Source organism: Gopherus flavomarginatus, chromosome 9 (assembly GCF_025201925.1).
Source record: "Gopherus flavomarginatus isolate rGopFla2 chromosome 9, rGopFla2.mat.asm, whole genome shotgun sequence".
Classification (NCBI taxonomy): domain Eukaryota; kingdom Metazoa; phylum Chordata; order Testudines; family Testudinidae; genus Gopherus; species Gopherus flavomarginatus.
In genome coordinates this window covers 52,446,719-52,518,807 of record NC_066625.1, presented here as the reverse complement: position 1 = coordinate 52,518,807, position 72,089 = coordinate 52,446,719, and the positions used below count along the sequence as shown (strand labels likewise).

General features: G+C 46.0%; 1 protein-coding gene across 2 annotated transcripts; it reads right to left on the bottom strand.

Moving 5' to 3' along the window:
- Positions 1 to 23,516: 23,516 nt before the first annotated feature.
- On the bottom strand, positions 23,517 to 58,213 carry SORD (sorbitol dehydrogenase). Of its 2 annotated transcripts, none has more exons than XM_050966834.1 (9): positions 58,066 to 58,213; positions 49,297 to 49,330; positions 47,734 to 47,898; positions 44,821 to 44,980; positions 40,721 to 40,839; positions 40,153 to 40,218; positions 36,120 to 36,353; positions 28,379 to 28,500; positions 23,517 to 23,834 (listed from the first exon to the last, which is right to left on the bottom strand). In XM_050966834.1, the coding sequence occupies exons 1-9, from the start codon at positions 58,126 to 58,128 to the stop codon at positions 23,736 to 23,738; spliced, it is 1,062 nt and encodes a 353-aa protein (XP_050822791.1). In that variant the 5' UTR covers positions 58,129 to 58,213; the 3' UTR covers positions 23,517 to 23,735. The 2 variants fall into 2 exon arrangements, with proteins under 2 accessions (XP_050822791.1, XP_050822790.1); XM_050966833.1 differs by having other exon boundaries at positions 36,178 to 36,353; positions 58,066 to 58,211.
- Positions 58,214 to 72,089: the final 13,876 nt, after the last annotated feature.

Below are 72,089 nucleotides of genomic sequence, written 5' to 3'. Positions count from 1 at the left end.
TCAGGACAAAATGCAGAGATAAAATTTCTCGATACTTTAAATGACTGCTTTATGGAGCAGCTGGTACGGGAACCCACAAGGGGAGAGGCAACTCTAGATTTAATCCTGAATGGAGTGCAGGAGCTGGTCCAAGAGGTAACTATAGCAGAACCACTTGGAAATAGTAACCATAATACAAAAACATTCAACATCCCTGTGGGGGGAAGAACACCTCAACAGCCCAACACTGTGGCATTTAATTTCAAAAGAGGGAACTATACAAAAATGAAGGGGTTAGTTAAACAAAAGTTAAAAGTACAGTAACTAAAGTGAAATCCCTGCAAGTTGCATGGGCCCTTTTTAAAGACACCATAATAGAGGCCCAACTTCAATGTATACCCCAAATTAAGAAACACAGTAAAAGGACTAAAAAAGAGCTCTTACGTAAAAGGCTCTTATGTAAATTAAGCTGTCATGGGATAAAAGGGAAAGTCCTTTCATGGACTGAGAACTGGTTAAAAGACAGGGAACAAAGGGTAGGAATTAATGGTAAATTCTCAGAATGGAGAGGAGTAACTAGTGGTGTTCTCCAGGGGTCAGTCCTAGGACCAATCCTATTCAATTTATTCATAAATGATCTGGAGAAAGGGGTAAATAGTGAGGTGGCAAAGTTTGCAGATGATACTAAACTACTCAAGATAGTTAAGACCAAAGCAGATTTTGAAGAACTTCAAAAAGATCTCACAAAACTAAGTGACTGGGCAACAAAATGGCAAATGAAATTTAATGTGGATAAATGTAAAGTAATGCACATTAGAAAAAATAACCCCAACTATACATACAATATGATGGGGGCTAATTTAGCTACAACGAGTCAGGAAAGATGAAAGATGAAAGATCTTGGCGTCATCGTTGATAGTTGTCTGAAGATGTCCACGCAGTGCGCAAAGGCGGTCAAAAAAGTGAACAGGATGTTAGGAATCATTAAAAAGATGATAGAGAAGAAGACAGAGAATATCTTAGTGCCCTTATATAAATCCGTGGTACGCCCACATCTTGAATACTGTGTACAGATGTGGTCTCCTCACCTCAAAAAAGATATTCTAGCACTAGAAAAGGTTCAGAAAAGGGCAACTAAAATGATTAGGGATTTGGAGAGGGTTCCATACGAGGAAAGATTAAAGAGGCTAGGCCTCTTCAGCTTGGAAAAGAGGAGACTAAGAGGGGATATGATAGAGGTATATAAAATCAAGAGTGATGTAGAGAAAGTGGATAAGGAAAAGTTATTTACTTATTCCCATAATACAAGAACTAGGGGTCACCAAATGAAATTAATAGATAACAGGTTTAAAACAAATAAAAGGAAGTTCTTCTTCACACAGCGCACAGTCAACTTGTGGAACTTCTTACCTGAGGAGGTTGTGAAGGCTGGGACTATAACAATATTTAAAAGGGAACCGGATAAATTCATGGTGGCTAAGTCCATAAACGGCTATTAGCCAGCAAGGGTAAAGAATGGTGTCCCTAGCCTCTGTTGATCAGAGAATGGAGATGGATGGCAGGAGAGAGATCACTTGATCATTGCCTGTTAGCTTCACTCCCTCTGGGGCACCTGGCATTGGACACTGTTGGTAGACAGATACTGGGCTAGATGGACCTTTGGTCTGACCTGGTACGGCCGTTCTTATGTTCTTATGTTGGGAATGGTCTAGATAATAGTTAGTCCTGCCATGAGTGCAGGGGACAGTACTAGATTATCTCTGAAGGTCTTTTCCAGTCCTATGAGAGTCTATGTCCAGTTTTTTTTAACTTTTCCACACAGGCCAGGTTTTCTAAACCTTTGCCTTTTTCGCTGCTCTCTTCTGGACTTTCTCCAGTTTGTCCACATCTTTTGCCAGAACTGGACACAGGACTTCAGCTGATGCCTCACCAGTGCTGAGTAGAGCAAGACAAATCCCTCCCTTGTCTTACATACAACACTCCACCCCAGAATGACATTAGCCTTTTTCACAGCTGCATCTCATTATTGACTCATATTCAGTTTGTGATCCACTATAATCCCCAGTTCCTTTTCAGTAGTACTACCACCTAGCCAGTTATTCCCAATTTTGTAATTGTGCGTTTGAGTTTTCCTTCCTAAGTGAAGTATTCTGCACTTGCCTTTATTGAATTTCATCTTGTTGATTTCAGACTAATTCTCCAATATATCAAGGCTGGTTCGAATTCTGATCCTGTCTTCCAAAGTATTTGCAACCGCTCCCAAGTTGGTGTCATCTGCAAATTTTATAAGCATGCTCTCTACTCCATTACCCGAGTCATTAATGAAAATATTGACTAGTATCAGACCGAAGACTGATCCACAAAGCACCTCACTAGCTCCAGCTCCACACACTGTGTTTGACAGTGAACCATTGAATACTAGTCTTTGAATATGATCCTTCAACCAGTTGTCCACCCATCTTGTAGTACTTTATCTACACTACATTTCCCTAGTTTTCTTATGAGAATGTTATATGGGACTACGTCAAAAGCCTTACTAAAAATCAAGATATCGCAGGTCTACTGCTTACCCATAGCCACTAAGTCAGTAACCCTGTCAAAGAAGTAAATTGGGTTGGCTTGGCATGATTTGTTCTTGAAATCCATGCTGGCAGTTCCTTATAGTCCCATTATCTTCTAGGTTCTTACAAACTGATTATGTATCCCTGCTCTATGCAATGATTCCGAGTACTAAGCTATATTTGTGGTTCTAAATGCTTGCACTCAGAGGAGAACCACTGGCCAACCTCAGCTTCTCAATTGCAGTGATTTTGGAATAGATTGTCATGAGGATGTTTGCATCTTTTGCAAAGGCTGATTAATCAATGCATTTAGTGTAGAAGTTGCGGCTGAATGAGGCAACTTCTTAGTTTCCCGCAGAAAAAAATTACAAAAGAAATCATAAGATTAGTGTATCGATAATCAGGACACATAATGCTCCAAGTGAGATCAGAATTAGCTGGATATCTGAGTAAAGGCCAGAGTGTAAACAGAGCAGTAGGGAGTTGTACATTTTCTTATGGAATGAAAGTGATGTCGCCAACTCATACTCTAATCTGTTTGTGTTGAGTGTGGACTTAAAAGGATAAGTCTAATAATTTTCTTTCATCTTGGCTTATGTTCTCTAACTGCAGAATGGTAGGTTTAGAATAGTTTAAGTACCCTTGTGGGTTGGAGATGCCCATGTGAAACAGATGCTCAAGAACAGTTGCATGTAAATATGCAAGTAACCATTTTGAGAGACAGTTTTATACTGCTGCTCATTACCATGGTATCAGAGCCTTCCAAGCAAAATCGAAAGCACAGTTCTTCCTGGACTTCATGGAGTCCCTGGTTCCTCTCTCTTTTCAGAGTAAAATCTCGGCTTCAGGAATGAGGTTTTGCTTTGCTTGTTGTTTGATTTGTTCATGTTGTGTGGTGGGTGTTTGGGCAGGTGGGGCCATCAGCATTGTAGTGGTCCTGATTCAAACGGACAAGGCTGCATAAATCAGCAAGGAAGCCCTGCTGGTGCAGGTCTGTTCCGCAATATTCTTAACTGTACATAGCTGGCAGGAGGACAACTCTGCTGCAGACACCAAAGTCAATTAACAATGGATCCTGATGAGCAGTTTCTGGACCAGGTTTCCTCCACTGGGGGACACTAGAAGCTGATCTCCTCTTGATCATCTGGACAAGAAGTTTATCATTCTTCGGCACATGGCAACGAGAAATGTTTGCATTGCTAAGGGACTCCTATATTGCCTTTCCATCAGCCAGGACCTGACAAGCTCTGGGGAGACTGTTTTAATGCTCAACATCGCCCCTGCTGGCCCAGGCAGGTATAGTTCTCAACTCTATTGTAGACATCCAGTCCCATTAAGCTCAGTCTGGTCTCTGTTAATCACTCAAACCAGGGTACTTACTTCCATTCCAATTTTGCAGGCCTCTTGTTGACAGCATTTCAGGTTGAGTACCTTAAAAACCACTTCTAACCTTAGCATCCCTGCCAATCTCTGCTCTATCTTTCTAAGAGGACACTTATTAGTGGCCTCGAGTATCTCTTAATCACTTTTTAACCTTTGGCAGGTCTTTAGTTCTCACCAAAAATAGACTAGTTTGGCTTTTTTGTCATTAACATGATTTTATTTAGAATTCTGAGTTTTTCCACACATTAAATCAGAGGTGAATTAGTGTCTATTTTACCCCCAAAATCTCAACTACCTTTTTGGATTATGCTGATTTCTGTTCCAGAAAAAATCATGCTATTGTCCAGATCTTAATCCCCGGAGGCTGGAGTGTATTAAAGAAGTGGAAATTCTGACAGTTTGCACACATGCTTGTTTATACAAAGAGTTGAGTCATGGCCAAACATTCATGCATTAAAGTAATGACTTTAACCGAAAAAACAATCTGTACCTTTTTCTAAAAGGTGTAGCAGGAAAGCTCTCTGCTGTCTGAATTTACAACATTGATAATTGGTTCCTTCTGATTACTTTTTGAAGGACTAGAACTCATTTTGTAACGTATGCGAGCTGGTCATTGGTATGCAGTACACCTTAGATAAATAGTTACAGAAACACTGACCAGTTCTTACTATGTTTGAAGATTTAGAATTTAGGATATCTGCTTTTTGCAGAACCTTTTAAAAATATAGAAGCAGAAAGTTACCTGTTCTCAGTATTATGTTACTGTCCAGGACAGCTTCAGAGAGGAGCGTGGGCCCCACCTGCTGGTGCCATGGTAACCCCTAACTAAGGTGCCCCGCTTTTGGAAAATGTGCTGTGGGGAAGCGGCTGCTTCCCCTGCACCCCACTAGCTACACTACTGACTGTCCTAGAGGCTTTCATTCCAGTCACTTCAGGTTTTCATCATATTGTGTTCTAGGGATCCATGATTTGTGCTTTTCCAACATCTGTCTTCTGCATAACAAAGTGGAATGGGAACCTGCAAGCTATACTTCATGTCAACTCACTAACAAAGACAAACCCTTTGGTTATTTAGATTGTATTTCTGGCTCTGTCAGTGACTTGTTTTGTAACAAACAGAAAATCACTGCACCTCCTGGCCTCAGTTTCCCAAATTCAGAAATGAATTGGCATCCCTGTGAGATAAGTATTGCATAATGAATGCTGGCTGAGTGCTTTGAGAAGTGGGGTAGAATTGTTAAATATTGTTGTGATTTATAAAACTAAGTAACTTAGGACTCTTCCGTCGCTTTGAGAAGTCATAGCACAAGAAACTTACCAGGTAGATAACATACAGCGTAAACATAGTCTTTCACAAGAATAACTAAAACTTTTTTCTTATGTCAGTTTCTTTTTCCCCCTTTGCAGTCCTCAAAGCAATTTATTTTTTTTAAAATCTGAAAGATCAGCTATTCAAATGTACTCAGCATCTAGCAGCTCTGATTAACAATTGGACTTTTACTGGCTGACTGGGCACTCCCAAGGTTGCAGATGTAGTTGAGATATATTACATTTGTCCTTGCAGTGCAAAAGCATATTAATATTTATCCACCAGGATACTGAATCTAAAGCTTGCCTTATATTTGGTCAACATAAATGGCTCTTTTGGTAGGGGGTGACAGTATCCAGACGCTCCCCAGCCTCTGGACAGTAATCAGAATTGGAATCTGTAACTAAAACAATGAGCACAAAACGCCTTCTGTTCCATCTGGGTTGTGTGAACCTGTTTCAGGTTCTTGACTTGGACTCTAGAAAAAGCCACTTTTCTGGTGCTGTATATACTTATTCATTTCCAAGTTCAATTGAACTTTTTGTTTATTATATTACTGAAGATCGCCCCATCCAGGGGGCAGAAAAGAACTGCCCTGGTTTTGGTCACACACACACCCCAACAACCGAGGGCGAAATTAACAAGGATGGCAGAAATGGCCCTGAATCCAGCAGATCAGACTGTGGAGTGAACAGCTACTTTTAAACTGTTCTTATGCAGGCAGCAGGCTACCCGGGGAGACTTGTCCCTCAGCCAGTCCCCCTGCTTCCAGCTACAAGCTAGAGGGAAGCCCTTTCAGCCACTGCTGAGTATGGGGGTTGGGGGAACGCGGAGCCTAGCCGTGTTGGGCAGCCTTGCTGGAGGAGGAGGATAAGGAGAAAAATGTGACAGTGAGTTTTCAGATTTTCAGGCTTATTCCAATAGTGAAGTTTTATTACAGACAGTACTGGTAGTAGTAATAGTAGCTTTATTTTCTATATCTAAGTCATGCAATTGGAGGGATCAATGAAGTATGTAGGAGAGGTGAGTTGCTTGTGTTTGGACTGTACGGGTAAGAAATGTAACTTACTTCCACCCCGGCTCCGCCCCTTCTGTTGAGGCCCCACGCCTTCCAGGGAGTGAGGGCAGAGTGGGACCCGTACCAGTAAGAGTTGTCTTTTACTTTCACCCCTATCTAGACCATCCCTGACAGGTGTTCATGACTGGAGATTTTAAGAATAGATTAGATAGACTCTACAACCTCCCTAGGTAATTTGTTCCAGTGCTTAATTACCCTTATGGTTCATAAGTTTTTCCTCATGTTTAACCTAAATCTCCCTTGCTGCAATTTAAGCCCATTATTTCTTGTCCTGTCCTCAGTGGTTAGGGAGAACAATTTATCACCCTCCTCTTTATAACAACCTTTTACATACTTGAAGACTGGTATCATGTCCCTTCTCAGTCTTCTGTTCTCCAGACTAAACAAACCCAATTTTTTCAATCTTTCCTGAAAGACCATATTTTCTAGACTTTTAATCATTTTTGTTGCTATCCTCTGGAGTTTCTCCAGTTTGTCCACCTCTTTCCCAGAACTGGACACAATACTCCAGGCTAAGGCTTTATCCGTGCAGAGTAGAGTGGAAGAATTACTTCTTGTGTCTTGCTTACAATACTCCTGCTAATACAACCCAGAATGATATTCACTTTTTTTGTGGTGATATTACATTATTTGACTCATTTAGTTTGTGATTCACTATAACCCCCAGATCCTTTTCTGCAATACTCCCTCCTAGACAGCCATTTTCCATTTTGTATTTGTGCAACTGATTATTCGTTCTTAAGCACAGTACTTTGCATTTGCCCTTATTGAATTTCATCCTATTTATTTCAGACCATTTCTCCAGTTGTTCAAGATCATTTTGAATTCTAACTCTGACCTCAGAAGCACTTGCAATCCCTCCAACTTGGTATTGTCTGCAAACTTTGTAAGTGCACTCTCTATGCCACTATCCAAATCATTGATGAAGATATTGAATAGAACCGGACCCAGGACAGATCCCTGTGGGGCCCCACTGAATATGGCCTTCCATCTTGATGGCGAACCATTGATAGTTACTCTCTGAGTACACTTTTTCAACTAGTTGTGCAGCCACCTTCTAGTAGGTTTGTCTCTATATTTCTAGTAGGTTTGTCTCTATATTTCTCTAATTTGTTTATAAGAGCTTCATGTGAAACTATATCAAAAGCCTTACTAAAGTCGAGATATATCACATCCACTGCTTTCCCCCATCCACAAGGCTTGTTAGCCTGTGAAAGACAGATGTTAGGTTGGGCTGACATGATTTCTGCTTGACAAATCTATGTTGACTGCTACTTATCACCTCAGTCTGTAAGCACCGAGAAGGAAATGATCGTTTCATTATTTGCTCTCTTATTTGTCTGAGTACCAAAGTTAAGCTGACTGGTCTATAATTCTCTGGGTCTTCCTTACCTCCCTTCTTATAGCTGGGCAAATATAGCACCTTTTTCCAGTCCTCTGGGATCTCTCCCATGCTCCACGAGTTCTCAAAGAGAGTCACTAATGACTCAGAGATCTCTTTGGCCAGTTCTTTAAGTATTCCAGGATGAATTTCATCAGGTCCTGCCTGATAGGGGTTGTTATGAAATTGGATGGGTGGGGTTCTGTGGCCTGCCTTGTGCAGGAGGTCGGACTGGATGATCAGATTGGTCCCTTCTGACCTATGAGTCTATGAGTCTATGAGTCTACTTGAAGACATCTAGCTTGTCTACGTAGTTCTTAACTTGTTTATTTTCTGTTTGAGCCTTAGATCCTACCCCACTTACACTGATGTTCATATGGTAGATGTCTGGCTATCACCTTAACTTTTTTGGTGAAGACTGAAACAAAAAAGGCATTTAATAAAGGCTAAGATTTTGTCACGGTTATTTTCAATAAAAGTCATGGACAGGTCATGGGTAAGGCTGTGAGTCTGTCATGGAGGACACAGATTCCATGACTTTCTGGGACCACTGTGACTTCTGCAGCTGGGAGGTGCGATTGATCCCAGGGCTGCCTGAGCTGTTCGGGCGGCCCTGAGGCCAGTTGTACTGCCTACTTCCCAACAGTGGCAGTCCCGAGCTTCCCCCCCGCCAGCAGCAGTGCAGCGGTCCTGGGCCGGTGGGGCCACTCCCCGCCAGCAGCAGCAGCAACAGTCCCACGCCACCCCCTGCAAGCAGCAGCAGCAGCGACAGCCCCATGCTGCCCCCCTGCCAGCAGCAACAGAGACGGTCCCAAGCCGCATCCCCGCCAGCAGCAGGAACAGCGACTGTCCCATGCCGCCCCACTGCAAGCAGCAGCAGCGATGGTCTCATGCCCCCCTCCACCAGCAGCAGCAGTGACCGACCCATGCCGCCCCCCTGCCAGCAGCAGCAGCAGCGACAGTCCCATACTGTCCCCCTGCCAGCAGCAGCAGCGACAGTCCCATACTGTCCCCCTGCCAGCAGCAGCAACGACAGTCCCATGCTGCCCCCCGCCCCAGCAGCAGCAACAGTCCCATGCCCCCACCCCAGCAGCAGCAGCGACAGTCCCATGCCGCCCTCCCTGCCAGCAGCAGCAGCGACAGTCCCATGCCGCCCCCCGCCCTCAGCAGCAGCAGCAGCAGCAGCGGTCCCATGCAGCCCCCTTCCTCAAGTACCAGCAGGGACCCCCAGAACACTAAAGATTTAGTCAGGGGTATGTAGTACAAGTCGTGGAGAGGTCACAGGGCTGTATAGTTTGTTTATTGCTAGTGATCTGTCTATGACTTTTACTAAACATGCCCACGATTAAATCTGAGGCTTAGTCATGGCCAATGAACAAAAATTCACAGAAGCCCGTCTGTGACCTGTCAGTGACTTTTACTAAAAATAACTATGACAAAATGGGGTTGAGCCTGAGTTCAAGCCTGGCTGCAGGAGAGGAGAGAGGGATGTCCAGCACCTGCTTCTATTATGGCTGACAGCTCCAGGGCCCTCCCTGTGCCCATGGTGGCTGGGAGCTGTGGGGTACCCCAGCTACTCACAGCAGCTCGGAGCTGTGGAGGCCTCTGCCCTCCGTGGCAGCTGGGAACTCAGGGACCAGTGGCTGGGAGCTCTGGGGTCCCCCTGCTGCCTGCAGTGGCTAGGAGCTGTGGTGAGCCCCCCAGGAGGTGAGGGGCCTGCCCGGGAGCTTGATCCCCGCTGTCCTGGGGCTGAAATGGAAAATGTCACAGAGGTCACGGAAATCACAGGTTCCATGACAATCTTACGCTTACATTTAATACTTTGGCCTTGCTGTGTTTTCTGTTATTGTCTTTCCCCGCCTCATTGAGCAATGGCCCTCTCCTGTCCTTGGTCTTCCTCTTGCTTCTCATGTATTTGTAAAATGTTTTCTTGTTACCCTCTATGGCCCTAGCTAGTTTAATCACAGGTTTTGCCCTGGCCTTTCTAATTCTCCCTATATGCTTGTGCTGTTTTTTCATATGTTCATCTTTTGTAATTTAACCTAGCTTCCACTTTTTGTACGACTCTTCTCTGAGTTTCAGGTTGCTGAAGATCTCCTGGTTAAGCCAGGGTGATCTCTTACTATACTGTCTACCTTTCCTATGCATTGGGTTAGTTTGCTCTTGTGCCCTTATAATGCCTCTTTAAAAAACTGCCAACTCTCCTGACATTTTTTCCCCCTAGATTTGCTTCCCCCAGGAGCTTACCTCCCAATTCTCTGAGTTTGCTAAAGTCTGCCTTCTTGAAGACCATTGTCTTTATTCTGCTGTTTTCTCCCCTGCCATTCTATAGAATCATGAAATCTATCACCTCAGGATCACTTTCACCCAAGCTGCCTTCACCTTCAAGTTCTCAATCAGTTTCTCACCGTTTGTCAGAATCAAATCTTGATCAGCCTCTCTCCTAGTTGCTTTCTTCACCCGTAATAAAAAGTTGACTGCAATGTTCAAATTAAAACTAAATCGAGTGAAATAAGCTGTGCCAGTAGTTCTCAAACTTATTTCATTGCCAAAATCCTTCTTTATGTCTGTAGTCACTTATTCCCCCACCTCCCCACCCCCACAAGTACATATACCACCACCTAACTGTGAAGGCAGAGTGGAGAGCAGCAGCTACTGGCCAAGCACCCAGCTCTGAAAGCAGCCCCACACCAGCAACAGCACAGACGTAAGGGTGGCAAAGTGATATTGTAAATATAACTGTTCACAGCAGACTTAGCGCCCTATTGCCACCCTGGAAAAACAAGGCCAACAGAGAGATGATCTCTTAGCAAACAGTCTTCCAATTTACTCTTCAAATTTATCTAAAGTTTCACGTGTCATATTTCAAAAAGTATTATGTAAAAGATCAAGCATGTTAACATTGTCTTTCATGGGCAACTCTGATTTCTCTTTTCAGGGAAGTGCAATGGTCTGTGTCATACAGGAGGGTTGAGGCTCAGCAATTACACCAAGGAAAAATGCAAATCGTATTTACTTATGCTTATCTATCATCAAATTCTTTAGTACCCAACGCATTTATCACACTTACAGTGTTTCTCCAAGGAGTCAGAATGCACTTGTTTTTAAGGTACGTTCAAGAGTTTAGTCCCAACTCCCTGCTATTTGAGTGGATTGATCCAAAAGAGACAAGTTTAGAATATCAAAAGCAGGTGCTTAAAGTGATGGGTCAAACCTCTTAGGTTACATGTGCCCTGGGATCTGGGGCAGTCATTCCCAGCTCACGTAGACATACTTGCGCTAGTTCACATTAAGCAAGCATGCAAAAACTGGTTGTGTAGCTCACCTGCTCCACCCTGAGACCCCACCCTCACTCTGCCCCTTCCCCTAAAGCCCCGCCTTCAGTCCACTGCTTCGTGCCCCACCCCATCCCTAGGCCCCACCTTCATTCCATCCCCTCCCCATAGGCTCTGCTCTTGACCCGCCTCTTCCTGCCCCCATTCCGCCCCAATCAGTTGATCGTCTGAGCTGCCCCCAATCCTCTGTATCTGCTGGGGCTGAGCACTCATTTTTTTTCCCCATGGGTGCTCCAGCCCCGGAGCACTCACGGAGTTGGCACCTATTGTATAGCTGCTGCAGCACAGGAAGTGGTGAGCCAACAGCATGGGCCTAGCTGCCCTGAAGCTATGTCTACACTACCACTTATGTCGGTATCACTTCTGTAGCTCAGGGATGTAAATAAATTACACCAAGCTAAGTGCCAGTATTAGGGTGACCAGATGTCCCGATTTTATAGGGACAGTCCCGATTTTGGGGGCTTTTTCTTATATTGGTACCTATTATCCCCCACCCCCATCCCAATTTTTCACACTTGCCCTCTGGTCATCCTAGCCAGTGTGGACAGCACTATGTCAGCGGGAGAGCTTCTTCTGCCAACATAGCTACTGCTGCTCTTTGGGGGTGGATTAATCACATTGATGGGAGAGCAGCTGCACTGTTGTAAGCTCTCTAGCGTAGCCATAACCTTAGTACACACCTGCCTGGACCCCCTGGGGAAGCACTCAGGGTGACCACCTTGTGTGGCTGCTCACCGCAGGTCCACTAGTATTGCTAGCACGCTTGCTCAATGAGAGCTAGCGCAAGAATGCAAGAATGCCTGCTCAAGCTGGAATTCACACATCTAGCTCCTAGCGTAGACATGGGCCAAGGCCAATTTGCTTGGCTTATAAAGGAGAGCACACATATAGTGTTAGTTAAAACTTAAAATATGGTGACTTGATGGCTCACCAGAAAGTGTAGACACAGGAAGATAACCATCACTTACTGTGTTGAAGAACACAAGGGGAAATACAAGCTTTGAAATGGAATCTCACCACTTCTTATCCTGTTAGGGGTGCAATGGGGGAAGAGTCCTTTCCATACGGCTGGTCAGGGCAGCCGTCACGCTGGGGCTTCTGCACCTTCTTCTTGGGTTTAGTCAACTCTTGGCCTTGTGACGCTGGATGAGGTGAAAGTCTTTCCCATGCAGGGATTCAGTAGGATCTGAGATCCCCATGGTGACCCCAGTTTTATATTCCCTGATTTCAGATCTTGGGGGTGGGGGAAGAGAGGAAGAGACATGGTCTGATTTCTATTGGCTACTTGCCAGCCAAGCACTCAGATTTCAGCTCTGTTTCTCTGCTGCTTCTGTCACTTTCCAGGAGATGATGTTGGTGTAGAACAAATTTCTTCACTCATTTTGGTATTGGAGGATTTTTGTGTTTGGTTCATTTCAAGGCCTGTATTTCACCATTAGCTCACATTAGTAATTGGAATTTCCCCCTTTTAAAGCAATTTCTTTTAATAATGCATCATTATGCCCTTGGTTATATTTTGCAACATTCCTTCTTCCTTATGCCAGACAATTCCTATTACTTCTAAAGTGCAGCAAGTATTCACAGTGAAGACCAACAAATCCCTTATAATCTTCTAAATCTAATGGCCATGCTTCATTCATTCCTTGATTGTACATAAGCATTTCACATTATTTAGGCCTTGCAAAAGAACAAGAGACACTCTCCATATATACAGAGATGTAGATCAGACCTCACAAGGCAAACAAATGTATAGTTTTGTATAGGTCTGGATTTCTTGGGATAACAGGCAGTTTACCTCATTTGACCTTCAATCTCACAAGCTGTATCTTGTTGACTTGACTCACAGCTTCCCTGCCCATCACTTGGTCCACTCACAGTGTGTAATGCGCCACTTTGCATAGAAAAACAGGGCATAACCTGGCTTGGTAACTTTTTAGACTGCCTGTTGACTAGATTGGGAAGGAGAAAGAGATTTTATCCATATGCAAATTATGAGATTCTTGCTTAGATGATTAACAATACTCACATTTAGTCATTTTCGTTTCTATTCTTGGGGGTGGAATTCTTGACTGTAGTGGATCTGTGGGTCCTTAGACAAAATGTCTCAAATGATATGAAACATTTCCTACTTGTCTTTACTTTCTGGTGGAGCCTATTTTGTAATCAACAGAGGCATCAGCTTTTCTGATTTTTGAGTGCCAGGAGGAGTGAATAGTTATTAATCATTCAAAGCGTATCGCTTCCCCATACCTCTCCCAGATGGTAAACAGGTCTGCCAACCCCTGAGGTGAAGTCTTGGAGCTGAACAAGTCCGAACAGTATTAACCATGTACTCACAGTGCGCCCTTCTGATCACAAACCTTAAATATTTCCTCTAGCCTGGAGGTTCAGCTGTGTGAAAATAAGCATTCTACAAATCAAGGGCAGAACACCTGTCTCCAAGTTCCAGGAAAGAGAAAACTGAAGAAAGGGAACAATCCTGAATTTCAGTTTCTTGAGGAACTTGTTCAAGTTCCTCAAGTCCAGAACCCACCTCTTTCTAGAGAATCAGGAACTAACAAAAATGCAATCATTTCCCTCTGTGTTAAGAACTTCTTCTATAGCTCCCAAGTCTGGAAGAGACAGCACCTCCTGAAGTAAAGCAGCCTTGTGAGTTAGGTGCTTGAATAGGGACAGCAAAGGTGGTGGGAGTAAGAAAGGGAATTGAACTGGATGATATATCCACCTTTCATAGTGCTGAGAACCCATTTATCTGATGTTATATTGGCCCAAGCACTGCGAAAAAGGGACAGACAGTTCCCAAAAGGGGGTATTGTGTCTTTAAGAATTGTCATGGCTGGTACACTGTCCTCGATAAAAACCTCAGCATGACTGCTTTATTGATGTAGATGTCTGGTGAGAGGATTCCACAGCCAATGAAGTTGAAGACCAGTGTCTCAGGGGTTTACACCTATGCTTACAAGAGTCTTGGAGTATAGGCTGATAGTATGAAGATCTGAATTGTGACTAAGGTTTGAACTGCTTTCTCTTTGGTGTGGGAGTATAAACCCCCCAGGAGTCTTTCGATGTGTGCATAGCATTGTGGGTCTTTTCAGATGGCAATTTTAAACCTTCAGAAGACAAGTTCTCCATCATGCTTTGCACCTCTTTTGGGATCCCCAAGGCTTGATGCCATGAGGAGGAACTCATAGATATTGCTGTGGCTGATTAACATGAAGCAGTGTCTGAGAAGTCAATGGCTGCTTGAAGAGTTGTTCTTCCATAAAGATGTCCCTCAGCCACTACAGCCATACATTGATATTTGTACTCCTCTGACAGCTTATCTGCCAACAGAAATGCATGTCCCATTAATAAATATATCAATATTGATAATCTGTGACCCTCATTTGTAGGGTCCCAATAGTGTAAGCCTTCCTGCCTATAGGTCAAGTCTCTTATGGGCCTTGTCTTTTGGGGTAGACTTGGGCTGAGATTGTTTTGACTGCCTTTTAGCTGCTGTGACTTTCTGAAGCAGGATGAGTAAAACAAAAACAAAACCCCGCATTCCTGCTGAAGCACTTGATAGCACCTCTCAGCATGCTTAGCTATAGGAGGTATGGATGCTGGGGTCTACCAGAGTGTTCAAGAAGAGGTCAAGAAAGGGTTCATTAACTGGAAGAGTGACTTTTCCTGGAGATGGAGCCTGTGAAATGTTCAAACATTTATGCAGATGTGTGGAATGACTTCTACCTTGATACTTAAAGATACAGCCACTCTCTGCACCAAATCTTGGAAAACCTTCAAATTCTCAGCTAGGTGAAGTGAGGAGGACTCAGGGTAATAGCTTCATCTGGGGAAGATATGGCTATACAAGAAGGTTGCTCCATGACATCCTTCCTTCTATCGTCATTCAGTGACCTCTACAAGTGGCAACGGATATTGAGGCAGATGGAGTGGCTCTTTCCTGATGAAGCAGTGATAGGTAATGGAGATCTGTTCCTTGAGTGAGAGGCTGAAGGAGATCTAGTGCTTCTAGAACCAGCCCAGAGGGCCCAATATGGCCAAGATGAGCAGTCAGATCTCTGCACTGTCCCTGGTGGTAGACACCAAAATGGAATGTCCTTAGGCAATATTCCTGCCTAGCACCAAGGGTCCTTGCAGCATGTCATGTCTTCATTGAATAACAAAATGAACAAAATGATCTGCTGGTGAAGATGGTCTGCCATCCCCCAAGTTCAAAGAAATGTAACTTTCCTCAGGGCAGGGTGGAGCAGTTCAGGGCCACTTGCGTGGCACAAGAGGTAATTTGCTCAAGCCCCCTCATTTGAGAGGAACCCCAAATGGAGTGGCTTTGCAATCTGGCAGTTGGGGTTGCAGCAGCACTCAGGTATGGCCTGGCTGCCCCTCCATCTATGGAGGGATGGACAGGCCAAACCGGAGTGACACTTGCATCCCGCTTTAGCCCCTTGTAATGTCATGGCTATCTGCAAGGGAACCCATCAGCCTTGCAAGGCCTGTGAGTTCAGCCAGGCTTTTCACTGGTGTCTGTCTCTGGTATGGGATAGGTTGAGTGGAAGTTTGTCTCCTCTTTTCCAAGATGAAGAGTCCTAGCCTCTTTAATCTCTCCTCATATGGGACCTGTTCCAAACCCCTAATCATTTTAGTTGCCCTTTTCTGAACCTTTTCTAGTGCCAGTATATCTATTTTGAGATGAGACCAGTCATGAATTAAATCAAATTCTAGCAGGAAATTTAGAATTAAAATTCCACCAGCCTCTTAATTCTGTCTCTTCTGCCTGCCTGTTGGCCACTTCTAGGCCAGCAACACGTTACTCAGATTCAACCTTCATGGGTTACAGAGTCCACTGTCCCCTCTTCAATCCACATGCTAATCCCACTCCTCAGCCACAAAACCAGTTGTATCAATATCTCATGACTTGCACTCCACATAGCAGCTGGAATCCTGACTCCTCCCCACAGCCCATGCTGCTCTGGCCTAGAGATCACAACATTTCACATTATGCCCTCCACATAGGCTCACAGTTCCCTCCTTGCCATACCAGAGGTAACTGCACTTTAGCTGTGAGTGACAAGCTTTGAGCTGCACTTTGCGCTCTTCCGGACAATGGAGCTAAAGAGATATGAGCTGATTATTTAACTAATATGATTTCTTGGACGCAGGCCTGTGGGGCTTGAGCCAGAGCTACAGTTGTTGACTGAGTTTCTGCCTGCATTCTAAGGAACTGAGGCTGGCTGATAGAGGGAATCGACCAGACATGGTGAAGATAACACCTGCCTTCTCCAGTCAGGGGTTTTGCCCACCTTCACTGAAGAAAGTTCATAGCTTCGAGCTCTTATGAGACCTTTGCCTACTCCTGGACGTCCAAGTCACTTGCAGCAGCAGCTGTTCAACAGCTAGGAAGCCTGCTCCTCTCTGATATGGGGAGCTCACCAATAATCCAGGTCTTTTTCTCTTCCAGATTAAATCCAGGCAACATGATCTCTCTAGGGCTACACTTGAAGACCACCCTGAGCTTTCAGCTGACACAGGTAGGGCCCTACCAAATTCATGGACATGAAAAATGTATTACAGACCATGAAATCTGATATTCACCATGGAATCTGGCTAGTGTAGGGGAGGGGCAGGGATGGGGGCTCTGTGTGCCAGGCTCCAGATACTAGTCCCGGATAGGCTGGGAAGGGATGTCCTGGACAGGCTGCAGGAAACTCTGCAGCTGCTGGCTGGAAACCAGCTCTGAAGGCAGCTCTGCTGCCAGCAGCAGCAGAGAAGTGAGGGTGGTAATACCTTGACCCCCCTACAATAGCCTTGCTACCCTCCTATGGCCCCCTTTTGGGTTGGGATCCCCACACTTACAACACTGTGAAGTTTCAGATTTAAATATCTGAAATAATGAAATTTACGATTTTTAAGATCCTACGACCATGAAATTGACCAACGTGGATCCTGAATTTGGTAGGACCCTACACTTAGGATGTGGTTGCCTGCTCCTGCTAATCTGTAGCAGCCATTTCAATGGCTTCTCTCACATGCTGGGCCTTCTACTGCTGGTACTATGTGGTATCTCACTGATGAGCAGCGTTATCCCTCAGTAAAACTTATTAGGAATGGAAACTTTGTCCAGAAATATGGTAACAGAACTCCCTGCTACTCTCTGGCTGCAGCCTGTGCCTGTCTTATGTTGGGCTCCTTTGTTTCTGCTCCTCAGCTGGCAGCAGGTCCCAGGAACCAAAGTCTGCCTGCAGTGTGAGCAGAAGGTGTGGTATCTCTAATGCATCCCTCCACCACAATTGAGTTCCTGGAGACAGTCATCCTCCCTCTAGTCTGTCCAGCACAAGGATAAAGGCAAAGCAGCTCTGATCTCCTCTATGCTGGAGCTGGTGGGGGCCCTTGGAGCCTGCTACAGCAGCTTTGAGGAGTGCAGTGTCTTGTGCCCCTGTTGTGATGGACCATAGCAACAGCACAGAATCCTGAGGCGTAAGAATACCCTGGCAAATCCTGTGCCCATCCCGAAACATCTAATGGGGTTGGCTGCAAGGAAGAGAGTGTGGGGCAGAGCAGGCAGAGCTGAGCCTGTGGCTCCCATAGAGGGTCTCTTGTACCAAGAGAATTCCCAGATAGGGCCTTCCGGCCCTTTTGTACTGGTAGCATGGGGTGAATTTCTGGGGAACTTCAGGGAAGAAATCAGCAGGCAGCCCTGCTCTGTGGCTGGTGCTTCTCTCAGCCCTGCCCATTCTCCAGCTGAAAGACCCTACAATAAACATGGAGCAGAAACACTTCCATTAAACCTTGCCAAAAAATGTTTTTCAAGCATCCCAGGCTAGGTCTTCCCAATCCCTGGAGCAGAGATGGGAAGTGTTTGCTGCTGCTGCATTCCTGCCCAAACTTTCCCCTGAGACCATCTCTTTGATGGCATTCTCGTTACTATTTTATGACACTACCTTAATTATTACACATATTTTGGTAACTGATTTATTAGCATTAGAGGGGTTAATTATTACTTATTGTATTTGTTTTGACAATCATTGGTTAAAATTCTTAGCTATTTATGACTATTTTCCCCATGTTTTTATTATTCATTCCAAGAGCAGCAATTGACAGAGACTGACCCAAGTTAGCCAGCAGGGTTAAGGCACTCACGTGGCACAAGGAGTGTCTTGCACTCATGTTTTGAGCAGAAATTGCATGCTGGACTGTGGTAGTTTTGTCAGAACAGATATAGACCTAGGAATGGGTTCGCTTTTGACAAATTTGCATTTTCAGCTAAACAAGTTTTTTTCTGGAAAATTCCTGACTAGAGTTAGTAAGCCGGACCCAGCAAACACTACGAGTTTCAAAATGGCCAGACGTAAACGTGTACATCATGCAACAAGGATTGTAGGCCTTGCTTACAGAATGAGTGGAGAGTCTCTACTCAGCAAATCTGGAAAGGACTGGAGGGTGCTACAGATCCAGTCATTGCAAAGGGCACCTCCTCTTGGCCACTCTGGGATTAGCTCCTTCCAGGTGCTGCACCCTCCTTTGGCAGTCTTTCCACCAGTCATCCTCGCTCTCACCCTGCAGCCACTCTCACTCCAAGAGCTGCAGCTTCCTCTTCATGGCTCGGCACTCCAGCTAGCTTACTATGGTCCTCCTTTTCCCAGCTATCAAAGTCTTTCAGGGCAAACTGTCCCAGGCTCTCCTATGCCTGGTCTCTGCCACTTCTCCCCGGTTGGTAGGGGAGCCCAGGCCTGTCCTCTGCTCTGGGGTCCAGCTCAGGGACTGTCTGATCAGCAGCCACTATCCTATGCCTTACTGCTTTTCCCCAAGCCTGTCATGCTACCCCCCGGCTTTACCAGCCCAGACTCACCTGTCCCAGCGAATAACTGTCCACTACCCTCCATAGTCCCAGCACACCTCCCTTCACCCAGGAGTGACAGCCAGCTACTTCCCTGCAGCCCCTGGCTGCTCTCACTCCTGGGCTATGTACAGGTCCCTCTTGGTCCCATCCAGTTGAGCCTTCATCTCTAATTAGCCCTTGCTCCCTGGCTTCTCCTCCAGGTGCAGCCTAGATGCTTAATTAGTCCACCTGGCAACCTTAACCCTTCAGGCCTTGTGTGGAGGGACACCCATCACGGAGAACCTGGGGGTGATCAGCTGAACATGAGCTCCCAGTGTGACGCTGAGTTAGAAAGACCTGAAGGGTGATTGGGGCCACTCCCTTTTTCAGACCCTTGGGACTCTGCAGAACCTGATGGGGCTGAGAGTGGCTCTGGTGCATGCTGCTCTCCAGAAGCTCAGGGTGGGGGAGGGGAGAATGGCTCCACTGGACCCTGCCCTGTGGAGGCTTTCAGAAGCTCGTGAGGGTGGCCTCAGGGGGTGCAGCAGTGGTAAGTATGTCTGAGGGGTAACAGGAGCAGCAGGTCAGAATAGTTGCTGCAGCAGATGAGTGTCAGCTTCCTGCAGGTCAGGACCACTGCAGAGTCCTCCTGAGCAAGGGAGGAGCAGCAGCTGAGGAAGGGAGAGTCCCCTCCAGGCTGGCCATTGAGGGATCCGAGAGCTCAGCACAGTTTCAGTCCAATGCTTGTGTTCTGTCTGGGTGTTAGGCTGTGCCCCTTCCAGGGGTATTGGGGCACAAAGGTGTCATGTGTGCATGCAATTTCCATTGTGGGTGGAGCTTGTATTGCAGGTGGAGCCTGGGAGAACCTCACCACCTTTTTTTTTTTGTAATTAGATCCTTGCTCCCAGCCCTCTGCTCAGTTCATTAGTCCTATGCCCCTCCCCGAAGCACAGCAGGGGCAGGAGCTCTGGGGAACTCACATGACCCTGCAGTGGGCTGCTTAAGGCCCATAAAATCCAGATCAGATTCCAGGACTGTACGGAATCTGCACTATGATCCAGACGCATCAGCGGCTTTTAATAATTACATGATCTGTCCATCCCCCCCATCCCCCGCCCCTACACATACATTCACAAACTAGCAATCCTGGCTGAGGCCAACAGAACAAAACATAAATGAGGAGGTTCCATTTCAAGCCATTTTGGAGCAATGATGAGCCAAAGCACAGACAGAAAACTTCAAAACATGAACATTTTGTGAATCCTAAATTCCATCTGGGACTTTGTCCAATTGGCCTTAAACTTTCCAACAAAATTCTACCCTAGCATTAGCTCCTGCGTGTGAACCACTCAATAGCCAGATTAGTTCTGATGAAGTTAGAGTGGTGGCTGTCCAAACAGGGTTCATAATAGCAAGCAACTTACCTCTTCAGCTACGGGGAGATTAGCATTCCTCCAGAGTAAAGTTTGGAAAGCACTAGCTCTGCCAGATGTGCTGGGGCCTGCCAAATCTAGCTGATGTCCAGTTGAAACGTGAACGTGATGGTACCTCATCAAGGCTCTTCCCAAAACAGCTCTTCCTCTCAGGAGTATCCCCTTTTCCTTGCATTGTTTTGGAGGTGACTCCATTCTGCTAAACATATGCACAGCGTGTATCGTGACCAGGATTCATCACCAATTTGGTCCGCTGGCTGGATCATTAGCTTCCCCAGCCCAGGCCAGGTACGAACACTGATCCATACCCCCTGGTGACCTCATTGAATGGACAGATCCAGCCCTTTTGCTCCTGCCATGTGCTTGCCTCAGATACCCAGCATTAGAGATAGTATTAACAAAGCAGTGCTAAAAAATAAATGAGTTAAATCGCCATACAGCCAATGCCTGCAGGGAAGGACGTCGTGAAGCTCTGAAGGTTACCGGCTCCTGAGTGTCCAGAGTGAGTGAGGAGGTGGCAGTTTGGGTGGTCAGGGTCAGTGGCATGTGTGCTGCTCAGTGAGCAGACTAAGAACAGTGACCTAAGTGCTTAGCTCACCTGAGTTACCTCTCTGTGTGCCTGGCTGCTGCTCTGGATCCTTAAACCCCTCAGAATGGTGCCGAGCCTTTCTAACAGCACAATATAATCTCCTATAGAAAGAATTCCTAACTCTTCAATCCCAGCTCCCTTTGTGTGGCAGCCCCCAGCTAGAAGGATGAGAGTTACAGTATGTGGAGATGAGGGTCTTAGGTTGGCCCACAATCGGAAGAGGTCTGGAGGTGCCACTTGCACAGATCTCCCCTACCCTATGTGGAGCTGGTGAATGGAGTTGGCCACCTCCATAGCAGCTCTCTCTTATAAGTGTGATGTTCTCATTATAATCGTGCATAAGGCCATAACTGACCTGCTGGCCATAGAGTAGGGGCAGCTGTGAACTCTGCACTCTTCTCCACTGGCCTCAGTCATCATTTGCTGGATCACTATGTTTAAGGATAAGAAGACAACAAAGGCTCACCCTAGGAAAAGTGCTGAGACTCTCAGCTATCCAACACTGACAACTGGGCAGCTGGGCTTGTGATATGGACTAAAATCTGCGACCCCCTTTTAGCTCCTTTGGGTACACCCAGCGGAGGCACTCCCTAGGCCAGTGGGGCATGCCAAGCTACTGAGATGGGGAATGGGTGGGGAATGGGATTGCGCAGGGATACAGCTGGCTCAAACCTTCTTTAGGAAGGAGCGCGGGAAGGGACGAGAACATGGTCCCCAAGATGAAGAGCCACAAATCCCATCAGGAACCACCACCAGATGCTTTGAGAAACATACAGCAGGCAGTGAGACAGGACCATTTCCATCATTTATTGTGAAAGCTCAGTACTGGTCCAAGAAACAGACCTCGGGGCCATTAGGCAGATTTCTCGCTAACAGAATAAAATCAACTGGAAACATAAAGTAGGAGATGGAAATAGCAGGCCGTTTTGTTATTTGCGACGCAGTGAGCTTGTACCCCACAGCACAAATCATTGCCCCATGCTTGTGATATGGATTAAAATCTGTAACCCCCTTTTAGCTCCTTTGGGCACACCCAACGGAGGCACTCCCTAGGCAAATGAGGCATGCCCAGCTCTGACAGAAGCAATTGCAGTGGCACAGATCCAAGCTGCTGAACATCCAATCACAAACTGAGCTCCTACCATTCAACATATCCCATCTTTTCCTGTGTTACTCACAATTTAAGAACAAAACATTTTTCATGAATTATTATTTCATCAAAGTGGCTAAATCCCTCTAGTGACTGGCCTCTGCCTCTCCCCCGGGCAGATCATCCCAGCCCCTAGCTTAAAGCCTTCCATTCTCATTGTGCAGGGACAGTGTGCACAGGGCTGGTGCAGTGGATGGATAAGCATTGCAGACTTCACCTCTTCAGTACAACCTCCTGTGCTAAAAAACCCCCAATAAACCCATGGAAACTCTTGTGAGGCCACCTTTCCTTCCCCAATGCTCACTTTTCACTGGGAGAAAAAGGGGCTGCCCAACCCATCTTTGTATCCTGTGTTGCAAAATCTGGATTTGTAATTCTCCACTGGTGCAGATCCACTAGTGCTAGCAGCAGCAGAAGCTGTAAATGTAGCCTTTTTGCACTACCATGGAACCTAATCCTGCTGGTTGTAAGAATGTCTAAGAGTGTCTGCTCTGCAGCCTCCACACTCCTCCCACAGGTGGAGATGTCTAGGTGGGGAAAGATGGAGTAGCCATGGCCTCGGTGATGGAGTAGCCATGGCTGGTTTCTCTTGCAAGTGCGTTGTGACTGCTGGAGCCTGAACGGCACGTGTCTTGTTAAATGCTCAAACCACTGAGCTATCCTTCCACCCTCCCCCCAAAAAGAAAATCAGAATATCAGGCTTGGAAGGGACCTCAGGAGATTATCTAGTCCAACACGCTGCTTAAAGGAGAACCAATCCCCAGGCAGATTTTTTTTGCCATAGATTGCCAAATGACCCCCTCAAGGATTGAACTCACAACCCTGGGTTTAGTAAGCCAATGCTCAAACCACTCAGCTGTCCCTCCCCCCATTTACAACATGAATGCCAAAGAACATCCCACAGAGCTGAAATGCCCAGACTTCATTCCATGTTTGTAGAGTCCTGACAGACAGAGTATTCAAGTATTAGTATTCCATAACTCTGCTTTGCTGGGGACTGTACACAGGTCTGACCGCACCGAACAGGCCCAACACCAGTTTAGAACAAATCTTGACCCAGGATACTATTGTCCCAGCCTTGAATAGAGGCCCAGACAAACTATTCTGCACAACTTTCATTGCCATTAACAGGAGTCAAGTGTGTGAAACTCTTATTCAGTGCTTCAGCATGTACAAATCCCAGATGTGACATAGGTGGTTCTTCAGTGCAAGTGGGCAGGGTGAAGCCCTTTGTCTGATACACAACTAGAGAGATCTCTGGTTTTCAGAATGTCTAGTCTGTTAGAGAAGAGGTGAATACCAACAGGTCCTCTCCAGGAGAAAAGTTCTCCTCTCAGGATCCTCAGTGAGCTGCATTTACAGGGGAAGAAGACTGAGCCAAGATCTCCTGTACGGATCTGAGAGGAGGATTCTGGTCTAAATTTGGTTTCCAAATAGTGGTTCCCCGTTTAAGCAGCTAGAAGGCTGTAAATATCCTTAACCAATAATCCCTTTTCCTTCAATGCACTGTCTGCACAACAGGTGACCAAAACTTTATTCCTCGAACACTATATACTACGTATAAACTTATCATTACAGTTCCCATCTCTCTAGAGAGCTCATTCTTCATCTTTAAGCCAGGCAGTATAATAGGGGAGGAGTGCAGTGCCATGCTTCAGGGATTCTGGTCACTGGGGTCACATTTCAGGATAACTTTCACCCCCAAGCCCTTCTTGGTTGTCTCAAAGGCCTCCAGCGCTTTTTCCAAAGGGAAGCGGTGTGTAACCAAAGGCTTGACGTCCACTCTCTTGGATGCAAGCATAGCAATCGCCATGGGCCACCTGGAAGAGAACACAAACAGCGAAAGATAAGGGTAGCCCTCTAGATCTAGGGAATTTGTATATTGACCAGCAGATCTGCATAATTGCATAAGAACCATCCAGACATGAGGCAGCATTCTTACAACGCTCAGAAACAGGACATGACAGGTCTGCAGGGGCCTTCCTCAGTTATTGCTAAACAGGCGAGAAGCGATTTCTTTAGAGCCCAGTTCCATATGTCACTCCCATAAAATCATGCAAAAGGCTTCAGGACTGAGCTCTCAAGCAGAGTGCAAAGCCTGCTCCTGATTAGCAGGGGCTGTATGGGCCAGGCCAGGTCCATGGCTCTGCCCTGTCCCCACCTTCCACACTGGCAAGCAGAGCAGGCCAGGCTCAGAAGGTAGCACACACACTGCACCCGTTCAGGGATGGAGCAGGGAGAACTCCAGGAGCTCCATGAAGCACAGTGCCTCTCGGAGCTCCTGCTGGAGCAAAGGACCTCGACTGAGCCCTCTGCTTGCAGCTCTTTTACATCCTATGATTCTCTGCCTGCTATAAACCACCACCATAGTCTTTCTGTTTGGAAGCACTGAGCTAGCATTGGCCAAGGGTTTATGAGGTTTTGTGCATAAGATAATGACTCCAAAGTAAGTACAGTAATACTGAGCCAACGGTTATGCACACTGTTCACATGGGACAGCTAGCTGTGGTCTGCTCCAGCAGAATAAGTGACAAGCATTGTGAGTTACTGTGTATTCAAATCACAGCAAAATGAAGTTTGAAAAAAAATATCAGTGCTGCATGCTGCTCCTTTATCGCTCTGCCTCCTTGGTTACACATGTTGGTTACTAGGTAAAATCGTGGGGGAGCCGTGTTAGTCTGGATCTGTAAAAGCAGCAAAGAATCCTGTGGAACCTTACGGACTAACAGACGTTTTGGAGCATGAGCTTTCGTGGATGAGTACCCACTTCCTCAGTACATGCATCTGAGGAAGTGGGTACTCACACACGAAAGCTCATGCTCCAGAACGTCTGTTAGTCTACAAGGTGCCACAGGATTCTTTACTGCTTTTAGGTAAAATCGAGACCTCTGGCATCTCTACTGTGTTTTTAGCTCAAATGGTTCACTTAGAGTTCAATGCATTTAAGGAGCCAGTGGTGTGTATCCACAGATAACTGCTTGGGTGCGTGCCAATACTGCCCCCTTTGGGGGTAAGAGGAGCACAGAAATTCACAGAGTAGCTTCCATGGGTTGTATTGCACTTGTATTGGCTTACAGCTCAATCTCCGCCTGGGAAAAAGCTAGAATTCGACAGAGAGATGATGGGAGCTAACAAAACCAACACAGAAACAAACCTTCCAATTAAACAGCTCCTCAGGGAAGCCTGGCTGTAGCTAAGAATAAAGAATAGGAAAATCTCTGGAGATCAGTCCCTACTAAAGAAAAGGAAGGACTTGAAGAGACAAATTGCTACACAAAACTAAACCCAGCTCTGCCACACCAGTGAGACCAAAGTTACAGCCTGCTTCAGAGACAGGGTAAAGCACATCTCAGTCCCATCTATGCTGTGAGACTGACCTACAGCCATCAACATGGCTGTTTCTACAGCATAGACCAGGGGTGGGGAAACTTTTTGGCTTGAGGGCCACATTGGGTTTGTGCAACTGCATGGAGGGCTGGGTAGGGAAGGCTGTACCTCCCCAAACGCCCTTGCCCCCTCCCACTTCCTGCCCCCTGACTGCCTTCCTCAGAACCCCCAACCCATCCAACCCCTGCTGCTCCTTGTCCCCTGACCCTCCCCTCCTAGGACTCCCGCCCTCATCCAACCTCCCTGCTCCCTGTCTCCTGACTGCCCCGACCCTTATCCACAACCCTGCCCCCTGGCAGCCCCCCCAGGACTCCCACCCCCTATCTAACCGCCCTCTGCTCCTCATCACCTGACCACCACCTCCCGGGACTGCCCGCCCCTAACTGCCCGACCCTAACTGCCCCCTGGGATCCCATGCCCTTATCCAACCCCCCCTGCTCCCTGTCCCCTGACTGCCCTCCCAACCCCTATCCACATCCCTGACCCCTGACAGGCCCCTTGGGACTCCCACTCCCAGCCCTCCCTGTTCCCCATCCCCTGACAACCACCCCCCGCAGAACCTCCGCTCCATCCAGCTGCCCCCTCCTCCCTGACTGCCTCTCAGGATCCCCTGCTCCCTTAGCCAATCCACCCACTCCCCGCTCCCTGCCCCTTTACCAGCAGCAGGAGCTTGCAGCTGTGACACCCAGCCAGAGCCAGCTGCACTCCCCATGTTGCCCAGCAGGAGCGGCGGGCCAGAGCACAGCCCACATGGTGGCATGGCTGCAGACAAGGGGGAACAGCGGGGGAGGGGCTGGGGACTAGATTCCCCGGAAAGGAGCTCAGGGGCCAGGCAGGACGGATCCTGCAGACCGGATGTGGCCCACGGGCCATAGTTTGCCCACGTCTGGCATAGACAGAATGTAAAACTGCATAGATGAGGTCTAAATCTGTGTCTTCTTTATTCAGCCATTCTTTCAGAATTAAATTGCCATAAATCACATGACAATTCCATGAAAAACCCCCTGGAGATCAGAGCTGGGAAACTACAGCCTAGACTAAGTGCAAAATCACCAAACTAGCAAGACTGGATCAAGCTTGTCATAGGTAAGGGCCTACCAAATTCACTGCCATGAAAAATGCATCATGGACCATGAAATCTGATCGCCCTGGTGAAATCTGGCTATTGTAGGGGAGATCAGATTTCACACAGCTGGGCGGCCAGGGAGCAGTAGCTGCTGACAGGGAGCTGAGCTCTGAAGGCAGTGTCGCTCCCAGCAGCAGTGCAGAAATGAGTGTGTGTGTGTGTGTGTCAGGACTGGCCTTACACATGGACGAGTGGGCAACTACCCAAGGCCTTGTGATCTGGGGAGTGCCATGGTCACCCCCTCCCACACACACGGAGTCAGTCCAAGGCCCCTTTAACTCCCAAGCACTGGGTGTGGAGCCAGGAAGGGACAAGGCTGAGGGCATCCCAGCTGGGGGCTCTTACTGTCTGCTGGGCTCCAGCTGCTAGTCCCAGACAGGCTGGGGATGAATAGGACTTCCTTTTCCTCTGAACAGGCCGCTTCTGAGGCCATGTCAGACCCATCTCTGGGAACGTCCCCTGGCTGCAGGAAGCTCCACATCTGCTGTCTGGTAGTCCAGCTCTGAAGGCAGGGTGACATGTATGGTATTGCCACCCTCACTTCTGCACTGCTGCGGGCGGTGGTGCTGCTTTCAGAGCTGGGCACCTGGCCAGCAGCTGCCCTCCAGCTGCCCAGCTCTGAAGGAAGTAGCACAGAAGTAAGGGTGGCAACATCATGATCTCCCAGCAATAGCCTTGCAATCCCCCTCCCCACCACCTCTTTTTGGGTTAGGACCCCCAGGGTTACAATACCATGAAATTTCTGATTTAAATATCTGAAACCATGAAATTTTTTATTTTTTAAATCCTATGACTGTGAAATTGACCAAAATGGACCATGAATTTGGTAAGGCCCTAGTTATAGGACACAAACAAGTAGGATCTTATTTTTACCTCTAGATCTGCAGGATTGGTTGTTAAATCCAGGTTCGTATCTCACTGCCACAAGAGGCCAAAACACACGTATGACAGGATTTTCAGAGGGTTTGATAATTTTGCAGCCAATAATGAGATTTGTGTCTATCTGCGTGAAAGCAAAGCTCTCAAACTTCTTCCCAGCACAGACCATATCTCATTACAGAGATTGCCTCATGGACACCTCTCACCCATCCTCCATTGCCCACCCCCTATTTCCTCACCACCACCCAATCTCCCCACCTATTCACCCAACTTCTGGCCCTCATCTACCCACCCCCATATGTTCACTCATCCCCTATCTCCCAGTGCTCATCTCCCCACCCATCCCCTATCCATCCTGCACTGCCCACCTCCCCACGGATCCCTTGGCCACCACCTCCTCACTGATTCTCTATCGCCCAGCTCCTACTCCTCATGCACTGCCCACTTCCCCATCCATCTCCCAGCCCCAACCTCACCACACAACCCTCTCCTCATCGATTCCTTATCGTCCAGCTCCCACCTCATCCCCCATCCGCTGGCCCCCACCTATCCTCCAGTCCCACCTCCAACTCCTTACCCATCTCCTGGTCTCCATCTTTCCACTCAACCCCCATTGTCTATTCCCCCACCTCACCCATTGCCTGGCTCCCACTGCTTCACCTATCCCCACCATTCCTGTGTTGAAATGGGAGCAGGTCTGCAGTGCACACATTTGCCAGTTTCCCTAAAATGTTGCAGTGTCACTTGGAAAGCCAGCCAGTCTCCAGGACGTGTGATGCAGGAGGAGTGGGGCTGATGGTCTGACAAGGACCCCGCTTTGCAACAGGGACATTTACATTGTCGTGAGAAAGAGTGATTAGAAGGGGAATATTACAGGGTCTTCCATTTCCTCCTTCCTTGTGGAGGAATTAATTCCTTCATGGACAATGGAGTAGTCTGTTGGCATGCCAGTGCACCCTGACCAATACTCACGTATTGCAATAGCGAAATATCCCCTTGATATCCACCTCCCGCACAGCAGCATTCACGATGGGGATATGGACCATCTCCGGTCCCAGCCCCACCAGAACCAGGGTCCCGCCCGAGCGAGTGGCCTGAGAAGGAATAACAGAAACAAAATAAATGCAAATGCTGCCTGCCCATGGAAGGTGAGAAGCTCCTGCGTATGTAGCGAAAATGGACATTGCTGCCAGGCTTCTGAGCAGGCTATAAAAAGAGTTGATACCCTAAAGCAGTGATTCTCAAACTTCTTTGATTGTGTCCCCACTTCTGTGTGTCTGGAGTCATTTACACCCTCGTACCCCGCCACCCCGTTTCCCCCCAGCGCATATACCCAGGCAGAGTGGCGAACAGTGGTTGCTTGCTGGGTGCCCAGCTCTGAAGGCACAGCCCTGCCAGCAGCAGCACAGAAGTAAGGGTGATAATGTGAAAAGTGGTATTTGTCAATATCACTTTTCACAGCAGACTTAGTGTCCCATTGCCATCCTTAGTTCTGTGTTGCTGCTGCCACCCCAGAGCTGACAACCAGAACCCCGCTGCCTCCAAGTAAAGGATTGGGGAAGTGAGTGGAAGGAGAGACCTGAGCCTAGGCTGCCTCCCGGTGAAAGTTGGGCCGAGGGAGAAGAGCCTGAACCTAAGTGGTGCGTCTCTGGCTGTCCCCTTACTCCCCACTTCCTGGGTGTGTACAGCCTTTCTTTATGAGCCCACTCACCAGGGGCTGACAGCCACAGCTCTTGAAAAAAAAGCACAGAGTTCACACCTCCCCTGACACATTCCCGCGCCTCCGTTGGAAGGCCTACCCCACAGCTTGAGAACCACTGCCCTAAAGCATGTACAGGCTTGTACTTGGTGCAGCTGGCCCATCCTGCAGTCCACACAGCCACAGCTACAGTCTCTCTTTAGCACACTAGCTTGATGACAGCTTGCACAAGTATGCCTCCTGCAGATGTGAAGCACACTCCCAGCTCCAAGTGTAGACATACTCATAGGTGCTTTTGACGTTTCAGACAGTTTCCAATAAAACCACCCAGATCCTCTTCCCCATCATCCTGTGCACAGAGCTGTCCCATTCTCCTACCCTTCTAAGTCCCAAGGTGACACTCCGTAGCTTTTTGTCAACACACAAGGAGGGGACAGAAAGTGGCCAGGATAGGCAGAGCAGTGAGCAGGCTGTGGAGAAGCACATTGCTCCCCCTCAAGCCCTGCAGAGCTTACCAGGAAAAGACAATACATGTGTGGAGCTGAATTGTTTTTCCTACTGAGCTCTATGTATGGGTCCTAAGGACCTCTGGCAAGGGAGTCCCTGCTAGTTCAGGGAGAAAGGCACTGGGGAAGAGCCTAAGGATAAGGTGAACAGGTGCAACCTGCACAGCACTGAAATAATTACCTCTACACTGGGGCCTTCTACTGGGCTGCTCCACAAGTGGCTGAAACACCCGTGCAGACAAGGCCTAAGAAACAAACTGCCTCAATTACTCTTATTAATTACTTGTGTAACAGTACTATCCAGAGGCCCCAAGCAAGAGCGGGGCTCCGGCCCCAGAAATTAGAATCTAAACAGACAAGCTGGACAGAAAGGGGAACAGGCAGGGTTCAAGGCCACAAAGCACTGCAGTGTCCGGAGTGAGATTAGAGCTCAGCCCTTTTGAGCCACAGTTCACTGCCCTGCCACAACACTATGCTGTCAAAATATTAAAGTTGATAATAAAATAATTTCCCACAGGAGTGCTCAGAATGTCTAATAATAACCTGCACATCTATTGATGTATTTATTATGCCAGAAACTGTGCTGCATACCACGGCATTAGTTTGGATCTCTAAATAACACTCTCAGTTGCTCCATAGCACATACAACTTACTGATGTTCTCAATGGGCCTTCAATAACCCACCTGGGCTATATTCCTGGCTCTTGGCACCTGACCCAAGAAGGATCCATTTTCTTTCAAGCCTGGGATTAAGAAGTTTTCTGAAGAAAACACTGCTTAGCCACAAGTGCTGTTATGTGCACAGGCATACATGACTGCTGACAGGTTCCAAAGTGCTCTAGACCCCAGCAGAAAAGTGACACTGTTCCCCTTCTCCCAGCAGAGGTTCCCAGGAAAAGATGCTGCTGCCAAACCAGAATGTGAATCAGTGTTCAATCTCAGATATGAGACTAGGTCACACTCCCCCACACACTTTGCACACAAAGTGCAAGAGATGCCAAAATCCCACTGTTACTGTTGTTACTAGGCTGCAGAGTTGGAGATACTGGGGCTCTGCCAAATGACCCCTGTGATCTGCTATTCTCACAAGGCCAGTGCACAGTGAGGGAGATGGGTCAAGGAACGTGCTCCCCCTTTACAGCCCATACAAACACCAGACCGCTGCAGTGCCTGACACTACAAGACTCCAGGGCAGGACTGGCACAGCAGCAGGTGTAGCAGCAGCTGCAGCAGGGGAATTCTGGCTCCCTGAGCTGTGGCTGGGGCACAACTGCTCTGTAGTGCCCCTAACACTGAGCTGTGCTACATGACACAGTTGAGTCCTGAGGTTGTTAATGAAGCTGCATAGGACAGGCCTCAATATCTTCCTCAATGTGAAATTCCCCACAAGGCCACTGTGTGTCTGTTGTTTCCTGGGGGCTGGTGTTTCAGTCATGCCAGCAGAGGTTTGGCTGGGTTCTCCTGCAGCGCTCCAGATACAGAAGCTAGCTGTACTGCAGCTTGTTTCAGAATCCCAGTGCTTCTGGGCACTACTTCCTCTAGGCTTCACTTATCTTGGTTAGTCACAGAAAACTTATGCAAATACGTCTTTATTTAACTTAGCAATTGCCAAGACTCTGATTGCAAAATCAGTAGGGTCAGTGCAGGGCCGGTGCAACCATTTAGGCAAACTAGGTGGCCGCCTAGGGCGCCTAGTGGCTGGTGGTGCCTAAAAGTCCCCTCAGGCGAGGAGGTGGCGGTGAGCTGGGTGGGGGGGCGCGCAGAGAGGGTTGCCCGCAATAATGAGGGGGGGCGCACAGGGGAACTGCTCCCTGCCCCAGCTCACCTCTGCTCTGCCTCCTCCGCTGAGCACACAACCCAGCTCTAAGTCTCCTCCAATCAGCACCGCAAGCCTGGGCGGGAAGGAGAATTAGAGCAGCGCCGACGTGCTCAGTGGAGGAGGCGGAGCCGAGGTGAGCTGGGGCGGGCTACCCAGGCAGGGTTAGCTTCCGCAGGAGGTCTCCCCAGGCAGGGTAAGCTGCCGGGGGCAGGGGGAAGTCTCCCCAGGCAGGGTTAGTTGCCATGGGGGAGGCAGGGGGGAGAGGGGTTAGCTGTCGCGGTGGGGGGGGTAACTGCTGCGGGGGGTGGGGCTCCCCAGGTGGGGGGCTGAGTTAGCTGCCATGGGGGTGGGGGTGCAAGGTGGAAGTTTTGCCTAGGGCGTGAAACTTCCTTGCACCGGCCCTGGGTCAGTGTAAACAATGGTAATGTTTTCTGTAGTAAATATAGACTCATAGTACATTAATATTACATCAGAGGGAGAGCTCATGTGATCATCTAGTCAGGACAGCATGGAAATGTAGGGCTGGAAGGGACCTCAAGAGGTCATTCTGTCCAGCCCCCTGCACTCAGGCAGGACCAAGTAAACCTAGGCTGTCCTACTGGTTCTTAAAACTTCCAGTGATAGGGATTCCACAAACTCCCTTGGAAGCCTGTTCCAGAGCTTAACTACCCTTAGAGTTAGAAAGTTTTTCCTAATATGTAACCTAAATCTCCCTTGCTGCAGACTAAGCTGATTACTTCTTGCCCTGCCTTCAGTAGACATGGAGAGCAATTGATCACAGTCCTCTTTATAACAGCTCTTAACGTATCTGAAGACCATTATCGGGTCCCTCCTCAGTCTTTTCTCAAGACTAAACGTGTCCAGTTTTTATAACTTTCCCTCATACGTTAGGTTTTCTAAATGTTTTATCATTTTTGTTGTTCTCTGGACTCTCTCCAGGTTGTCCACATCTTTCCTGAAGTGCAGCACTCAGAACTGGACACAATACTCCAGCTGAGGCCACACTAGAGCCGAGCCGAGCAGAACAATTCCATCCCATGTAATACAAATGACACTCCTGTTAATACACCCTAAAATGAAAGCCTTTTTTGCAACTTCATCACATTGCTGGCTCATAATTTGTGTTCTACGCTAACCCCTGGCTCCTGTTCAGCAGTGCTACCACCTAGCCAATTATCCTCCATGTTGTAGTGGTGCATTTGATTTTTCCTTCCTAAGTATAGTACTTTGCACTTGCCTTTATTGAATTTCATCTTGTTGATTTCAGACCAATTCTCCTATTTGTCAAGTCTGTTTCGAATTCTAAGCCTGCCCTTCAAATTACTTGCCAACCATCCCAGCTTGGAGTCATCTACAAATTTTATAAGCATGGTCTCTGCTCCATCATTCAAGTCATTAATGAAAATATTGATGAGTACCAGACTCAGGACTAACCTCTGCAGAACCACACCAGATAGGCCTCCCTGTTTGACGGCAAACCATAGAATCATAGAATATCAGGGTTGGAAGGGACCTCAGGAGGTCATCTAGTCCAACCCCCTGCTCAAAGCAGGACCAATCCCCATCGCTAACTACTTTTTGAGCAGTCTTTCAATCATTTGTACTCCCACTTTTATAGTCATTTCATCTAGACCATATTTCCTTAGTTTGACTATGAGAATGTAATGTGGTACTGTGTCAAAAGTATGGCTGTCAAGTGATCAAAAAAATTAATTGCAATTAATTGCGCAATTAAAAAAATCAATCGCAATTAATCACACTGTTGAACAATAATAGAATACCATTTATTTAAATATTTTTGAATGTTTTCTACATTTTCAAATATATTGATTTTAACTACAACACAATACAAAGTGTATAGTGCTGACTTTATATTTAAGTATTTGCACTGTAAAAAAACAAAAGAAATTGTATTTTTCAATTAACCGAATACAAGTACTGTAGGGCAATCTCTTTATCATTAAAGTTGAATTCACAGATGTAAAATTATGTATTAAAAAACCTGCATTCAAAAATAAAACAATATAACATTTTAGAGCTTGCAAGTCCACTCAGTCCTATTTGTTGTTCAGCCAATCACTCAGACAAATAAGTTTCTTTACATTTGCAGGAGATAATGCTGCCTGCTTCTTGTTTATGTCACCTGAAAATGAGAACAGGAATTCTCATGGCACTGTTGTAGCCAGCACCACAAGATACTTACGTGCCAGATGCACTAAAGACTGATATGCCCCTTCATGCTTCAACCACCATTCCTGGGGACATGCGTCCATGCTGATGACGGGTTCTGCTTGCGTTTTGTCAAATCTGCAAATCAACTATTACATGACCCCAGGAGAAGAGACTGAAGCTTGAGCCCACCCAAGCCCCACCACCCCGGGTTGGGGACCAAAGCCAAAAGGTTTCAGCCCAGACAGAGGGCCTGTAATCTGAGCCCCAGCCCCCAGCGCCCAGGGTTGAAGTCCTTGGGCTTTGGCTTCAGCCCCGGGCAGTGAGGATTGGGCTTCGGCTTCAGTCCCACGCCTCAGAAAGTCTAAGCCAGCCCTGGTGACCCTATTAAAATGGGGTTGCGACCCACTTTTGTGTCCCAACCCACAGTTTGAGAACCACTGCACTACAGTATTTGTATGAGGTGAACTGAAAAATACTATTTCTTTTGTTTATCATTTTAACAGGGCAAATATTTGTAATAAAAAATAATATACACTTTGATTTCAATTATAACACAGAATACAATATATATGAAAATGCAGAAAAACATCCAAAATAGTTAATACATTTCAATTGGTGTTCTATTGTTTAACAGTGCGATTAAAACTGCGATTAATTTTTTTTAGTTAATTGCGTGAGTTAACTGCCCTTAATCGACAGCCCTAGTCAAAAGCATTACTAAAATCAAGATATATCAGATCTACAGCTTCCCCGTAGCATTAGGTGAGTAACCTTGTCAAAGAAGGAAATTAGATTGGTTTGTTATGATTAGTTCTTGACAAATCCATGCTGGCTATGATTTATAACCAGAAGCCATCTGAACGATGATCAGACCCATAACTGTAGGCAGAAATACTAGCATTGCTATGGCAATCTCATGAATAGCAATGAGAATCCTGCACAAAGACTGAGGGGAAGATGGGACCAGTGCTTGAGAGCCTAGAGATGGAAAAGGCCCATCAAGTCAGAGCTGTTCCCTAGAATACATTACCCTGTGTTCTGTCTGCACCATTCTACATCCCAGCAGAATGCACAGTAGGGGGTATGGCCCTGTGATTCAGCCTGCATTTTCACTTACTTGGCTTCATTTCAGTGCTCCAAGTTCTTACTACAACTAGTCTTCCAACAGCGCTGCTAGGGTACAAAGGGTACATGAAGCAAGTTGCCCAGAAAAGCTCACAAGGTAAACAATGCACACATACACAGGCCAAAGGACAGTGTGCACAGGGGAGAACCCGATAGTCCTGGGAAAGCTGGGTCTGAAGATGAAATCAGAGTAAGAGAGAAGAAGAAGGTGCTTGGTGGACAAAATCTGGGAGACAATTCCAGGCTCGGGAGGAGTGAGAGCAAGTCATGAGTGGGAGGAGACACAGGAAGCAGTGAGGAGAGTATATGAAAGATGAAGAGGGGACATATGACAAATTGGGGGATGCTAACAGATAATGGAGTGGGGAGATGACGAGCCATTGAAGGAGATACTGTAGAAGTCAGCAAGGCAGGAGGAGGATGGGAAAACACAACATCAGTCAAGGATAGGAAAACACAACAGTTCTGCCAATCACCATTACCCACAGGAGAACACGGCCAATTGGAAGCCAACACAACACGTTCCCTTGGGCTGACGCAACCCTCTCTCTTTTGCATGCTGCGTGCTGCTAGCTGCAAGGGAAGTGGAGCTGCTCGCCTCAATCAATGGCCAACATTGACATCTACAAACAGGAGAGGTGAAGCAGCAAGAAGCGGACACAACGCATAGAGAACTCAGCACCCTCTCTACGCCACATCTCAGCACAGAGTACTGCACCATAAGCCAGAGACCTTCCCTGGAAATACAAATCAGGGCCTATGTAGTCAGAGAGTCTAGGGACCCAACTAGGGACATCCTAAAAGGACCTAGTTTTCAGAAATTATTGAGCACCTGCCCTGTGAAATTAAGGCTTCTTTAAAGGTAGGCACCCAAAAATCATAGCAGCTTTGGAATATTTAGGCCAAGGTCCCCTCCACAGAGGAAAAGAGCATTCCCAGTCCCTGATAGCATGGGGAGGGCATAGCTACCCCATAGCACAGAACTCAGCTCTCCTGGAGGGGAGCAGAGCAATATTATTATTTCTGCATATGCACACTCAACTAAGTTCTGCCTTGAGATACAGGCACACAAGTTAGAGGCAAGTAAATGCTATCTACATATGCTATCTACCACTAAGTCTACTTAAGGTGGCACAGAGGACTGACAGCTCCATTGCAAGCCTTGGCTCTGACACAGATCCACCACAAGGTAAATTAAGCCAAGTGGCCTCAGGGACACTATGGTGGATGCAGCCCTCCGTCTGCCTGAACCAGTGGCTGCGCGCCAGCAAAGGGCTGAAATCTCCATTGTCATGCATTGACTGCCCTGCTGGTAGTGGAGTCTGGCCAGTAAAGTGGGTTTCTCACACAGTTTCACCTCTTATTTTATTTTTAGCCACTCGAATGACCAACCTGAAAAGAAAGAAGTAAATGCCGGCACTGATCTTGGATAGGGGAAGGAAGAACTCACGTAAATGCCAGTTTGGATGCTGGCCTCTGCCCCAGAGCACTCCATGGTTATGTCAGGCATGCAGTTAAGCAATCCTTGCACCATGCAGGCCATGTCCTTTGGGGTCTCTTTCTTTATCTGAATGGTGAAATCTGCCCCAATCTCTTTGGCTTTTTCCAGGCGGGAGGTGGATAAATCTGGGGAAGGAAGAAATAAATCACAGAACTGCAGCTGGCCGAAAAACATCATGCAAGAAAAGATGTCACACTGAGAGGTCCTGCAGCAAGCATGCCCAGTGGGACATGGGCACACTGTATGCACACAATGCAGGCACATTGGGTGAAAAAGTCTGGTTCCCCTTCAGAACTCCCTCAACCTGATGGTGCGTGGATGGGGTAGGAGATCAGTTCTTCTCTCTGGGCTGGTGGGGAAAGATGTGCAACAAGCAACTTAAAGGCACAAGAGATGCCAACAGGATTCTGGCCACGGGGAAAGTTGCCTCTTTCAAAGATGCTGAGGTCTTAATATTCTGAAGCCCACAGACAAGTCATTCTGACCAAGGCATGTAGCAAAGGTGCAGCTGCAGGCACCTGACGACAATGAGGTTCTCTACAGATGTAACATTATCACCATGGTTATTCATGATTTGTACCAAATTAGTAAACTGCCTAGAAGTCCCGGCCCCTTTGTGCTGGCTGCTGTACAACTATGGATAAAAGAGGGGGTCCTTGCTCCAAATTGCTTAAAATCAACATACAAGACAAGAGACAGTTGGCAGAGAGGGTAAGCAGATGGGAGAGAGCATAAGAATGGCCATACTTTATCAGATCAAAGGTCCATCTAGCCCAGTATCCTGTCTTCCGACAGTGGCCAATGCCAGGTGCCCCAGAGGGAATGAACAGAACATGTAATCATAAAGTGATCCATCCCATCACCCATTCCCAGCTTCTGGCAAACAGAGGCTAGAGATACCATTCCTGCCCATCCTGGCTAATAGCCATTGATGGACCTATCCTCCATGAACTTATCAAGTTCTTTTTTGAAACCTGTTATAGTCTTGGGCTTCACAACATCCTCTGGCAAGGAGTTTGGGTTGACAGGGCATTGTGTGCAGAAATCCTTCCTCTTGTTTGTTTTAAACCTGCTGCCTATTAATTTCATTTGGTGACTCCTGGTTCTTGTGTTACAAGAAGGGGTAAATAACACTTTCTTATTTACATAAGGAGCATAAAGTAACAGTGAGAAAATTATGAAGACATGTAATACACAGTGATCACAGTCTACCAGCTGCCTAACCATAACTTGCCTTGCTGGTGAATTCAATACCACCACTTTGGCAGCAAATGCATGGAGACAAGAGCATTGCTAGGAGTCTGGCATTAAGGCCTCCTGGAATTCTTCTTAACTAGAGGGGTCTTTCCCTTTGAGGCCGGCACACTGTAACACAGTTGACAAACAGGTGGTGGGGAGGAAAGTCCACAGAGCTGCTAGGGAAGTTTCCAAATTTCTTATAAGGGTTCCCTTTAGCTTCAGGTTCTCTGGGTCTTTGGGGAAGAAATCTGCTCTGGAAAGAAGGACAGTATCCATGGTGAAGGATACCACTGCATGGCTGCCAGATGCAGGACTGTGGTGAAACTTTTGGGTTCCCATATGTAATAAATCATTGCGGGCTATTTGCTAAGGTGCAGCTTATGACCGTGGACATCCTCTCTGCACATGAAGTCTGGCAGTGAAGCCTGAGGGGAGGAAAGGAGGGATTTTGCTGAGACACCAGTTTCATGGTTGGATTCCAAGCATCCTCCATGAGGATGTGGAAAGGAAATCAGGGAGAGGCCACCTGAATGCCCTAAATTGTCCCCTTCTCTTTTTTAGCATTATTTTTATTGGGCCATTGCATAGTTGCTGGGTGATAAGTTTGCTCTTTTCAGCCTTCTAGGGACAAAGACAGCCTTTAGAAAGGGCAGGTGTACCTCCCCATCAAGGAGAGGACAGGCCTGAGGGATATCACCATCAAAATCCTTGGCCTCATCACAAGAGCAGGAGAGCTGGGGAAAGACTCTGAAGCAGAGGGACAATGATCCATGTAATAATCGGTGCAGGACCTGACAGCACTTAGAGGTCCATTCCTTATTGAAGGGGGAGCAGCTAGGAGACTTGCCTCTATAGCAGGCATGGATGCCTGGCTCCCTCCACCTGCAAGTACCAGTCATAAGAACGGCCATACTGGGTCAGACCAATGGTCCATTTATTCCAGTATCCTGTCTTCCAACAAGTGGCCAGTGCTAGATGCTTCAGAGGGAATGAACAGAATGGGGCAATTATTGAGTGATCCATCCCCTGTCATCCAGCCCCAGCTTCTGGCAGTCAGAGGCCAGGGACACCCAGAGCGTAGGGTTGAATTCCTGATCAAACTGGCTAACAGCCACTGACTGACCTATCCTCCATGAACTTATCTAATTCTTTTTTGAACCCAGCTATACTTTTGGCTTCCACAACATCCCCTGGGAACAAATTCAACAGGTTGACAGTGCATTGTTTGAAGAAGTACTTCCTTTTGTTTGTTTAAAACCTGCTATTAATCTCATTGTGTGAGCCCTAGTTCTGGTGTTACATGAAGGGGCAAATAACAATCCCTTATTCACTTTCTCCACACCAGTCATGATTTTATAGACCTCTACCATATTCCCCCTTAGCCACCTCTTTTCCAAGATGAACAGTCCCCAGCCTTTTTAATCTCTCCTCATACAGAAGCAGTTCCATACTTATAATACATTTTTGTAACTTTCACTGTCATTTTTCCAATTCTTAAACAGTTTTTCTGAGATTGGGCAAGCAGAAATGCATTGCATGGGTCTGCGTCATTTATTCTACCTTTCAGCTATTTATGTCCTGCTATAGACGCAACAGGAAAATATCTCCACAAACAGATCTATTTGAAATGTGCTATGCAGATAAAGAGTTTTATAGGCAAATATTTTACAAGTATGATGAAAACAAAATAGTCCACCGGGAAGTGCAGTAAAAATGTCTGGGCAAATAATGGTTGGAGAGGCGTTCCTCCTAACGCTAACATGAAAAGTATTTTCCTGAAGGCAGCCAGCCTCCTAAAGTTCAAAGACGGGTGATCTCATTCCTCATCACAGATAACATGGGAAACACTTGAACAAGACTGCCCCACAGTGGGCATTTCTGAGCCTCTTGCTGTCTGACTAACAGCATCTGTGATGCAGGTGGCTTGGGGAGGACCAAATGTCAGCTCGGTGATAGCTTCATCATTTGATGGAACTTAGCGGATGACCAATCAACATTTGTCACAATATGCACAGATTTTATTTCTATAGCACCTCAAGGATGGCAAAGCACTTTGTAACTTAGATAGAGAGCAATCAGTCCATCCCCCAAACACAGTCACCTCTGGAGGGTGGATGCTGATTAGCAGAGCACAGCAAAATAATACAATAATTCAGATCAGAAATAATACTATACCAAATGAGATGCAGGAGGATTTAGAGAGGAGAATGTAATTACCTGATTTGGAATTTGGCACAAACTCCAAGGCCAGCACCACTACTTTTGAAGAACGTGTCTTTAATGAGCAGGTGGAACATCAGTTTTATGCCTCAACGCTGACGAACATGCACACTCCTAGCTGTGAAGGGTGCAGTTGCATCCTCCTACTAGTTTCCATGTGGGCTCTGGCCTGGGAAACATTTCAGTAAACCTGTGCTAAATAAGCACAGTCCTATTTATATCCGCCTTTACTGGTCATTAAGATGCAGAAGGAAAAACTGGACAGAGAACAGGTCTGCTGAAGACACCTACATGCCTCATACAGACACCAGGTGATGATCTTTACTTGGGTACCTAGCATAGCTTTGTCCTCCCACCTGGCACTTCTGCTGCTAATTTGTACAGTGACCTGCCACACAGGAAGAGCAGCCTTTTTTGGATATGTGAGACCGAGGCGGCATTTTAAGGGTTAAAAGAAGATCTTACCAGTGATTACTACCTGGGCAGCACCCATCGTCTTGGCGACGAGCAAGCAAACTAGCCCAATGGGTCCTGGAGCAACAGGAAAGGAAAAGGAGATGTCAGAATGCAGGAAAATCACGATCACTGTGAAGTGAGTGTAAAGCTCGCTGTGTTGGGGGTATAGCTCCAGGGAGTACTGACACTGGGATTATGGCAGATGTCATGATCTGCTGCAGTGCACTGAGAATGGCAGCAGGCATGGCTGTTATTGCTCCAGGTTTGGGGCTGGCAGTGAGGAATACTGCTAGACTCCTAGGTATCTTGTTACCACCCAAACTGCCTGTTTAGCCACAACATACACTTCAAATCCATTTTGGAGCAGGGCTGGCCAAAGTGTGGCCAAGGAGTGCACTGCTGCCCGAGGCCACCCTCAGCCTCAATACAGAGATGTGGGCCATGGAGACTGGAGTTGTCAGCACACAATGCTCCATCCTGAACCTAGAGACCAGGCTGGTCACTCTGTTGCATTTCTCTGTGACAGAGCACTCATGACAGGTGGGAAGCACAAGGCACGAGGTGGGTTATTCCATACCAGCCCCACAGATTAAGACTTTGGATCCCAGAGTGACTCCGCCTCTTCGGCAGGCATGGATTCCCACAGAAAGTGGTTCAATGAGGGCCCCTTCTTCAAAGGTGATGTTATCTGGAAGCCTGCAAGAATCAGAAACACAGGAAAATCACAATAGGGGCTTTTTAATGGTTGTGGAATGAAGCTAACATTTTATAATCCACAGACCAAGTCTGCAAAGATTAGTGTCTAAACTGTGCTGGCAAAATGCCCTTATAATTGGAATAAAACACAGACCTGAGCACTGCATAAGGGGCTATTATGCAACTAAGTACCCATCAGACTCTGCAATCTCTCTTTTGGCAGGCACAATTTAGGCACCCACCCTAGAAAACATGATGCTTGTTGTTTGCTGCAGTGATTCGTGAGGATGTTCAACTATGTGCTGTGGGGAAGAGGTGTGCCTTGCCTTCATGGATGGGTACGGGGGAGAAGCCTTCTGCACCTTCAACTTCTATCATTGTTCTATTCCCGGAGGAGAGGGGGAATGTGCTGCAGATCATCCACTCTTTAGGTTAATAAGGGAAGTGTTCCCCCAGGTGACTCTGGTCAGACCCATGAAATGCTACAGCTTGTAGAGGTGGCCACTTCAGCTCACAAAGCAAAGGGACATAAGATCAGACATCCCCCTATTCATTTCCCCATCATACTCTATTGCTGGTCACTGACATGTGGGAAGTGTTTCAACCAGTGGGTTGGCCTGAGATTCATACAAATGTGTGGTATATACAAAGAGTTTAACACTTCGTAACTAGGTCCTAGCACTCAGTCTCCCATGAAGAACTGAAGGCCTTGGCTCTCCATAGTCAGTGGAGTAACTAACACCTGGTGCAAAGAGGGAGTCAAACGCCCCCAAACCACAGTGGCAGTGTCTTGTATGCAGTTGGAACAGGAGTAAAGGATGACAGAAGGCACATGGCAGGAGGGAGACAGACAGTATGATTCTGCTGTAAGACAGACACTTCTAAGCAGCTGCAAGAGAGTTGAGCCTCAGCTCCCTGGGGCTCAATGCAGCCTTCCAGAAATTTACCAGGAAAATGGAAGCTCTCACAAAACAGGTACTGGAAACTGTATTTGAAAGGAAAGTGCTCCATAAAATCGGGTAATGGAGGGCAGTGACAGCTGACAAGGCCCCTCCTTTGAGAGAGCAGAGGAGCAGCCTGAGGTCAGAGGGGCAGATTCTGATCTCAGTTGGGCAGCATAAAGCCAGAGAAACTCTGCTGACTCCCACTACAGCTCTGTAAATCAGGGCACTTTTACTTCGGGGGCCTAAATATAGATTCTGAGGGGTAATTCTGGGCACCTAAGCTTGAAAGTTTTAGCCAAAGCACTTTTCATTCAAGTACAAATCAAAGTTCCCTTCCTTTGCAAGAGGAGAGCCGCCCCATGAATCAAAACAGTGACTTTCCAGGAAACAATGACAGATCAAACAGAAGGAAATTGTCCTAACAGAGCAGAAATACTGTCACAATCAGCTACACTCTTCTGACAGTGAAGAATCAGCCCTAAGCAACAGCATGGTCTAGTTGGGGCTATGGGGCCTTGGCTACACTCACACTTTACAGCGCTGCAACTGGGGTGTGAAAAAACACCCCCCTGAGCGCTGCAAGATACAGCGCTGTAAAGCGTCAGTGTAATCAGGGCAGCAGCGCTGGGAGCGCGGCTCCCAGCTCTGCACGCTACACCCGTAAGGGATGTGGTTTACATGCAGCGCTGGGAGAGCTCTCTCCCAGCGCTGCTGCTCTGACTACACTCACACTTCAAAGCGCTGCCCCGGCAGCGCTCCCGCAGCGCTGCCGGGGCAGCGCTTTGAAATTCCAAATGTAGCCATACCCTGACTGACATTTCATTAGGTACCAGATACAAACCCAGATGAGAAATGGCCTTTATGTCTGTTAACAGGAAAATGTCTAGTTTATTGCAGCAGAGATTTCTGAAGAAAAATCAATAAACCTGTGCTAAAGCAGACTACACTGTATTGCTTTATGGACCTAATCCTACAGGATCCTTGAGCAACTGATTTTTGGGGGAATTTTGCCTGAGTAAGGATTTGGGTCTCTGATAAAACTACCCTAGTGCTTTATCAGCGCAAGCACTGGTGCTAAGCTGCATATTGACGTGGTACTTTGTGGGCCGGGTTTCAGAACAGAAGCAGCCCAGGACTGTGCACAAGGGTGTACATGTCGATAATTTGTCCGAGCAGTTACTAGTGGGGGAGGGAGTTCACTAATCTATCTTTTTAAGGATTCTATATTGCTGCCCATTACCAGGGTATCTACTCAACTCCCAGGAAAATCTGATTGATGAAACAAGATCCTTAATGGCCTTCGTGGAGTCTTCAGCCCTTTCCAGTGGGAGCTGTGCTTGGGGTATGGAGTGATGATAGCGACACGAGAAAACATCACTCTTGTCTCAGGGGCACAACCAGTTACATGTGCACACACACACAATCAGTCCATCATCCAGTCTCACATTTTGAAAACCAAGCCTATAACTTCCTGGGTGAATGATTCTTGCCCATCTGCCAGGAGCCATGTGGTCACATTAATAAATGCTTTCAAAGTGCTTGGATATACTCACATGGAAGGTGCTATTGAAAGGCAAAGTGTGATTTTTATTATAACCTGAAAAAAAGGAACCAAGCCAAATACTTGTCCCCTCCCTGCACAGAGCAGGGTACTGAGAATCTGTTGGGGCTCTGCCGCTGGCCCACAGGGTCAATGTGTTCTTCAATTAATCCATCTAAAAAGAGGGATTATCATACTTAGCTACCCTGCAAAGAGGCTTCATTCATGAATGTTTGCAAAATGCTCCAAGGAGCACAAAATGCTTCAGTGAGAGCACAAAATCCTGTCACTATGAGACATTGATTCCAACGAAGAAGGTCCATTTCTGACAACCCAGCAAACATCAGGTATGCTATTTCTAGAGCATGCACACAGGCACAAATGAAAGAGGAATGTTAGTCCCTAGCATTAGTGCATTTCTGGATTTATGGGTTTGTTCTTTCTTCAGTGTACATGGAACTCCCTGTTCCACATGGGCCTCAAAAGGGGAGCAAACTCCATAGATTAAATATCTACATGGCACTGGCCACAGAGTATTTCCAGGGGTGGATATGCTGGACCCAATTCATCCCTGGCATGACTCTACTGAAGTCACAGCAGTTATGCAGGGATGAATTTGGGCTGCTAGGTTTTCTAATGCTCCAATTCAGCAAGTATTTCAGCACATGATTAACATTAAGCTTGTGCTTAAGTCCTACTGCAATCAAGCAATACAGATGCTCATATGCTTAAATGTTTTGCTGAACTGGAGCCCAAGTGAGTTTCTCTGACAACCAGGATGAGACCTCTGGCATCAGTGGGGTCAAAATTGCCTTCAGTGTTGCACGAAGGCTGGATTAGCAGGGGTACTGGCTGCCTGGGACAATCAGGACCAGTCTAGGTCTTCTCAGTTAATAACTGAGCAAATCGTATTGCAGGTTTAGCAGTTCTTGCAGTGCTTTGTACAGGGCAGCAACAGGGCTGGCTCTCCTTGCCAAATGAGGAAAAGTCCTTCCTGGAGTTTCCAACAGCAGAACCCAAAAAACCATCAGGCCTTACCTTGCCTTGTAGAAATGAGAGCAAGAGGAGAGAGGATTAAGAAAAGGAAACCCTTTGGGGTTAAAGCAGTAATAATGTCATAGGATATCTGCAGGAAAGAAACATTTAACTACTTCTTATCATAAAGTTCTCAGATATCACGGTGAAAAGTGGAGATAAAAACAAATACATACACATAAATAAATAATCCCTAAATCTTCTACAGTACTTAGCATCTGTAGCTCTCAAAGTGCATTACAGAGGAGGCCAGTACAAAGGAGGTCAGATTAAGATCTAGGTCACATTCCCAAACACTTGGCAATCAGGCTTCAATCTGAACCCCACCCATGCCAGGGGCATCTCGGGAAATAACAAGAAGCACTTCATGTAACTAGATTACTATCCCAGTTGTGCAGATGGCTGAGGGAGAGAGGGAGGAGCCATATGGCTAACCCCACACAGGGGGAGTGTGTGACTGACTTGTAGCAAAAGCTGGCATTGTGTGCATAATATCGGCACAGGTTTCCATCATCGGGAGGTGTCGCACAGAAGAAGATAGTTGGAGACAGGTTGTAGCGTCCGATTTTGCAGAATTCATCGATGTCTCGTGGAGCACCAGGCTCAATGGCCACTCGATCGCCTGAGTGAGTGAAAGGAGGGTGGGGTGAGACAAGGAGTGTGTGGGAACAGCACCATGTAGAGATCTGAATGATCAAGACAGATGCCAAGGAAGGGAGAGATCTAACTTGTTCTGTAAACACCCACTGAAAGACAAAGACTTCCTTTGATACACTTGAATCTATTTCCCTAATGCCACGCTACAGAGACTCATAACCCAGCCATACACACTGTTCATCATTACAGAAAGAAATATAACATGCAAGAGGCAGACAGACACTAAGAGGATGCCGGATCAGTCACATGCAGAGCTACCTACATCTTCCTCTCAGTCTAATCACTGTAAATTGGCTGATTTCCTATTCCCATCAAAAAGCCAGCGTTTGTCACAGAGTACCACTGAGTGGTATCTGAGATCTCCTGCAATTAGGAACTAAACGGAATCACCATGCAGGCAGGGCAGGTGCAAGGACGTTTCGTGCCCTAGGAGAAACTTCCACCTTGCACCCTCCCCTGTCCCCGAGCCCTGCAGCAGCTCCCTGCCCGCCGCCGCCCTGAGGCGCCCCCCTACGGCAGCTCCCCACCCTGGGGAGCCACGCGGCAGCTCCCCACCCCAGTTCACCTCTGCTCCACCCCCTCCCCGAGCCCTGCGGCATCTCCCCTCCCCTGCCCTGAGGCACTCCCCAGCCATGGTAGCTCCCCACCCCTCACCCCTGCTCTGCCTCCTCCCTGAGCACACCATCGCTGCTTCACTTCTCCTGCTTCCCAGGCTTGCGGCGCCTAAGCTGATTGGCGGAGCAGGGGTGAGCTGGGGTGGGGAGTTCCCCGGCGTGCCGCCCCCCCACTTGCTGCAGGAGGCCCTCCCCGCACCCTTCTGTCCCAGCTCCCTCCGCCTAAATGCCAGCGGCGACGGGGCAGCCGAAAATCCGGTTGCCATGGTCGCCGCCAAAGAAAATGCCATCCCCCAAATCCTAGCGCCCTAGGCGACCACCTAGGTCACCTAATAGGTTGCACCAGCCCTGCATGCAGGATCTGTTGGCAAATATCGGATTTTAATGGCAATCACTGTACTTGCTCTCCAGACTGACAGTTATGATGGGGAGGGAGGCTGGGCTCCTGGTAAAGACCTGGAAGTGCATGTAGGAGAAAGGAGATCAGTATCCAAAATACATCCAAATAGAGCAGAAAATCCCCTTACCCTCATGTGGGAGAGCTCCTCATTGCCTGATCAATCCTCGGACAGCTCAGAGTGGCAAAGGGGCAGTTGTTCACCTGCTCCACAGTCGGTTTTCCGGAGCTCCACAAGGGAGTACAAGAGACTCATAAAACATTCAAAATGCTTCCAGCCCTTTTCACTCAGCACCAGAAAGCCAATCATTGGGCAAATTCCTCAGTGAGGCTGTGGTCAGCTCTCTAGCTCAGAGGTCCCACTCAGGATGTCCAGGCAGATGGAGGGCCCTTTGGTCATTACTATTGTTTATTAATTACAGTGGCATCAGCATACTCAGCACTGCACAGAACACAGAGAAAGATTTACTCCTTGCCCCATAGATCTAACTCTGGGGCCAAACTCTGCTCTGTGTTACACCTATTTAAATCTGGAGTCACTCTAATGAAGCTAACAGTTACCCTACATTTATAGTGGTGTAAATGAAAAATAATGCACCACATTTCTTAGTAAGCCAGCACCTAACTGTCAATGCCAGGTGTCCTCAACTTCTGGAGCACGTACACACTGCAAAAGGAAGTTATGATATGGAGTTAACTGGCTCAATAAAAGGCTTCACAAGCAGCAAGAGTGACTCAGATGCATGGTCTACAAAGGCTTTATGGTCTCGCTTGGATTGCACATTCAACTCATATCCTTTAAAAACACAACAGCATATGTGCAATATTCAAATCATATTAGCATTCTCCAAAAGGTCAAAGAAAGTGATTCCTAAGAAGTGTTATGAAGTCAGATTCCAAAGTGAGTGATGGATGGCAGTGAGCCTTGTCATTTGTGAGGGGACAGTTTTGGCCAAATCACACCAGATGTCAATCTGCCCAATGTACTGTGCAGTAAAGCAGGGACAGGAGACAAAACCCAAGAGGAGCTGTTCTTATTGTAACATCTTACTCTAGGTTTGATTTTTCAATAAAAGAGAGTCAGATTTGGCTTGGAAGGGCTGGTGGTTGGTTAGGAGGATTTGTGCAAGGGGTGAAGAGAGCAGTGAACCAACAGATAAAGGAAAACAGCTGTGTTTTAGGTAGATATTGGTGCAAACCATAAAACTGGGACCCAGCTCTGGCTCCTGAACCCCGAGTCCGGTGGTGCTGAGACCTGCACACCAGTTTTAACCCATTATAAAGGCAGAGTCATTTATGAAATTCAAATCCAAGTTAAGATTTTCATCTAAGGCCATTTTCTGGCCCCCATTATCATAGTACCCCGCATCTCACAATCTTCAACATACTGATTTTCCCAACACCCCTGTGAGATAGGGCGGTGCTCTTACCCCACTTTACAAAAGGGGAACAGAGCAAAAGGAGATGAAGTGACTTGCCCAAGATCGCCCAGGTTGGCACTCGCATCACTGGACCATCTTCCTCCTCTTTTTACCACTCCCAAACTGAAGGTTTTGACTTAGGCTTCTCTGGCTTGCAGGATTCCTAATATTTCATTAATCCACAATGAACCTTTAATATTTCCTATCAGGCCAGCCTCTCAACTTCATCACAACAGAGAAAGTACATACCAGGCAACCGTCCACAAGATTCAAGGAAGCTGCTCACCTGGCTTCAGATGGGTTACTGATGACCCCACTTTGATGACAGTTCCGGATGCCTCATGCCCTAGCACCATGGGTTTCTTTACAATAAAGTCCCCAGTTCTACCATGCTGCCAGTAGTGGACATCAGACCCACAGATTCCAACTGAATGCATCCTCAGCAGCACCTCTGGCAAAGAAAGAAAGAGTCATAAACCAGAGACCAGCTGCATGAGAACAGAATTAGGCCAATGCTGAGAGCACTTTTGAAAATCTCATTCCAATGTTTATCACTAGAAAATACACTAATGAACAATCCTGCACTAGCCCCAGGGGTGGACTAGACAAGTTTCAATAGGTTTTCAATCATCTTCTTCCCTCTATTTCTTTACCTTCCTAATCCATTCACCATCATTTACTAAAATGTTTCATAGTAACACATTTGCAATTACAACCTATAGGATAGTCGACATTTATGAGATACTTACTGAAACCTGAACATTCTACATAAGAACCTAAAACTTCCAAGAGATTAAAATAAAATACATCTCTTGTAAATGAAGGCAAAAGTAATTTAAGAAGAGAGCTCTAGTCTGGGTGACAAATGGGACCTTTGTTTAAATATGATTCACAGAACTTCTGGCTACTTGAATATTTTTCAGATAGAATGGTGTACTATGCATTTGAATGCAGCAATAAAGTATATATACTTCAGAATTAGGGAAATCAGATTATCAAAATGAAACTATGTTTAGTGTTTCCGATCACATGGTAAGCAGCCTGCAGCATCAAAAACCCAATGGAATTTCTATTTTACAAGCTTGTTATCTGAATAAGGCCAGAATGGAGTTTCTAGCTAATTTTTCCTTCTCTAGTTTCCATGAGCCCAGTCCTGAGAAGTGCAGATCATTTACAACTCCCATTGGCACCCCTTTGTGATATCATTCTTTCAGAGGAAGGTAATATGAAGCACACAAACACTGCTGGTTATTCAGATGTTATTAAAATGACCTAGTCTCTCACTCAACTTTATTTACACCTTCTTCCTTCTCAGTGCAAGTCCCATTAGGATGACCAAATGTCCCGATTTTATAAAGACAGTCCTGATTTTGGGGTCTTTTTCTTATATAGGCTCCTATTACCCCTCACCCTTGTCCTGATTTTTCACACTTGCTGTCTGGTCACCCTAAGTCCCATCCACTTACACTTCAGCAGAGTGGATGCAGGTAGGTCTAAAGGAAGAGAACTAATTTTCCAGACCTTATGCATCATTTCTCAATAAGACCCTCAGAATTGTGTCTTTCATAAGTTGTTATTGTTCCCAGATCTTGTTAAGCTAAAACATAGGGAGAAGGCGTTAGCAAACGCCACATACATTTTAGATTTCACCACCATCCCCTCTCAAATGGATGCAATATTTGACCTGCTCCAGCTACATGATCCTTTTTGGGCAATGTTATATGTTATCATAGACACTATAGTTGGTTTGCAGGGGGAGATCAGCAAAGGGCAAATAGAGAATTTAGAAAGAAATTACACTCAAAGAAAACCACAAGGTAGAAGGCAGGCAGTCACTCTAGAGACCTACCATTGGGACCTGGTTCTGGGACTGGGCGATTTTCCTACAGGGAAACAAACAAAAAGCATTCAGTTTGCATGAAAATTTGGGGCTGCTTTCTGAGAAATCCCTAGAATTTTCTCCAGTATATAAGTAATTAAAGTAGTGGGAAAACGTCTTATACACCAACCTTCCCTAGAATGGAACAGGACTTGTGGTTTCAGTTAAAGCACCTTAACCCATGATCTGAAAACAAACTCATCCTCTGAAACCAAAGTGGCTTTTGAACCAGATATTCACAGTAAAGCAATAACTTATAAAGACAGTCAGGATTAAATGTCCCTTTCTAAATGCCTATTGTCACACCCTTGTCTTGCAATGCTATTATTGCTGGAATAGCTGTTCCTTGAGATTGTTATATGAATGAGGCATCATAAAACTTGAATCATTAATCAATCACAGGGAAAACCTATGGAAGGGGAAAACACCACAAAAATTCCATGTTGCTGAGGGCAAAAACACCATCTTTTTCCCCACAAGTGGAATTAATGGGAGCATAAAAGAAGCAGGGTACAGTGGCTATTTAACAGAGCGGCGCCTGAGGATCCCAGGAAAATGAGCAATACACAGCTACTTTGTCATACATAGAAGGGCTCAGCTACAACCCTGAGTCACATTTCACACCAATAAAAAGTAATCTACATGTTTGCAGGACTTTTACCTCTTCTGTCTATATTTACATACTTACGTGGTTCCCCATCATTGTGGTATCTGAGCTCCTCCCAAGTATTCAGAGAAAAAATAATAAGGATTTTACTACACAAGGAAATTAAACAAAATGTCCAAGTACAAAAATAAACACTGTGCTTTCAAACCCCTATAACTGTCTCTGTTCACAGGACTGGAGAGCTAGTGTATAACGGGGAGGAAAAGTGGATTTCTGAGTTCTCGAAAGATTTGCTGCAAAGTTTCTTCCTAACTTTAAAAATGAAAGTGGGGTAGTTGCCATTGTCTTTTCAAGATTACTGGAACCAGCCCAACTCCCAGTTGAAAGACTCCCATCGACTGCAATGGAAATGGAATTGATCCTTCGCTGGGACTAACGTAAATGCCGTATAATCTGTTTGCTTAGAAGTTATTTCATTATCAAAGTCATACATTGTGTCTTAACCTAATTACTCCCACATGTAAACCTGAGCGTTGGACCTCTGAACGCAGATATTCTTTCTTAAAAGAATTTACAATTTAAAAACTTCATAACACTAAACTCAATATTTGACATCACTATCACAGTAGGAAAGCAAACATGAAAGCAAAGAGAAATATGTTGTATTCAGTTTGATTTCACCTCACTATGTTTATTTTTTGCCGCACCTTTCTCCAAAGATGATTTAATTGTTTAGTCGATAAGCAAATATTACTTTGGATTGAAGAAGTGGATTATCTTGTTATGATGGTCCACAGAGCATCAGTTACAGCAGTCATATAGAGATTACCACAACAGGGCACCAGAGACACCAGATTTACCACCCATTTTAGGGAAATATTGTAGTATCTCTGATATCTCTGGGAGGCAAATGCTGACTTTTTTAGTGGAGCCACGGCACTGCACTTCAATACAGAGTCTCAATCCCAGCAGTGCTTTTGAACTCACCCTGCTGTCTTTTCTTTGCTTGACTATTTAGTAGTGTAGGCCAGGGCATAAAGCTCTGGAAAGCATGAGATTTGATTAGTGTGATTTAATGACTGTAACGTCAAATAAACATGGTGGGCCTGATGCTCATTTACACTGAGGTTCCTTAACACAGTCAGAGTGATTTAAAAGTGAATAAGTATAAGTGTGAATCAGGTCCAGCGTGCGTGGGGACAGGGAAGTGGGTGAGGGGGGGCAGGGTGAAGATTCAAGGAGGGTGATCGTTGGACCAAAAGAGTCTGTCTTCCACTCTTTAAAGGTATCTTGTTGTATAAAACTGCAGCTAGACAAATAGTTACAAAGCATGTATCCTATTGGGAAGTTAACAGTAGAACAGTAAGTGAGGTGTCATTTGATTCATAAAAATCTATAGAATCATAATTTCAATGGTGCCACCTTCTGAGAAGCGGCACAGGAACACACTGCCTCCCAGCTCCAGGTCCTCTGGTTGGTGGAAATTTCTATAACACAATGTTGACCTAAGTGAGTCAAGAGAGTTGTCATTTGAGAGGCCTTTCTCCCATGAACACAATGGTGGTAGTAGCAAACATGACAAACTTAGAACAATTATCTAGAAATATATATATGAGAAAATATTTTAAAGTCATTTTTTAAAATTATACTTTAACATGCTCATGTCAAACGTGCAGCTCTCACAAAGCTGAATTGTGGCCCTCCACTGACAGTATTATGTTACCAGTTAATGCTCAAAAATATGATACCCGATTTTTTTTGTTATATGACAGATTACTATAAATGGAAGGAGTGCTTCCAGTTGTGCTATCATCAGCAAAAAAAAGAGAAGTGGTTCAGTGGTACTTATTACCAGCTTTATTGTGCCAAAAGAGTTGCAATGAGGCACTGGTTAAGACATCAGCATCCAGACAGAAGCTACGGGAATCCATTCACAAATGGCATACACATATTAACATAACATGATTAATTACAATCCCAAAGTAATTTATTACAAAATCCTCTCTTTTACTTTGGTCTCGATTATTTTTAGGCACAACGAGGAGACAAAGCAGTGAATCTTTGGAGAATACTATCATGGAGGACCTGGTTAAACACAATGCTCAGTGGCACCTTACAAGCTATAAGAAGTGCACCCATAAACTGAATTTGGTATGTTTGGAGAGGAAGTATATTGAGCATCAGGAGAAGTTGAAGATGCCAGGACAAATGACAGGTGTGAGTGAGACTTGCCTTACACTATTACCCATGGAATACATTTCAAGAAGAATATCTGCTTCTTCTGCAGTAAGCCGGAAGCCCAAAGGCATTCACTAAGCACAGTTTCAACATGAAAAACAGGTGAGAAACTGTATGAAGCAGTCACTGTTAGCAAGAACGTTACATGGAAATTAAAGTAAAGGGGGTACACTGACCCAAAAGATGCCTATGCATATGACATTGTGTATCACATCAAGTGCTACACCAAGAATATAGGTAACATGTTGCATCAAAAGGTCAAAGCAACAGAAACAAATAATGATACTACTACTATTGCAACCTACATGACTAAGCTGGATTTCATAAAATGCCTTGCAGAGCCTCTAATGGATGGTAATGTGATGGCAATGGCTGATACAGAGACAAAGTACGGAGAGAATATGTGCTTTGAATGGGATTGAGGAAGAACAAATTCTCGGCAGACATGCTCTTAAAGCACATTCTAAAGATGAACTGTAGGATATGGACAAAGTTTTTAGCAATCCTATCTACAGAAATGAATCACAGGGCATATCGTTAAAATCTGCAAAAGACATGGTGCTACCAAAAGTGGAAGAAAGCACTGATGTCAACAGTTCAACAGATGTGAACACTGTTTGCAGCCACTAAATTTTTACAGAAAAGCATTTTGTATTGCAGCACATGGGAATTTCAGGAGTCCATAGCTGATGTCAAACCTGAAGAAATAATACCGTGTGAGCAGTACTACTTCTTTAAATGGTGCATTGGTGGTCACAGTGACATCAGCACCAGATCTTTCCTGACAATCCAAAACTCCATCAAACTTCAAATGAAACATTAAGCTTGAGTGGGATGACCTCCCCTGAAGAAACCAAGCACCATCTAGACTCATTAGGTGCTGTTAAATGCCAAGAAAGGGCAATTTTAAAGCTACAGGATAAACTTAGTCACACGGGCAAACCATTCTCCTATGATGGACCAGAGCTCATTAATATCACGACAAAAGCAGTTTTCAGTGATGAGACAGCTAAAGATGTCAGCTGAATGGATACTTCGGGTCATGACTTGTATCAAGCCTTCAAAACCCAAAGAATTATCCAAGGCTCCATCAATCAATGGGCTCCAATCAAGAAGCATTCCTCAAATGCAAAGACGACAGTCAAAGTGAAGGTGGCAGGAACTATTACAGAGCTAACCACAAGTCATCACTTGTTTGTTTCCTGATTGTGTCCAGATCCCAGTGTCATGTTGACCTACATGAGACTTTGGAAAGTATGAGTTCTCTGAGGTATCATAACTGATGTCTGAATGTGATGGAGCAAATGCATGTGTGCTAGGTAAAAACCAAACTTACGCACATCTTGCATGGTCTTCCTAAGCCAGCACCTATTGATGTGACTGGTATCTTATCCCAGCAGAGGTCTTTCAGAGTAGCAATCACAGATGGTATGGCTGAGGTACAAGCTCTCAACAAACCAGAAACTGTCAATACCTGCCAAGATTTAGCTTACAGAGAAAATGCTGGACCTATAATGAAGTCCACCTCATGTTTGACGCGTATATGTAGGTATCTATTACAAATATTACCAAAAAGAATAGACTCTATGGTATTGCATCTGCCTAATACAAAATCATTGACTCCACAAACATTTCCAATATCACAATGAAGAAGCTACTGTCTCATACTTGCACAAAGCATGAATTAATCATGGAAAAATATTACAGCATGCAAAGAACTCCTCAAAGAATTTCTTTGTCACATGGCGTAATGAAACTTCTGCCTCGCACTTTTCAGTGGAGTTTCTTTGTAATTCCCAAGACTTCTGCAAATTCTGTTTTTGTGCCTGCTGCTGGAGAACAGAATCACTGTATATCCCTCAGAGATGTGTTCCTATCTCCTAGACCATTAAAAGATGCCACACTGCCAGGTTTTCACACCCTTTCAGGATGGAAGACACAATTTTCTTTCTGGAAGGCATTTGATTCAGCCTCTGAAGACTCTCTCGCACTGAAGGTGCTTGGAATGGCTGAGACAGTCATTGATGAGATCATAAATGCACTGGAGGTGTTCATATGTCAAGTTTACTATTTGAGATCAACATTACAACACTTGCAGAGCTACACTGGTGGCTGTTTTCCAAGGATCAGAGAAATGGAAAAAAATTGCCATGAAGAGGTTCATTTTTTACCTGCTACCAAGAAGATAAAACCATCAAGCAAAGGAACGGCTCCAGGATGATTGAGCACATCCAAAAGTATTCTCTCCTATCAAGCATGAATGGGTTTTTCCAGGTACACATGAAATACAATGCATTCTCAAATCAATCCTAATCAAATGGTCATGTGCATAAACCAGACGCTCACCACCATGCAAATGGTTGGCCAGCAGCCTGCCTTGTATGGTGATGTGTGAGTGTGGCACAGATGAGGATCAGTATGTGTTACAAAGTAATTTAAAATGTTTTGATTTTTAAACATTTTCTTGAATATTTCTCTTCATAAGTTGGGCTGGTTCCAGTAATCTTTGTCCCACTCAGGACACAGCCAGAGTGAATTGGAAGCTTCTAAAGAAAGCCTTTTTTGAGTTATCCACATGTATAGAAAGCATCTAATAAATGTGTAAATTGGTGAAACACAATTTTTACAACCTCAGCTTTTTTTTTAGAAAAGTTGTGTGTGAAAATAGGAGCTTGCAATATGTATAAAACATAAAGAAGCTCACAATTCTGGAAGTGGAGTATCTAAGAGCATCCCAAAAAACATGCACCCATTTGTTCATTAGGGAGCTCAAAGAAGAACGATGAGAATGATCTTGAGCCCGGAAAAACTCTCATATGGAGAAAGACTGAAAAGATTGGGACTGTTATCTTAGAGAGGAGACAAATAAGAGGGGACATGATAATGAGTGTGATAAAGGGGATTTTTAATTAAATTAAAAACTGAAAATTAAAATTGATACAAGGATGTAAATATTATACAAATACAACATATAAATATTATTTATTATTTGTATTACCATAGCACCTAGGAGTCCCAGTAGTGGATCAGGACCCCATTGTGCAAGAGATTGTACAAAGAAAAAACAGACTCTGGAACTCACTGCCACAGGAAGTCATTAAGGTAAAGAACTTAATGAGATTCAAAAAGGGATTGGACATGTATATGAATAATAAGCCTATCCAGTTATTACAGTTAATGCTAACTAATATTGTGAAAAGAATATTAAACCCCATGTTTCAGGGCTTAAGCCAATCTCTAAGTATTCGAAATTATGAGATGATCCAAAGTGGGTACCACTTCACCTTAGTCAGAGTCAGGATACTGGGCTAGATGGACCTTGAGTGTGATCTAGTATGGCAATTCCTATGTTTCTATTTAGAAAACTGTACATTATATGTGTATCAGATGCATATTATTATAAGTGTTGCTTTTTAATACTGTTTTGGAAGATGTTACTGCTATTTCAAATGTGGTGTGAGCCATGCACTGTATGTAACACTGCTTATGCTTTGTTTGAGCTGCACTGGAGCAATAAAAAGAAACTGAGCCACAACAGGTGACCAAAGTCCATACTTAATCACAAGCACCTACCAGATCAAAACTATTTTCTGTGGCTACCTCACTGCTTATCAAAGTTCATTAAGACACAGGCCTTGATTTTCAGAAGTGGCCTCTTATTTGGCATCTTCCAAATCTGCAAATGTAAATACCTGTACACACAACAGATGTCTAACTACCTGACTGCAGCCAGAAAGTCGGGGTCCAGATTGAAGAACTAATGAAAATTAGGCAGATAGTGTGCAAGGTTGGGTCAGCGTCGGCACTCTGTCATTCCTAGCTGTTAGTCATGTTCACATGAGCTGTTAAAATGTACACCATGAAATGGTGTTTATCTTTTCTTTTGCTCCCCAACAGCACCTTCTGGCACAGGGATATGTACTGACCTGTATGGCTTCCACAGCCCTCCCCACCACACACCATCAAATGCAATACAGACAAACAGGATGTTAGCAATGTTCTTCTTTGCTAGAACCTGTATGACAGGGATGCCCACGCTTTGCCAGCAGAGGCTCATGCTAGCAACTTGCTGGATCCTGAGGACTGCACAGAATTTGGGTAAAACAGAGAAGACTGCAAGGCTAGTTTGTCACTCTGCAGTCTAGTGTGGTGAAACTTCTCCAGCGTCATTTCCCTGTCATCTCTTGTCGGATCTCTGCTTCTCCTTTGGGAGTGCCCCTACCTTGCCAAATAAAGCTTCAGCAGTGCCAATCCCAGTCTCCCCAGCTAACCCACTGAGCCCTACAATCCTCACTCCCTGCCAAACTCAGGGGCAAAGGGAGCTTCCATTCCACTCCTGGCCTGCGAAGGCCCTACGTCCTCTGAACTGTGAGGAGGTACAAAACAGCCTTGCCAACGACCAGAAAGATTCCAAACTTCCCTTCATTTAATTCTAGTAGGCCATCTGATACTGCGTCACATGAAGTCACCGAGTAAATTAATGCCAACTGGCCTGGACAGAAATAGTCATGTGCATTCAAAACAGGCTGAAGGACAGTAACAACAGGCAATAATTAACAGCAATGGACACAGCTGGAGTAGATCTGGGTTAGGCTGAGTCTTATTAAACAGCAATGATCTGACACCTTATTTGATGTAATATGCAAAAACCCTGAAGAAAGCAATATAAACAACTGGGGAGCTGGAGGAAAAATAAGAAGAGTTAACTGCTTAGCTAAGCAATGACTGGGAAGAGGGGAAGGGGAGACATGATAAAAGTGTACTGATATTTGAGGGAAAGGAATTATTTAGTGTGTTACAGAGGGGTCTAAGTAGGAAGAATGGAATGAAATTAACTAAAGATGAATTTAAGTCAAATACCAGAAGCTTCTTGCCAGAAAGATGTATTAGATGTGAAAACATTTCCATAGGTAAGAGCTGGGAGCCTCACCATGTGGAACACAGAAATCCACATTGGCAAAAACACCAGAAATGCCCTGCAGAGAATAACCCTGCCGCGGCCCTGAGAGGATACCTGACTCATCTATGATCCAGGCAGTGTCCTGGGCTGGCTGAGCAGCGGGCTGCGAAATCACAGAAACTCCCTGAGTGCTCCTCATCCCGCAAACCCCAAGCAGATGCGGCGCCAGGGTTTTTGGCGCCCTAGGCGGGGGTCCTTCCGCACTCCCAGTCGGTGGCAATTCTGCAGCAGGGGGGTCCTTCCGCGCTTCTGGTTGGCAGCAATTCTGCAGCGGGTGGGTCCTTCTGTGCTCCTGGTCTTCGGGATACTTCAGCGACGGGTCCTGGAGCGAGTGAAGGATCCGCCACAGAATTGCCGCCGAAGACCCGGAGCGCGGAAGGACCCCCAGCCGCAGAATTGCTGCTGACCGGGAGTGCCCCCAAATCCTGGTGCCCTAGGCAACCGCCTAGGTCGCCTAAATGGAAGTGCCGGCCCTGACCCCAAGAGCTGTGACCCACCATCCCCCGATCCCCAAGAGCTGTGACCCCTTCCATCCCCGGATCCCCAAGAGCTGTGACCCCCCATCCCCCGATCCCCAAGAGCTGTGACCCCTCCCATCCCCCGATCCCCAAGAGCTGTGACCCCCCCCAATCCCTTGACCCCTGAGGGCTGTGACCCCTCCCCAATCCCTTGACCCCAAGAGCTGTGACCCCTCCCATCTCCCGATCCCCAAGAGCTGTGACCCCCCCAATCCCTTGACCCCTGAGGGCTGTGACCCCTCCCCAATCCCTTGACCCCAAGAGCTGTGACCCCTCCCATCTCCCGATCCCCAAGAGCTGTGACCCCCCCAATCCCTTGACCCCTGAGGGCTGTGACCCCCCAACAGCCCCCGAGGGCTGGAATCCCCTCCCCCCAGCCGCCTCTCGCTGGGCGGGGCGGGGTGGGGCGGCCGTACCAGGCGCAGGTCCCCGGCGCGATGCAGAACCACCGACAGGTTCTCGGCGCGTTGTTCCGCCATCCTCCCTCAGCCACCCGGGGCTGGGCCGCTCGCGGCGCTTCCTCCTCAGCCACGGCCGCTGCCCGCGCGCAGGTGCACAGGCCGCCGGGGGGCGCGCGGCGGGGAGGCCGGGGGTGAGCGGCAGTCGGCGCCTCGGCCGCTTTGCGCTGCTGCTGGGCTGCGGCCAGAGGGACTTTAGCCGGGTCCAAGGGCCGGCGGCTGGCAGGACCCGGGCGGGGGGGGAGTGGCCGGGTCTCATAGTCCAAACCGCAGCCAGCCTGGCTGGTCAGCACTGCCTGGGGGGCGCGAGGGAGGGGCCCTGCCCCCAGAGAGCCGCGCAAGGGCTGGGGGTGGCTGGGCCCCAGCGCTGGGATTTGAAGGGAGGGGACTGGGCCCCAGGGTGGGGCCTTGAAGGGGGCGCAGCCCTGGGAGCAGCTGGGCCCCAGCGCAGGGCCTTGGGGAGGGGCAGGCCTGGGGGGCGGCTGGGCCCCAGCGCAGGGCCTTGGGGGGGGGCAGGCCTGGGGGGCGGCTGGGCCCCAGCGCAGGGCCTTGGGGGGGGGCAGGCCTGGGGGGCGGCTGGGCCCCAGCGCAGGGCCTTGGGGGGGGCAGGCCTGGGGGGCGGCTGGGCCCCAGCGCAGGGCCTTGGGCTGGGGCAGGCCTGGGGCCTCGTGGGGAGAGGGCAGCTATTCAAGCTTCTCTTCTTTGTCCCACTGTGTGACCCCATTCCAGGGCCACGTTATGGAGGAAGAATCTGATGGGATGGGCACATGGATGGGAATACATTTTAATAATCAAAACTAGGTGGAAAAATGTGGTACCAGGTGGAGGGCAGTAGCCTGGTAAGGAGGCCACCAGGTAACCGTACGCTGAACACCAGAAAAGCGCCGGAACCACCATCTGTTCCGAAGTTGCACAGATGATGGAAATTATATGTGTAATGCAAATAGGTGAGAGCTACACACAGCTACTGAAAAGCCTGGCTGAACTAAGCTGTAACAGCCCCTTCCAAGCAGTGCAGCTGTGTGTTACCAATTACAAATACCTGGAACTGCAGACTGCCAAAGTGAAGAGAATAAAAATAATGCATTGGCCTATATAATATGAAGCCATGTTAGAAAAAATGTAATAGTTGTGAAAACATAATCCAAGCTAACTTTTAATACTGTGCTATCTGTGCAGTAAAATGTTATGTATTATTATTAGCCTGGTGTTATTACTGTAGTAGGAGTATCTTTTTATATAGTATTTCCATATAGTCTAAGAAAAAATGGGACTAAAAAAGGTCTGTCATGTGCCATGGTAGAGAGATGGAATATTTTACTGCTGGAAACATTTCAAATCAGTTTTTGTTTTGTTTTTATAGGGAACCTTATTTCATAGGTTCTGTGTTACAATCTAAATTTTTTTAAAATCACAATGGATTTTTAACATCATTTCCCCTTTTCTTTACCAAGAACCATATAGCAGGGCCCTATTTCTACTTGTTACAAAAGGAAGTGATAAAGGAGGTGCTTCATTACATGTACATCATTATTACGCAGGCCTGGAGTTGCCTGTTAAGATCAAACAGTTGCTGTTATTTTAAACAGTGTATCATTAACACAAATGCAGAGCTACAAAAGTTTAACATTTCTATTGACACATGCTAACTTCCTCATTTAGTTTAATAACAGATTTTTTTCCCCTTGCAATCATAAAAACTGCTGTTCAGAACTAGCAGTGAACCAGCCAATATGGTAAATAGCCATAAAGAACTATTGGAATCTCAGTGGCTTAACCAAGAACCACGAAGAACCCAACACATGCTATCAAGAACTATTTTTTCTTAGATAACTGATGTCAGCAGGTGCCAGTGAAGAGCTGGATATTGGGTTACATGTCTGAGAAGAGTATATTTTCAAGTTGAAATGGGTTAAGTAAGTAAGTCTACATGTGGAACAAACACATAAGATCATTCATAATGAGTTTTTTTACAGCATTTTTGTTGGCGTCTGTTAAACCATCAGTGAGCAAAAACCTGAACCAGTAACTTTGATAATAAAACACATCTAAAGCACACCTGTATAGTAATTTTTTTAATGTATTTAATATATTCAGATATTTACACATTTCTGAAACAAAATACAATAAAAGTGCAAAGGTAAGCTAAACAGTAAATATTCTGCTATGAAAATGGAAATTCATTTGCACAGTGAATCATCCAAACTGGAACATCAAGCAGTACATGAATGATCCACACAGATCAGTTGATCTTAAAAGCCATCTCTGTTCTATAAGTGTTTGTAGCATGTGAATGTAGCTGGTGGAGAGACCTTGGTTGGAATCTAGATGCAGAATAATTTCCCACTTCAGAAAAACAAGCACTAAGATTCAGTGAAAACTGCGTACATTTTTGAGGGTCCTTCACCATACTGTCTGGTTTTATGCCAAACTTGTGCACATGTGAAGTGTATCCAGATAACTTAACTGAGCGAATGATAAATGGGCTGAAAACTGTTAACAACAGTTTCAGTAACATTCTCTAGGGAAACTAGTTAGCAGGAAGCCCTCAATTATAGTATCCGCTAGCTAGTTGTTCAAGAGATACTTCATGTCTTCAGCATTACTGTAAATGTTCTGTACATAAACACTCACGAATGGACAACCTGTTAAGGATTTCCACAGAATTTATATAGCTTTTTTGTTGTTTTGGGAGATCATGGCAACTGCGGTGCCCTGGGATCAAAACCTGTCCAGCTGAAAGGAAGACAAACCTTTTCCCTTGGGAAAACGTTTACCTCGACTTGTCCCCTTTTCTTATTTTCCCCCTTTGATGTTTTTCTTTGCAGCATCAATTCTGATTTCACTTACCAGAGAGGAATCCGATGCTGCCAATGTGTGGAGTTAATCCTTTTGTCATGTTTTTTCCTTCCAGGTTTGTTTTTTCTTGCATTCATCCTGAGTTTTTTCAGAGCATACGCTGCCTTTTTTGCATTTAGACTTTTACCTTTGGACTTTCATGCTGCCGATATGTGGCAACATGTTTGAGAACCATTGCAGGAACATGTTTCAACTGGGAATAATTTCACCACATACTCCTTTGCGCATAATCCTCTGATTGAGAAGCAGCTGGACTGTGATTGTAGAAATACACAGACCTTCCATGGTCTTTGATTTGTGATAATCTCTTATGATCCAAACCCATGTTCTGTGTTACACTGCCCCCTTTATAAAGGACACAATCTTGTCTACAGGCATGTAATCAGCTGGGAATTCAATATGATCTGGATTTCACTGTTTGTTTGCATGCTTGGGTAAGAGATGCAGGAAATAGAAAGTCAATACCATTTTGTCCATGTTCACTTCCTTCAGCTTAGTTAGCCTACTCAGTGCAGAATTCAGACTTTGATTGTTTTTTGTAATTCCACTGGTTTACTTATCTCTTTCTTCCAGTAGCCTTCTGCCAGTCTTTGACACCCTGACCTTTCTGAGTTTCTGATCAAAATGATTGAGAAAGAATGCACGCCATTTTACCTTTAGTTTTTCCAACATCTTCCCAAATTCCTCTTCATTCTCATAGTTTAATAGCTGAAGAACATTGTTGTCATAAACTTTCCTGCCAGCTTTCCCTGCTTTATGAGCTAAATACAGAATTTCACATCTTTTATTATATGATTCCAGCAAATCGCTTGTGTATAACTCAGCATTTCCTATAGCTTATACAATAGCTGCTTCTCTGTCTCTTACCGTTGAACTGTTGCTGACATGGGATATGCATTTTGCTAGAAATGAAAGGAACTTCTCATGCACATATGTTGTCAGTTTGTCATGAATCAGTGCAGTCATAGGAATTGCTGGATTTTCTTCAGAAAAGGCATGTTGAAATGTTAAGGGGGAGACATAAAAGTCCCTTATCTGAAATTTTGTGTCATATGAAAGAAGAGTAGTTGGCTTCAACCTCCTCAAAAAGCCTGATAATTTCTGGAAGAGCCAAAGTTACAGAGATTGCAGGGACCAGCAAGTACTGACATCCTTTCAGGCTCTCATGAAGCTCAAGCCTCATACACAGCATGTAAATCATTGTGACTGATTTTTGTGTATTTTTAGGAAGCATCACTGTCATATGGGTAGATGAAGCATTAGCTTGTGTTATTTGTCACTGGTAAATTTTAGACAGACATGTTTCTATTCTGTATCTTTGAACAGTTCAGCGGCATTGTACAAACATATCTCAAGGAATATTTTCTCTTGTACCCATGGGGAACACATACTTTGTGTTTCAAGGCTTCCATCAAGAATTTCATGTCCATATCTGTGAAACATAACTTCATCTGTATTGATCAGTCTTCAAAAATATGTCTTCTTTACCAGAGGATCCCCACACTTGGCAGAAGATGTTTCCCTTTGTAGGTCCATTTGTATTGATTGCGCCTCCAGTCATCTTTTTTATTCTTTTGTCCTTCATCAATATATATGAACAGCTGTACATTTTTTGGATTAGAAGCTGGGAGAGTTGATATTTTTTCTTTTATAGACTTTCTTAAAATATCCAGTGCTGTTTATGATGAAAGTGGTCTCAATTTATTCATATAAACGTGGTTCTCAACCTTTCCAGACTACTGTACCCCTTTCAGGAGTCTGATTTGTCTTGTTTACCCCAAGTTTCACCTCACTTAAAAACTACTTGCTTACGAAATCAGACAAAAATACAAAAATGTCATAGCCTCACTATTACTGAAAAATTGCTCACTTTCTCATTTTTACCATATAATTATAAATCAATTGGAATATAAATATTGTACTTACATTTCTATATATTAGAATATAGAACAGTATAAACAAGTCATTGTATGAATTAGTTTGTACTGACTTTGCTAGTGATTTTTATGTAGCTGTCATGGAGTTGGGGGAGACAAGGCCCTGCACCCCCGGCTTCCTGCAATTCACTATGACTCTCAGCCAGCCAGTAAAACAGGTGGTTTATTTAGACGACAGGAACACAGTCCAAGACAGGTCTTGCAGGTACAGACAACAGGACTTGCTCAGGTCCATCTTGGGGAGCCAGGGGAGGCCAGGAGGTCTGTCTGGCCTCCCCTCCATTTTCCCAGCCAGCTCCAAACCAACACTTTCCAGCCTCTCCTCTGCCTTTGTCCCTTTCCCGGGCCAGGAAATCACCTGATCTCTTTGCTCTCCAACACCTTCAGTTGTCACCTTTTAGAGGAGGGGGCCCGGCTATTAGTTGCCAGGAGACAGAGTGTCAGACATTCTCTGTGCAGACAGTGTTGCAGACCCCAAGATGGCCCCTGTGATAGTCACAGACCCTGTTCCCCCCACCTAGATACCTAAGAAATTCATAGGGGAAACGGAGGCATCCACGCAGCACTCAGAGAAAACATTAAGAACATTCCCACTTCGTCACAGTAGCCAGTTGTAAAACTAGGCAAATATCTAGATGAGTTGAAAGAGTTGTATTCCTGGTACCACTAGTTGAGAACCACTGTAATCTAAACTACACTTAGTGGAGAAAACAAGACTGACCAATCTATTATATTCTTGCAGGTTTTATTAAACCTTCCTCAAACTTTGCACAAATCGTGCTTTATAGTTGTCAAGAGACATGTGACCAGAGTAGGAAGACTGAAGTAGAATAATTTCTTGGATTTAAGCAACACTCAGTTCCTGCTCAACAACAGCAACAATAGCTAGCAATTTAGGGGCCTATTCTCAACCTGCTTACACAATACGTAGTTGTATGCTAAGTGACTTTTCAACCTTGTAAGCAGCTCCATTCATTCTCAACATCAGTTGAGAGCTGTGTGCAGGGGGTAATGTCAGGGTTCTGCACTGAGAGGAATTGAGGTTAAAAGATTTAGTTTAGCAAGAAAGCAAGTATTCACCCCATGGAACGCTCACTATCCCGCTCGCTGCCAGGGGAGCAGGAGGGTGAGGGGTCCTGAGGGAGGAAAAGCATATAGCTAGTACTGGGTGAGTTGGGGGGAGCTGAGGGTCCCTGGGGGCGGGGGGCCGTGGGTAGCACTGGGTGGGTGGAAGGGAGCTGAGGGTCCCTGAGGGAGGGCTGTGGGGGAGCAGCAGTAGCCTCTACATTTAGGTTGCCTAACACTTTTCTTTGTAAAAATACTTCGGGCCTTTATTTGAAGATCTCTAGCACCTCCATGATTTAAAGCAGGACTATGTCATTTGCTAGGGGGGGCTAGTACTTAGATCAGAGAGGTGTGGTTTACAGGTCCCATGTAAATTCCTGTAGATTTGTCTGAGTTATGAACCACACCATTTCTCATTTGCATTGTGCTCACTACAGTTTGCTTGCTGTCTGAGCAAATGTTTATTAGCCTTGTGCATGCACCTCTTGTTAGTATGCAACACAGAGACAAAATAGATCTCTCATCTAAGAAGATCACACATTCAAGTTTCACTCCTACTAATTGGTCTTAATATCACCCTTATCATTGAGCAATTGAGCAAGTGTTTATACCCCATAGAGGAATTACACAAGCTGGACACAGAGCCTCAGCTTCTAATATGGCAGCCCAAGCTGTCAGCCACCCAGCCCTACTGTCTCTGAGAAAACTTCTGCCAAATCTAAGTACATGGCTATATTGTCTGTAAAACAGGGCTATACCTGTGTAGCGTTGCAGCCCAGTGTCAATGTGACTGCTGTACAGAGGATAGCAGTCTAGTGATAAAAGCTGTTATGCTAAATCCTTTAACTCTAGAGGTTTGTAGTGCAGTGCTCTAGGTTCAGAGTTCAGCCTGCTACTCCTGGGAAGGGAAAGTGTTACAGGTGAGTGTATCAGAATTGATTTTTCTTTTAAATAATACATAGGAAAATACATATTCAAAATGACATTAAAAGAATGTTACTAAAATTGCAAGGTCAGGCACTCACAAGTTAGTGAATGCCAGAGTTAAAGTTGTACCTGCACTCTTACTTCAGCCCCCTTGTGTGTGTGCATTGTGGTACGGTCTTTAATTACATGGGCACACACTGTTTTATTCACAGGACTTTCCTTCTAAGCATTTGAATTTCAGGCTTGCTCCCCGAGTAAGAATTTACAGGATTCAGCCCATCAGTTGCTATCTGGTATGTGTAGATCTTTGTATACCGATATCTTAAGTATTTTGTGCTAAAGGCTTCTCTGAGCCCCAGTAGTGTATCAGGTGCAAAATTTGGCCTTTTCAGTAGAAGTCTGGATTGTTTACCAGCCTGGCAAAAGGTGCTGATTTAGTGGGAACTTGGCAGTTTTCAGTGTTATGCTCAAGGGGTAACCAGACGTTTTCAAATATGGCTGAGTAAATATTCCTAACGTATTAAACTAACAAGCAAAACACAAAACAAACAAAGCAAGAGTTTTAAAAGGCACTCTTAAAAGGAATCTTTCTGTTTCTGGACATAAGACAATCACTAATTAATGGGAGCAGGAAGAAACTTTCCTTGGGGGAAGGTTATTCCATCACTTCCTACTAGAGAGTTCTTACATCTTCCTCTGGCCAATGTCAGATGGAGAATACTGGACTAGATGGACCATGGGTCTGACCCAGTCTGACACACAATTCCTGTGTTTCTGAGAAAAGTTTGAAGTTAGCCCAGTGCAAATAGACTGAATAGTTCAAAAATTCAAAATGTTCCTTTCCCACATAAAAAAAAAGTTAATATTTTCAAAGTAACCCAAAGTTTTCCCCAAACATGAGAAATTTCAGCTCCAAAGGAGCGTCTGTGAAACTAATTTACAAGAAAAATGGTGTTCACACTGACATGGGTCTTTCACCTTAAGTGCAGCATCGTTACCAGAATGTACTAATTCATAAAAATGTAAGGAGACAATTCCAGTTATAAAGGAGGGAGAGAGTGAGCTCTGCCTCTCAGCAATCAGAAAACGTTCTTGCCCCAGTATTAGGGCACGTCTACGCTGGCAAAGTTACAGAGCCGCTCAGAGAGTGCAGAAGAAAAACTGCTGTTGTGTGTTCACACTGACAGCTGCCTGCGCAACAGCATGTTTACACTTGTGGCACTTGCAGCACTATTTGGAGCGGTGCACTCTGGGAAGCTATCCCACAGAGCACCTCTTCCTCTTCTGCTGCTAAGAGCTGTGGGAAGGTGGAAGGGATCGTGGGGCATCCTGGGTCCTGTCCCAATGCCCCATGATGCATTGCTTCACATCTCAGAAATCCCTGTGCTTCTGTCTGCATTTGGTGCCATCTTTCAATGGTTTGTGGAAGAGGCACACTGCCTCTTCGATCTGCAGGAATGGATCCCAAACTGGTGATGATACTGCTGCTTGCTCTGACCAACACGTCATGTCCTTAAACTACAAAGACAAGAGGAGTGTGACATTGATCTCATCACACGTGGTAGCTATGACACAAGATTGCTTGTGGCATTCTTGGAGGTGCTGACTACAGTGGAACGCTGAGCTGTGCTCGGGCGATAGGGGAGATGCATATTCTGAGTCTGTCCCATTCCCATCTTGCTTCTAGGGCCTAGTCCACACTACAGCATTAAATCGATTTAAACAGCGTTAAATCAATTTAACGCTGTACCCGTCCACACTACAAGGCACTTAAAATCGATTTTAAGGGGTCTTAAAATCAATTTCTGTACTCCAGCTGAACGAAAGGAGTAACCCTAAAATCGATATTACTAAATCGATTTAGGGTTAGTGTGGATGGAAATCGAAGTTAATGGCCTCCGGGAGGTATCCCACAGTGCACCAGTGGCCGCTCTGGACAGGTAAAGGAACTCTACTGCACTGGCCAGGTATACAGGAAAAGCCCCGGGAACTTTTGAATTGCATTTCCTGTTTGGCCAGCGTGGAGCTCTCAGGAGCACAGGTAACAATGCAGTCTCCTGAGAATAGGAAAAGAGCTCCAGCGTGGAACACACAAGAGTTATTGGATCTGATCACAGTATGGGGAGAAGATTCTGTGCTATCAGAACTGCGTTCCAGTAGACAAAATGAAAAAACTTTTGAAAAAATTTCTAATGCCATGAGGCAGAGATGCCATACCAGGGACTCGGTGCAGTGCAGAGTTAAAGTGAAGGAGCTCAGACAAGCGTACCAGAAAACCAAAGCAGCAAATGGCAGATCCGGATCTGGGCCAAAAACATGCCGCTTCTACGCGGAGCTGCATGCAATTTTAGGGGGCTGCGCCACGACAAGCCCCCCCTTGTCTGTGGATTCCGAGGTGGGGGTAATAATCTCAGCCATTGCTGAGGATTCTGCGGAGGGGGAAGATGAGGAGGAGGAAGAGGAGGACGAGCTTGCAGAGAGCACACAGCACTCCATTCTCCCCAACAGCCAGGAGCTTTTTCTCACCCAGACAGAATTACCGTCCCAGCCCTCCCAAGCCACTAGCTCAGACAATGAAGCCATGGAAGCGACCTCTGGTGAGTGTACTTTTGTAAATATAAAACATAGTTTAAAAGCAAGCGTTTTTTAATGATTGATTTGCCATGAGGGCTTGCATGCATTAGCTGGCATTAAAGTTACTGGAAAAGTCTGTTAACATGTCTGGGGATGGAGCGGAAATCCTCCAGGGACATCTCTATGAAGCACTCCTGTAGGTACCCCAAAAGCCTTTTCAGAAGGTTTCTGGGCAGGGCAGCCTTATTCCGTCCACCATGGTACGAAACTTTACCACGCCATGCCTGGAGCACGTAATTGGGTATCATTGCATGACAAAGCCTAGCTGCGTATGATCCCGGGGATTGCTGGCATTCAAGAAGCATAATTTCTTTTTCTCTGTCTGTAATCCTCAGGAGAGTGACATCGTTCATGGTCACCTGGTAAAAATTAATGTATTTTATTAAGGGGACAGAGATGACCATTCCTACGGTGATGCTTTCCTGCAGCTTAAAAGAAATCCTTCCCTTGCAGTTAGCCATGCGGGGGGAAGGGAAAAAGCTGCCCATTCCTACGGGGAGGTGTCTCTAATGGCGCTGACCTTTTTAGCATTTGGGCAGCAGGAATTTTCGCTGCTAATTGCCAAGGGAGGGGGGAAAGGGGGAGGGGGTAAGGTTTCAGTGACCTGCCATTACAGCAGACATGCAGAGTGGGGGGGAAAACAATTCACAATTTCCTCTAGTGCTTAACCTTTCTGATGGCATAAGAAAAAAAGCAAAAGATGTGCTTTTTAGCAGTTTGGCTGCCCAGCATGAATTTTACCTGCTAATAGCCAGGGGTGGGGGGAAAGGTGGAGGTTGTACGGTTAACTGCCATTAGATGTATGCCTTACCATGTCCGCCTGCATGCTGATTTGTAATCCCCGGACCTGCGTCTGTGTTGATCTGTTACACCACAGCCGCAAGCACTAAATACTAAAAGAATCCAAAGGCGACCTTGTAGTGAAGTGACATGTGCTACGTACGGTGAATAGTGTAGTTCACTGTGAAAGAGTATAACCATTGTTCTGTGAAATGTATCTCTTATGATCCTTCTATCACTCTTTTCCCCCACTCATGCAGCTGCACATTTTTCAAGCCTCCCTACTCCAGTCCGAAGGATAGCTCAGATAAGGAGGATGAGGAAGAAGAGGACACGGGATGAGATGTTCACAGAAATCATGGCAGTAACCCGCAGTGAAAGAGCTCATCTGGGGGAGTGGAAAGACGTGGTAGCAAAGTACAGGAAAGATGCCAGTGAACATGAGGACAGGAGGGACCAACGTGAGGACAGGAGGGACGCTCGAGATGAGATGTGGCAGCAGGAAGATCAGAGGTGTAGGCAGGAAGATCAGCGGTGGCGGGACGCAACGCTGGAGCTGCTGTGCGATCAAACTGACATCCTCCGAAGTCTGGTGGAAGAGCTGCGGGGTCACAGAGTGCCACTCCAGCCCATGTTTAACCTCCCTCAGTACTCACCATGTTCCATATCTTCCACACCCAGACGTGTAAGAACGTGTGGGGGAAGGCTTTCTGCACCTGCCCACTCCACCCCCGTGGACAGTCCAACCAAAAGGCTGTCATTACATTGAAATGTCCTTAATGGCCTTTTTCTTCCCTCCTATACTCCTCCCAAATCACTCCCGGGATACCTTGTTATTTCTCTTACTCTTCTTATAATTACATGCTATTCAAAGCAAGTGGGAGGTTGGGTTGGTTACAGGGAATGACTTTATTTCCATAAGCAAGCTGTTATGGAAGGGTGGAGGGTAGGTTGCTTGCAGCAGGAGTCAATACGGGGGGGGAGGTTCATGAAGGGGTAAGAAACACAGCAGTCACACCGTACCCTGGCCCATGATGAAACTCGTTTTCAAGGCTTCTCTGATGCACACCACTTCCTGGTGTGATCTTCTAATCGCCCTGGTGTCTGGCTGCGCGTAATCAGCGGCCAGGTGATTTGCCTCAGCCTCCCACCCCGCCATAAAGGTCTCCCCCTTACTCTCACAGAGATTGTGGAGCACACAGCAAGCAGCAATAACAAAGGGGACATTGGTTTGGCTGAGGTCTGAGCGAGTAAGTAAAGTTCTCCAGCGACCTTTTAGACGGCCAAATGCACATTCTCACCATTCTGCACTTGCTCAGCCTGTAGTTAAACAGCTCCTGACCACTGTCCAGGCTGCCTGTGTATGGCTTCATGAGCCATGGCATCAAGGGGTAGGCTGGGTCCCCTAGGATAACTATAGGCATTTCAACATCCCCAACTGTAATTTTCTGGTCTGGGAAGTAAGTCCCTTGCTGCAGCCGTTTAAACAGAGTAGTGCTTCTGAAGACACGAGCGTTATGAACCCTTCCTGGCCATCCCACGTGGATGTTGGTGAAACGTCCCTTGTGATCCACCAGTGCTTGCAGCACCATTGAAAAGTACCCCTTGCAGTTTATGTACTGGGTGCCCTGGTGCTCCGGTGCCAAGATAGGGATAAGGGTTCCATCTATGGCCCCCCCACAGTTAGGGAATCCCATTGCAGCAAAGCCATCCACTATGACGTGCATGTTTCCCAGAGTCACAACCTTTCGTAGCAGCAGCTTAATGATTGCTTTGGCTGCTTGCAACACAGCAGCCCCCACAGTAGATTTTCCCACTCCAAATTGATTCCCGACTGACCGGTAGCTGTCTGGCGTTGCAAGCTTCCAGAGGGCTATTGCCACTCGCTTCTCCACTGTGAGGGCTGCTCTCATCCTGGTATTATGGCGTTTCAGGACAGGGGAAAGCAAGTCACAAAGTTCAAAGAAAGTGCTCTTACGCATGCGAAAGTTCCGCAGCCACTGCGAATCGTCCCAGACCTGCAAAACTATGCAGTCCCACCAGTCTGCTTGTTTCCTCGGGCCCAAAATTGGCGAGCAATGGGTAGAACCTCCCCCATTACCATCAGGAGCTCCAAAGCGCAGGGGCCCGCGGTTTCGGAGAAATCAGTCTCCAGGTCCTCATCACTCTCGTCGCCGCGCTGCCGTAGCTGCCGCCTCCTCTCTTGCGTTTGCAGTTCATGGTTCAGCATAGACAGCATGAGAATGCGTGAACTGTTTACAACGTCCACGATCGCGGTACTGATCAGAGCAGGGTCCATGCTTGCTGTGCTATGGCGTTTGCTCACTTCACCCAGTAAAAAACGCGCGAAATGGCTGTATGCTGCTTTCAGGAAGGGAGGGGGGGAGGGGGGAGGCTGTATCCAGAACCACCCACGACAGTGATTTTTGCCCCATCAGGCACTGGGGTAGTAACCCATAATTCCAAGGGTCAGGGAACACTGCAGGAACTATGGGATAGGTACCCACAGTGCAATGCTCCGGAAATCGATGGACGCCTGGGACTATGGACGCACACCACCGACATAATGTGCCCTAGTGTGGACGCGTAAAATCGATTTTATAAAACCTGTTTTATAAAACCGATTTTATTAATTTCTATTTTAGTCTGTAGTGTGGACATGGCCTAAGTAAATAACAGAAAAGGATGCTTCTCCATAGTTATGCAAGTATTGGTGGCTCACTGGGGACATTCCACTGGTATTAATGTTGGCTAGTCTGGCATCATGTGTGAGGTTTGCATTTTTAGGAACCCAGAACTTTTTCAAAAGATGCATGCAGGAGTATTTTCACCAAACCAGCACATCCACGTTGACAGGGTTGCAATGCAAATTGTGATTCTTGGGGACCAGGCCTATCCATTTCTTCCCGGTCTAATGAAGCCCGCATCGGGCACCTGGACAGCAGCAAGGCAATATGTAACTATTGTCTGAGCAGGCACAAGGTGGCTGTTAAATGTGCATTTGGTAGATTGCAGATCTGTAACAACTAGGCTGGATCTCAGTGAGCTAAATATTCTTGCTGTTACTGCTGCACGTTGTGTTTTACATAATCGTTGGGAAACAAAGGGAGAGATGCTATGGACAGGGTGGAGGGGGCGAGCTCTGCCTCTCAGCAATCAGAAAATGTTATTGCCCCAATACTAGAGAGAGAAGGTGGGTGAGGTAATATCTTATATTGGACCAACTTCAGTGATGATTACAAACACCTTCCCTGGGACAGACAGTAGCATTATTCCCCTATCATTTAAGCAAGCTGATCACTCTCCTTTTTTGAAAAAACTGATGATGTAGTCCCTTTTCCAGTCTTCAGGAGAGGCAACTGCTTAAGTTGGCTTGAAGGTGTTGGGGCCATATGTGCTGGCCTCTTCACAGTGATGATTGCAAAGCAGTGTTGGAAAGTTTCTTTCATCAAGGGAAGAGACAAAGCAGCCCTTCCAAGAAACCATCGATAACTTGCTCAGCAAGTTGAGGAACAGCCTGCGGGGGTCACAGGTAAAGGGCCTTTGGGAGAAATTCCCCCATCCCAGGTTCCATTCAGCTCTGAATTCCTGAATGGGCCAAAGACCCTGTATTCCAATAAAGACAAGTGCAAAGTACCTGACTTAAGAAGGAAAAAACAAATGCACAAATTCACAGTGGGGAATAACTGGCTAGGAGATAGTGCTTCTGAACAGGATCTAGGGGTGATAGTGCATCACAAATAGACTGTGAGCCAACAATGTGATGCAGTTGCGAAAAAG

What these genes read in the sequence shown, in the direction of transcription:
- SORD (XM_050966833.1), bottom strand. Translation starts at nt 58,128, where the DNA reads ATGGCGGAACAACGCGCCGAGAACCTGTCGGTGGTTCTGCATCGCGCC. An exon ending in GCGCCGGGGACCTGCGCCTG is followed by an intron (nt 49,331 to 58,065) that starts GTACGGCCGCCC and finishes GTTTCCCTGTAG; the next exon opens with GAAAATCGCCCAGTCCCAGA. An exon ending in AGTCTTAATCTGTGGGGCTG is followed by an intron (nt 40,219 to 40,720) that starts GTATGGAATAAC and finishes CTGTTGCTCCAG; the next exon opens with GACCCATTGGGCTAGTTTGC.